This window comes from Arachis hypogaea, chromosome 16 (genome assembly GCF_003086295.3).
Source record: "Arachis hypogaea cultivar Tifrunner chromosome 16, arahy.Tifrunner.gnm2.J5K5, whole genome shotgun sequence".
In the NCBI taxonomy this organism is placed as follows: Eukaryota; Viridiplantae; Streptophyta; class Magnoliopsida; order Fabales; family Fabaceae; genus Arachis; species Arachis hypogaea.
Genome location: NC_092051.1, coordinates 149,499,127 through 149,571,215, shown reverse-complemented (window position 1 = coordinate 149,571,215; position 72,089 = coordinate 149,499,127). Strand labels below are relative to the sequence as shown.

Below are 72,089 nucleotides of genomic sequence, written 5' to 3'. Positions count from 1 at the left end.
AAAACAATAAAATTTGTTTCTTTCAATAAAATATATGTTGTTAAATGTTAATTTTAATTTTTTTATTCTATTTTATTAAATAAATAATGTAAGACTCAAAATTTTAGAAAATTTTATTATGAGCTGATTTTAAATTTATTTATTTATTAAAAAATTTATTTTTAAAATTTATTTTATTAAAAGTAATTAAATCAAATCTTGATAATTAAAATAAAAATTCTATTTAATTCTATAATAGTTAAATATTTTTCTATATTTAAATTATAGAATTTAGTAGTTATAAAAAATAAAAATTTTATATAATTTAATTTAAATAATTAAAATTTTAAAAATTAATACTTTAAATTTTATGAATAAAAAAATTAATTATATTATCTTATATTTGAAATTAGAATATTTGATTAAAAATTAATTATTTTTTTAAAATGTAGATTGTTAGGGTGTTATTCTCAAATGTAGAGCCATTTAATTAGAGAAGTAGAAATCGGATCGTCTAATTTATTAGAGGTACAGAAATCGGACCGTCCGATTTGTGTTAAAGAAAATTTAAAAAAATTGAGGTACAGAAAGTAGACCCTCCAATTTGTGTATTTTTCACAATTTTAAAAAACACCAAAAATTACAATGTTAAAATATATCACTTCTTTTACTTCCATAACAAAAAAAATTGCCTATAGGTGAATTGCTCTTAATTTACAAAATATGACAATTCGCCTTTTTCATATGGATATAAGAGGAACTATCATCTTTTTGAACAAATTTTTTTAAGCAAAAAAAACCAATTAGAATGTCAAAATCTAAGTGACATTATTCATGTGACATATAATCAACATCTTTATTCTAAGTGCATTGAAAGAAGAAGAATTATGATTAATTAACATTCAAAGCATGACACTTTATTGGATAATGTCAGATTAAAATGATCCTTGATTTACTAACAGAGACATTAAAACCTTTGAAAGTTTTATATAAACTATAGTACTATGCTTTCGTATCCTAATGGTGAGCGAAAACAATAAAATTTGTTTCTTTTAATAAAATATATGTTGTTAAATGTTAATTTTAATTTTTTATTCTATTTTATTAAATAAATAATGTAAGACTCAAAATTTTAAAAATTTTTATTATGAGCTGATTTTAAATTTATTTATTTATTAAAAATTATTTTATTAAAAGTAATTAAATTAAATCTTGATAATTAAAATAAAAATTCTATTTAATTTTATAATAGTTGAATATTTTTCTATATTTAAATTACAGAATTTAGTAGTTATAAAAAAATAAAAATTTTATATAATTTAATTTAAATAATTAAAATTTTAAAAATTAATACTTTAAATTTTATGAATAAAAAGATTTAATTATATTATTTTATATTTGAAATTAGAATATTTATTAAAAATTAATTAATAAATTAATAATTAAATAATATTTTTTAAAAATAAATTTAAAAATTAAATTAAATTTTAAATAAATCAATATATTTAAATTTTATTAAAATTACTAAACTCTAATTTTAACCCTAAATTTTTAAATAAAAAATTCTAATTTCCAAATTAAAAATCTTAATTTTACCTTAACCCCTACTGCCACTCACTTACCCTCTTTCCCTTATAAAACGCAACACACACGCACAAGAAAAACACACACACGGAAAAGAGAAAGAAAGGGGAGAAGGGAGTGGGGAGAAAGAAAGAAGAGGGAAGGGGGATGCGTGAGGGAGGGAGTTCACAGAAGAGAAGAAGAGCGCGCCTACTAGGGAGGGGCTACTGCCTCGCCGCCACCATGCTCTGCCCTGTCTTGCATCGTCGCCGAACCTGTCAAACCATGTTGCCGTCGTTCATACTCATCACTACCAGCTGTGCCGTCGCAGAGGAGAGATGCGCCAAGGAGAGAGGAAGACGCGAGCCACGCCGTCTCTAAGCTCGTTGCCGTCCACCATTACTGGCAGGAGAAGACGTGCGAGAGAGGAGCAAGTCGCGCGGAAGATAAGACCTGTGTTGCCGTCAAGCTGCTGGAGGCCGCGCCGCCACGCTCCTGGCTGTTGGAGAGCATCACTAACGTTGCCATTCCTCTCCCGCCGCTGTTGCTGGGGAGTTGAGCCGTGTCTCCGTCGCCAAAGTCACTGTCGAGCTGCTGCTGTCTGGTTCAGTTGTTCTTCAGTTACGGTAAGCATCTTCGTTCCAAAATCCTTGAAAATCAATATTCTGTTATGTTTGGTTAGACACTCTGAGATTTTGGTAACGTAAGATTGAGTTATGGTTGTTGCATGTAGCTTTTAGAGTTCCTGTTATTGCTACAAGAGTGGTTTGGGGTTGTGGTTGCGGCTGCCACTAATTGCGGGTCGAGAAAAAAGGGTTTCTTTGACTATGGGTTCAACTATTCAAGAATTGTTACAAGTTGATATTAATGCGAAAAGTATAGTTTTATGATTTTGCAAGTCTTATGGACTGAATTGAGTTGCTCTGGATGATTATTGTTAGAAACATGAGACTAAGCTGAAGAAAGTGTTTTGTGTGTTATTTAGTATGATGAAAAGTACAATATATAAGGGGTATATATAGGTACTGGAAGAATTAAAGTAATAAAAGTATAGAATCCTACAATTAATATATAGATATGCTATATAAATATAAACGATACTAACTGATCTAAATTGATTCTAATGATTCTCTAACATCCCCCCTCAAACTCAAGTGAGAGCTAAAGATACCATCTTGAGTTTGGATAACAAAGTCCAGAAACGAGTCGAGTGATGAGCTTTCGTGAAGATATCAGCAGTCTGATCTAGTATTCCAACAGCAATGAGACGAATAGCATCAATAAGGATACGTTGCCGAACAAAGTGACAATCAATCTCAATGTGTTTGGTGCATTCATGAAACACATCATTATGGGCAATCTGAATAGCACTGTAGTTGTGATAAACCCCATTTGTAGGGTTTATCTTGTATTGATTTTAGGGGATTTTATAACATTTTACCCACATTTATCCATTGAAATAGCATGGTTTTATAACTTCTCCTTTAATTGTGCTTAAGAGTGAAAACATGCTTTTTAGGACTTAAAATAGCTAAATCTAATTCTTCTTGATTCCATTAGATGCCTTGATATGTTTGTTAAGTGATTTAAGGTTTAGGAGGCAAAGCTTGGATCAAGGGAATGAAGAAAGAAGCATGAAAAGTTGGAGAACTCATGAAGAAATGAAAGAACCGGAAAGCTGTCAAGCCGACCTCTTCGCACTTAAACGACCATAACTTGAGCTACAGAGATCCAAATGATGCGGTTCCAGTTGGGTTAGAAAGCTAACATCCGGGGCTTCAAAACGATATAAAATTTGTCATAGTTGCTATACGTATGGTGGCGCGCACGTGCATAGTACGCGCACGTGCCGTTGCTGCCACCTGGTTCACTTAAAGCAAAACGTGGCCAGCGAATTCTAAAGCCTTGTGGGCCCAATCCAACTCATTTCTGATGCTATTTAACCCAAGGAATGAAGAGGAAAACACATGTTAGTTATCATTAGTTTAGTTTAGTAGTTAGAATTAGTTTCTAAAGAGAGAAGCTCTCACTTCTCTCTAGAATTAGGATTAGGATTAGGTTTAGTTCTTAGATCTAGATTTTAATACATCTTCTTCTACTTCTACCTTTCAATTCTTTGTTGTTACATTCATCTTCCTCTATTCTTTTGTTGTAATTTCCTTTATGTTGTTCTTATGCTTTGTTGTGGATCTACTTTTGTTCCTCCTATTCTCTTTCAATTCAATTAGAGGTAATTCATAATAATTGTGTTCATTTGATTTGTTGTTGTTTAATTCCTTGCAATTGAGTAGTGTAGATTTACTTTTCTTGCAATTTTACTATGCTTTCCTTTTATGCCTTCCAAGTGTTTGATGAAATGCTTGGTTGGATTTTAGAGTAGAATTTTATACTCTTGGCTTGGAAAGGTAACTTAGGACCTCTTGAGTTACTAATGTCCAAGTAATTGATGATTGGGATCCCTTAACTCTAGTTCTCACTAATTGAATTAGTGGAGAGTTAGGACTTATGGACTAGGATTGATATAGCTCATTTGACTTTCCTTTACTACTAGTTAGAGGATGATTTAATGAGATTAATCCTTGCCAATTCTCATATTGTGGTTAGTGATTATGATAGAGATCCTTGACCACCAACCCTTGCCAAGATCTTTTTAGGCCTTAGTTTACTTTCTTGTCATTTATCTTTCATGCTTCTTATCAAAACCCCAAAATAACTCACAACCAATAACAAGACACTTTATTGTAATTCCTAGGGAGAACGACCCGAAGTTTGAATACTTCGGTTTATAAATTTTAGGGGTTTGTTTTAGTGACAAACAACTTTTTGTCTGAAAGGATTAGTGATTAGTTTGGAAACTATACTTGCAACGAGATTTTATTTGAGAAATTCTATACCGTCAAAAATCCAAATCATCAGGTTGTCACAAAAATATCAGTAGGGGACGACTGAGGAGCACCCAAATCTTCGAGAAGCCAACAAATTGAGACAACCTCAGCAGTGGTGTCAGCGAGAGCACAGTACTCAGCTTCTGTGCTTGATCGATCAGTGAATGTTTGCTTTTTAGTACGCCAAGAAATAAACAGTAACCAGTAGTTGAATGACGATCAGTGGGATCACCAGCCCAATCAGCATCTGAGTATGCCTGAAGGGACAAAGAGGAATGGGCAGAAAAATAAAGACCATGAAATATGGTGCCTTTGATGTAGCGAAAAATGCGAAGAACTGCCGCACAGTGAGTAGTATGAGGAGCTGACAAGAACTAGCTAAGTACATGAACTGGATAGGCGATGTCTGGTCGAGTGAAAGTTAAGTAGACGAGTCCTCCAACTAGCTGTCGGTAAAGAGTAGGATTATCCAATATAATGTCATCCATAGGAGTAAATCGAACATTAGGCTCAAGAGGAGTAGACTGAGTGCGACTATCTGTAATTCCGACTCGAGCAAGAAGACCTGAAGCATATTTAGCTCGAGAGAGATAGATGTGATGCGTGAGCATCTTTCCTATATTTTCCTAATGAATTTGCATTTAATTTGTTGAATTTAATCAAGAATTAATTGTCTTTTAGCCACTATGAATGCTACTTTGAGTCGTATGCAATTATGTTTATTTTAGGTAGCATTCGGTTGGATTTGATGGAGTTTCCGCAGAAAAAGAGAAGAAGGCGAATGATGCTGTCAACCCTGACCTCTCTGCGCTCAAACCTAAATAACTCGAGTTACAAAGGTCCAATGGATGTGATTTTAGTGGCGTTGGAAAGCTAACTTCCAGAACTTTCCAGAGATGTATAATAGTCCATACTTCTTTTCCACCAAATCAGCAAGGTGGCGCCTAACTTGAGGTTTCTCAAGTTAGGCGCCAAGATCAATTAACTTCACTCACCCAAGGCAGCCAAGGTGGCGCCTAACTTGAGAAAGAGAGGCGTCCAAGGAGTTTTGCCAAGACTGCGCCTAACTTGAGATTTCTCAAGTTAGGCGCAATGCACAACAACAACACACAACCTTGGTGTGAGTCACTCAAATTAGGCGTAAACTATCTTCAAGTAAGGCGCAACACTCAACACTCCACGCCAAGACACGCTGCCCACTTAAAGTAAGGTGCAGCCTTTGCCAAGTTAGGCGCAAGCTCTTCAACTATCAATTGGTCCCAGTGTCCAACTTAAGGATATTCGAAGATTTATTTAGAGTTCTGATTAAACCGTATTGTAATTAAAAATAGGAAAAGATATTATTTAGTTTTAGGAAATATAATTTACATTAATTAGGATTGGATATAAAAGGGAAAAAGAATTATCCCTTTGGGCTCTTCTCCTCTCTTCTACCTCATTCCGCACTTTACAGTTTTTCAGAATTTTAATTTTCTCTCTAAACCATGAGCAACTAAACCTTCACTGTTAAGGTTAGGAGCTCTGTCTATTGTATGGATTGATACTATTACTCTAATTGAATTCTTGTATAACTTGAAAAAGCTCTTTACTTGAACAACAGCTTGAAAACAATTTCTCCTAAACTTCTAATTATCTGGACTTAACGGTATATGTGACATATAATCCTCTTATATTTGGGTAATTAGGGTTTCTGTGGCATATAAACTAGAATTGAACTTAATCCTCTAATTGGAATCAAGTGACCAAGGAATTGGCGGTTGATGAAGGTTAGAGGAGACTAAAAAGGTCTAAGGAATTAGGGTTTAGTCACATATAGTTTGCCATGAATTGAATCTCGCATGATTAAAATAGTTAGTAAGAAAAGTCAATCCAAAAGATAGATATCTCTGAAGCCTTAACTGTTTCTCCCATATACACCAATTTACTGCTTGCTTTTCGATATTCTGAATTATTGTTAATGCTTTTGAACCCTTAAAACACCATTTTATGTTTGTCTGACTAAGTAAATTACTCAATCATTGTTGCTTAGTCTATCAATCCTTGTGGGATCGACTCTCACTCACTTGAGGTATTACTTGGAACGATCTGGTGCACTTGCCAGTTAGTTTGTAGTTGTAATTTCCGCACCAAGATGCCATCATCAGTGGATATGACTTCTAGACCAAGAAAATAGCTGAGAGAACTAAGATCTTTCATCTCAAAATTATGGTGAAGGGACGCCTTGAGATCAGAGATACCATCAACATCATCTCCAGTAATGATCATGTCATCAACATACAAAAGTAGAAGAACAACTCCACATTCGCTTTTACGAATGAATCCTACAATTAATATACAGATATGCTATATAAATATAAACGATACTAACCGATCTAAATTGATTCTAATGATTCTCTAACAATTGTAATTGTTTGTATGGTGAAATTATTGATGGTTTAAAACGATTGATTATTTTGAGTTATTGATTTTATTAAATTGATGTTGCCGAATTGGTTTTCTTGAGATTTGAAAATGTTTTGTTATTGAAAATAAGTTTATTTTTAAAAAGATTTAATATTAAAATTTAGTTTAATTCTAGAAATGATTTGATTTTAGAAAAGATTTAATATTGGAATTGGTTTGGTTTGGAAGAGATTTAATATTAAAATTTGGTTTGATATTAAACCTGATTTGATATCAGAACTTGATTTAAAACAAATTTGAAAAAGATTTGATATTTGAAAACGGTTTGATTATTGAAAATAATTCACTATTTGGAAATGACTGAGAAGAGTTTGAAGAATGTTTGGATGGGACTCGAGAAGAGTCTGAATTTTAGAGGAGATACTGTCAAAATTTTTATAAAAATTAGAGGCTTCGTTTGAAGTGATTATTTAAAGAGATTTGGTTTTAAGGTTTATATATTTTGGGTTTGATTTATTTAGAAAATAATAAATTGATGATGATAATGACATTGATAAATAATGAATTAAAAGCATATGTGACTTACAAAATTGAGACAAATTGTTGACCCTCTGTATATAAGATGTGACCGGGTACTTTAACTCCTCGGATTTCTCCATGGACATGTATATATATATATGAATTTGAGATTGGGATTTTGTCTCTCCCATGGATATTGTTGAGTTTGGGGATGCGCGTATAGAGAAAATGCACAATGGTTAGCTACCAGGACATGTCGGGTTGGCTGTATAACTGACATATTAGCTCATCAGCCATAGGACAGGCATACATCATATGCATTTGTATGTTTTGTTTGAGTGTGCATTATTTTGATTTGCGTATTTGTTTAACTATGCTTATCTGCTATTTGCCCTACTTGCTGTATTTGTATCATATCTATATTTTTCTTGTTTATATTGTATGTGTGTGCAATTGAGAGATCCCTCATGCTGGTGGTGGTGAAGTTGAAGGTTATTTTCTTAATGTGATGATTTGATTGAGTTGGTTGGGTTGGGGGACCGTGATTGATTTCTGATTGAGGTTTTAGTAAAGTATGAAAAATCAAACTGGTTTAGCATAGACTTAATGAACTTATGCTTGGAACAAGTTGGTTATTCATACAATTTAGAAAACTGATTAAGATTTTCTTATATGAAAAATATGGTTTTGGATTTCTGGATAATTAAATATTGGTTTTTGAAAAGGTTTTGGATGATTAGCTTTTGGATTTTAAAAGATCCATAGGACGAACGATAATCACTGCCTTGAAATCAATTATTTTCTTTATACGTATCTTCTTATAACAATTCTTAAACCTTCTACAAAGAACCCTTTCGAGAACGATGTTTTCAACCCCTACAGCTTTATCTTTTCAGAACAGATGAGGAAGCTTGTGGAATTTTTGTTAAGTTCTTAGATATGCTGGTTTTGTTTGTATACATATGTTATAGATTTTTCTCGCCTTTATTATTATATTCTTGTAAGAGTGATATGAGTCATGACTGTAATAACACGTATGTATATAATATTTGTTTGTTTGAGTAAGAGTTTTGTATATATGTATATGCTTATTTGTTTTCAATTAAAAAGTATTTTCATTCTTAAAAAAAAAAAACAGAGATATGGTTTCGAGTCAAAGACTCCTATTTCATTATTAAATATATGAGGTCATCGTAATACTTCTCGCTATCAGAGTGGCGCAATCGAAAGCGTGATATTCTAATAGTAAGAGTGTTATAAAAAAACATAGAAGTTGATGTAGATATGCCTGATATTGTAATTGAGTCCACAAATAGCTTCTTTAAATATTATTTCTGAAGATGGTGGCTTTGGATTACCTATTTATAATGGAGATATTGAAATACTTAATAATGAATATGATTTGTGATGAAAATAGGTCTTTTGTTTTGTTGAAAATATATTTGTTATTGTTGTTTTTTTTATAATAAAATATTATGTGTTTGTTATTTATATGCATTTTGATTATTTTTAGTCATAAACTATTGAACTTTGATATTTAAAATTATTTGTAAATTTTTAATATTAAATTATAGATAATTTATTGTGTAAAATAATGAAATTTTAAATTTTATTAGCATAAAAATATTAAATTTAAATATTTAAAATTATATGTTAAATTTTTAATAATTTTATTTTATATTTAATTACACCCATTTATTGATCAATTAGATTGTTGCAATCTTAGAATTCAGTTTAATTTCATTGGTTTTTTTCAAGAAAGTAACCCGTTCGATTTACAAACCGAACCGGACCATTTTGTAAGAATCCAAAGCTAAAAGCCTATAACGCTTGGTTTATTTTTTATAAATCCCGCTAGGTAATTAAGAGGAATCCTACCAACTTCTGTCAATTTTTAATGAGCTGGACCAAAGCCCACAACAACAAAGAAAACACCCACCCAATTTTTCCAATTCACTTTTACCCTAGTTTAGAATTTCAATTCACCGTTTCACCTACTTTTTTTCTACCACCGTCGTTCTTCTCTTTTCCCTATACACTAAAGTTGCTGAAACACCGTCGTAGTCGTCGTTTTCAAGGAAGCTGATCACTGCTGCTTGTGAGCTTTTCTTGTGCAGCTCGTTGGTCTCGTCACCACTTGAACGAATGCAATCGTCGTCAACGTCACTTCTCATCGTTGCCGCCACAAGCTCAGGCATAGGTCAACGTAGTCGTTGCGAGTACAAGACGCTGCTGGTTCCCCATCCCCATACGTCGAGCCGACAACTCAATCTTCTATCGAGCACACCTCCCCTTCCATCAAACACGTTGCTGATCTTCCATCTTTCCTATTGTTTTTCGACATGTTAGTAGATTTTTAGTGTTTTGTTTTGTTAGTAGCGGATATTCTTGCATTTTTGTAGGATTGATATAATTAATAGAGTAAGTGGTTCATAAAAGATGTTTTTGGATTTTACTGAATGAATGAATATTGTTTTTAATTAGGAGAAAAAAAATTTAAAAATTAAAAAATAACTAGATTTACGGCATTTATCTTTTTTTATTGTCATTAATTTATTAGAGAAAAAAATTTAAAAATTTAAAAATAACTAGATTTAGGGCTTGTTTGGAGAGCTTCTAAAAAAATATCTTTTTTCGAGTTATCTTTTTTTAAAAGATCTTATTAAAAAGTAAAAATAATTTTATGTTTGCGTATTTCATACAAAAAGATATTTTTATTTATCAATTATATTTGGATATAACAATATAAAAATATTTTTTTGTTTATTACATGAAAAATATTTTTTTAAAGAAAAAAGATCTTTTTAAAAAAAGATGTAAATTACATCTTCTCAAAAAAGATATTTTCTTTTATTTTTCTAGTGTTTTTACTTTTACTACTAGAAATTTATCAAATACGCTAAAAAATAATTTTTTTATTAAAAAAAAAAATTTTTTTTTATCAAAATAATAATACCTAAACAAGTATTTAAGTCATTTCTCTGTGTCCATTTTCAAAAAAAAAAATAGAAGACATACGCCAAAAATACATGTTGCGAGTCAATGTGGACCGTGGCATATCCCAGCAGCTGATCATGAGTTTAGTGTTTTACAACAAATTCAGAATCGGAGATTTTCGATTTTTTGTTTGAGGGGAGGAATGGTGTTGAATGAAAATGTTAAGTGGAAAGACCGAAAGATAGTAGAATAAAAATTTATATACACATATTTTTATATAAAAGTAATAATTAAAAATTATTAATAATAATTTGATAAATATATTAAATTATTTAATAATTTTAAATTAATAATTTTTTATAAAAATAATTGTATATGAATTTTAATTTTAAAATAATTATAGGCGATATTTCAAAATTTTTCGATTTTCATCGTCGTCACTCTTTTCAGGTACATTCATACGTTTTTTACACCGAGAATCTTCCACCGCGAAGAGAGGTTATGAGAATCACAGAGGTTTTAGTTCATATATAACCACTTAACACATGCACAATACCAAAATTCGAAAAAACTAATAAAAATAGAAACTTTAAAAAAGATCACGTTCTTAAATTTTATGTCAAGCTTTAGTTTAGAAGAAAGTTTAAATTTTATGATCAAAGGAAGATTTTCCAATGCCATTGAAAGAACGAGAAAGAGAATGATCACACACTGACTTTTCAGTTTCAATGGTTTAGCTGTTATCGCCGCAAACAGGACTTTTGTAGAAAAAGAAATTTAATAAAAAAATATTACTAAACTACTAATAATGTCAAGAGTTCAAATAAAAAAAATAAAAAATCCAATTTTTCAAAATTTCTTTTCTTCGCAATTTCTATTTTTTTCTCTCTATCAATATATGCTTTGTGTCCAAGACAAAGGGATAAAATACGGTAGATAATTACTAATAATTAATGATTGTTGTCAATAGTTAGCACATTAATAGTTGGTTACCCATATTTTTCTTTGCGTTAATGGTTGTAAAACAGTAAAAGCATTCCTATTCATTTAAAAACTACGTGTCAAACAACTGCCCAAAATCTTTACAAAACCACGCATCCGGGCCACTCACACGTCACACCCATTATAAAACACCTCTCTTCTTCATCTTCTACTTCAATTTATATAGTCCAACCCCAAAAATCTCCTTAGCAAAATACAAATCCCTTGGGAGTTTAGGATGATTTGCAACGTCCATGCTTCTAAGTCTTCTTCTTTGGTACATGAAGGTAATTTCTATGCATAAAAAAAATTCATTTATTTCTTGTTGTTGCTTAAATACGAGATTTGTTGAGTGGGTAGCAAAATGGATGTTGAAACCAAGGATCTAAGTTAAGGGAGTTAAAAAGTTCAAATTTTGTGAAAAAATGAACTGAGTGTTGAAATTTCATAGTTTTAGTTTGGATCAAGATGTATAGTTTGAGGTTGGATCTTTATATAACTGCAAAAAGAATTTGAAAGTAGAGTTCAAACAGATGTATGTTAGACTTGTCTCCATGGAAGCAAATGTGTTGCACATGAGGTGTTTGAGAAAATGTGTGAAAAATTGAGTTAAATGAAAATAGTTGTTTATCGAATAACTTGGTGTTCGATAGTTACCAAGTAAAAATATTATTTGGTAATGTTGCATTTTTTCATGATTTTGATTGCCACTATTTTTGAATCTACTTATATTTAGTAATGACACTTTATTATACTTTTATGGAACAAAAATATTGAATGTTTATGGCATATTTGTGTATAAATATATGTATAATACTAAAATATAAAAAAAATTATAATGTTGATAAATTTGACCATAAAAAAATTAAAACTAACTTATAATCTTTTTCATAAAAGATGGGTAATATGGACTCCCTGACATTGTAATTCCAAATCTTCAAGATAATGAAATGAGTGTTAGCTTGTTGAGGAAGTTTGCTATTTAGTGTTGTTTGTTTTTGGGCCTTGGGTCCTATTTCTAATAAAAAGAAAAGATGGGCTTTCATAGATAAAGTTATCTAAACCCTAAAAATTTGTTATAAATTTTCAATCTACTCTTTTAAACTAACCTAATTATTCTCAATTCCTTTTCCAAATCCTCTCTTCTCTCATCACTCCACTTCCTCTACTTTTACATTGGTTTTCTTTTCACTTCTACTTTTTGGTTTTCTATGGTATCTTTCCGTTCACAAAGACTAATTCGTTGTGGTACTGAACTCCATTTAAGGATTTGTCGTTGACCAATGAATTACTGCATGCACAGGATACAGCAATGCCTCCTTCAACCCTTGAATTTCCCAAAATTCAACTCTAATTCTGCCATGAAGAACACCACCACCAATGATACCAACAATTTCAACATCACCTGGCACTCTCAAAAAGCTGACAACAATGACCACCACTCCTTCATGGTACAAGTTAATTTTAATTTTCTTAGAGATTTGTTAGCGTCTTAATCTTTTATGATTAGTTTTGATACTTTAGTCTATATATAGTTTAATTTATTTTTATTGTGTATTTTATTTTTTAATATATATTATATTGATTTCAAAAGTACACTGTGCTAGACTTTTATTGATCGTTGGCTTTTGTTTATGTGAAAACGGGTTGAATGTTTAAGCCTGATATTCTTATAAGTTCATGACGTGATTGAGTGATTATTTTGAATTTTGGATGTCACCATATACACTTAATTATTAGTGTACATGATGAGATAAAATAATAGTGTAAAATCTTTGTGATTTAAGTCTTTGATGATTAATTTTTTATCACTATATATACATATTATAAGGGAAAGATCTACACTTTTGTGTAATTCTCTTGATAGTTAAAGGATCCATCATGTGTCACCTTTGAGAAGATTAGATAGGATGCATGTTTTCAAGTACCAAAGCCTCACACAAATATTATCCTTCAACTATATGACCTCTTGAATTTGAATTTCAGAGGTACATATATAGTTATATTCTATTTGGTGTTCTAATTCTTTGTCTTGATCATTATATATACATATTATAAGGGAAAGATCCACACTTCTGTCTAATTCTCTTGATTGCTAAAGATCCATCTCGCCACCTTTGGTTAATAGGTGGAAAGAAAATAAGACATAGATACAAATAGACATAGACATAACCATACATAAATTTTTTTGTTTGTTTGGTAAATAATACATAACACAAGACATAAATCACAATTATATTAAAATATTAATATTATTCTTCTCTTTTCATCAACACCATATCACCGTAATACCACATCCACTATCTCCACTTTAATTTATTACTTTTCTTTAAACATTGGTGCAATCACTACCAATATTTTCAACAATTCAAATAGAGAAATAACAAAACTCATACATAGATTATTATCAAAAAAATTAAAAATAAAAATAAAAAAAAAGAAGAAAGTTATGGAAGGGAGAGAGAGAGAATTGTTGTCATGGGAGAGAAGCAAAAGACAGCATGTTGGTGAGAGTGAAGGAGAACAAGGGGAGGGCTGGGGAAGGAGGGTAGATTTGGAGAATTCACAAAATATTAATGGTAAAAATGAATAAAAAATTTGTGTCCAACATAAAAAAATCCGTGTCTCAACTTCTCCATGTCTCAATTTCTTGAAGAGACATTTAGGCTTCGTTTGTTTGCTGTCTTAACCAGCAATGGACAGAGACACAGACACAACAGCACATAAATATGAACATACACAAAATTTTTTATCATGTTTGGCAACATTATACATAACAGTACACTGGTTTATATAAATTTATCAAAATGACAAATTTATCCTTACTAATAACACCAATGTATCCACAACTACCACAATCCATAGCCACCATCACCATCTACTACCACCATCCACAGTCACCATCACCATCTACTACCACCAGCACTACCATTATCAGATTGATCATCTTCATCATCATCTAATTACTAAAAAATCACTGATAAATTTTTTAATAATCACCATTTGTCTCAAAAAAAATAAAAAGAAAAAAAAATAGAGAAGACAGAGGCAATAATCACATTAACCATAACCAAAAATAAAAAAAATCACAGGAGAATGAGGGAGACGGTGAGAGAAGGAGCAGAGGAAGGTCCTGCAATTTTCTGGGTCACGAGCGTTGGATGACGACATTGACTTGTTGTGTCGAGAGGGTTGGACGATGCTGCGACTCACTGTGGGTTGGACGGTGCTGTGACTCTGTGTCGCGAGGAATGGACAGCGAGGACGACAGATCTGTACAAGTGGCGGCAGCGATGTAGAGGCGGCATAGATCCGAGAAAGCCAACGACAGAAGAGCGCGGAAGAGACACAAATTTAAGAAAGCAAGAAAGAAGAGTGCAGCAATGGAGAGAGAGGACCGTCGGAGGCGGCATAGATCCGAGAAAGGCAACGACAGAAGAGCGCGGAAGAGACACAAATTTAAGAAAGCAAGAAAGAAGAGTGCAGCAATGGAGAGAGAGGACCGTCGGAGGATGGAGGCATGACGGCGGCAACGGGATCTTTGGCAGAGGAGAAGAATCTGGAGAGAGATAGAAGACTGACGGAGAAGGAAGAGGGAGTAGAGAAAGGGGTTAGGATAGGGTTGAGGTAGGAATAAGGTTGGAATTTTTGAAATTAAGTAGGGATAAAAGTGAAATAAGTTGTGTCTCAATGTCTTAGCTTTAAGGAGAGACACTAAAAACATGTATTCTGTGTGTATCTGTGTACCACCGTGTCCATTCAAAAATCGTGTCTTAGCAAACAAACAAACAGTGGACATGTACCACCGTGTCTATGTATCAGTGTCCATGTCTAAGCAAATTTTGTGTCTATGTATTAAAGGATACACAAAACAAACGCAACCTTAAAAAATTGTGTCTCTTCAACCAAACGATAGATGTGTGATAGATGTGTGCCACCATGTCTATGTACAGGGGTGTTCATGGATTGGATCCACTCCACATATCCGCGTGTTTATCTAAATCCTAACCAAGTTGGGTTGGTCTAGTGGTTAGCTCACTAGTCCGCTTAAGCAAGTGTCGGGGGTTCGAATCTCGCCTTGTGCATGCAGCAACCCATTGGCCAGCGGCAAACCCTTAAATGGAGCTCAGTACCGCGACGGATTAGTCCTTGACCTGCCGGGTTGGGGGATACCGTGGGAAACAAAAAAAAAAAAAAAAAAAAATCTAAATCCGACCCGAAAATTGCATATATGGATCCTATCCGCAAGGCTATCGAATCGGATCGGATCTAATCCGCACACTAACAGGATCAGATTGCGGATTTTGGGTAGGTATCTGCATATCTACATATTCGCGTATCCGCAAAAATAAAGAAATAAATAAATATTATTTTTATATTTTATTTTAACTAATACTTATCATATATGTTGTATTATTTTAATTATTTAAGAAAAATATGTTTAATATTATTTTAAGAGTAAACATATTTAAAAGAATAGAAAAAATGAAGACAAACAGAACACCCAGTTAGGAAGTGGATGAGATGGAAGATGGACAAAAGGTGAAAGACAGAAAAAGATCTAAGAAGACTATCCATGAAGTGGTCAAACGAGATTTACATGTAAATGGTTTTTCTATAGACATGATAGAGCTCAATGACGTCGTTTGATTCATGTACCCGATCTCATCTAGTGAGACAAGACTTTGTTGTTGTTGTTGTAGAAAAAATGAATTTTATTGATATTTTTTTAATAAAAATAAGCTTTTAAAAATATTTTTATGTTTTACGGATATATCCGATATCTGATATCCGATCCGCAGATCGGATCCAAGCTTAAAAAACTGCGGATATTGGATCCGATTCGATGATTTTAGTGCGGACCGGATCGAAATTTTGTCCATATCTGATTCGATTCACGTTCACCCCTATCTAAAGTCTCCCACAAACATTATTCTTCAATCACTTGGCTTCATGAATTATAGAGGTACATATATAGTTATGTTTTATTCTAACTCTTAGTATAAATTCAACAAGTTCTAATTCTTATGTTTTCTCTCTCATTGGCACTGAACATATATATTTTGTATTTGGTGTTTCTTTAGATAGCAAGCTATGATTTGCTTAACTTTCTTGTGGTATGTTTAAAATTTTAGGATAGCAAGTTTTTACTTACTTAACTATAGCTTGCTTGACTTGATTTTGGTATGTTTAAATTAGATGACTATGTTCCGTTTAAGTTTAATGGCAATTACTAGTTTGATTATATCTGGTATGTTTAAAGTGGGCGATTGAATATGTTCTATCTGATGATTTTACTAAACTTTGAGAAGGTGGTTGAATTAAAATGGTTTTAAACTTATAACTTTTTTTTTTTTATCAGAAATACAGAAATGTATTTATGTAGGAGACTTTTTGCGTTTTGTTTCTAATATCGGTAAAGAATAGAGAAAGGAAAGAGAGACATGTATCTTGAATTCTTGATTTAGTTTTCATGTCCAATGAAATCGACAACCAATCTCTACAATCATGGTAGAATTTCAACTATAATTAAATTGATTACCTGTTCCAAGACTAATGAATACAATACTAAGTGTTTTTTTTCCTTTTAGGTTTTAGATTATTTTTTTAATAGTTTTAAATGTTCATTTTCTTAGTTTTCGGATGTTCTCTGAATGCTTGTTTTCATTTTGTTCTAGATGTTTTTTATTTTTATTTTTTATGTTTCTTTTAATTTGGTTTTGAATGTTTCTCTTGATAATTTGAATTCACGTTTGCTTCAAAGAGAAAATTCAACAAAAAAGGACCCGAATGATTTTGAGCGAAAGATGGTGGTGGGCGGCATGAATGACTTCTGAGCGAGGGAAAGTGGTGGGCGGCACGGCGCAGCAGCATGATTTTGGACTGTGGTGTGTGGATTTAGGTTTTTTTTTTGAACTTCTTTTGCAATCCATATACTAGTTGGCTAGTATCCCAATCAGTTTCCTTGCAAAGTTGTTATTTATATTATTTCCAAAAGGTTAAGTTCTAAGAGAGTAGATATAGGTTTTGTTTGTGACAGAGGAGAAGAGAAAAAATTCAAACTTTTTCATAGGAGAGAAAATATCTCACAATGTTGCAATATTTTTTTATGTAGATCTCAAAACTAAAAAACTCAAATTTGTCTATTCAAAATTCTTTGTAGTCTGAATATTGACCCGACTTTTAGGTTTTAATTCAGCATAAAGAATATTTGTTTGTCTTTTATGAAGTGAGTTATAATTTTTTAGGGTAAAATATATTTTTTAAGCCTATGAAATTTGTCAAAATTTATAAAAATAATCCTAAATTTTATTTTGCTTCAATTTTGTCTCTAAGTTTTCGATTTGCATCAAATATATCTGTGGCAGCTAAACTTTTATAAAGTTTAGGACCAATCTAATAATAATGCATGATAATTATGTCTAATTTACTTGTGTTAAAAGTTGTTATTGTGAAAAGTCGTCAAGGATATATTTAATGCAAATCGAATTTTTTTAAGACAATTAAAACAATAAAATTTGAGAATATTTTTAAAATTTTTAACAAACTTTTAGAACAAAAAGTATATTTTACCCTAATTTTTTTATATATATGTAAGTATTATATAAGTTTTCCTCAAATGAAATATTATCTTCTGTAAAATAAGAAAAAGAAAAAAAAATGAACCTTAGTGATTATAGCCACTATAACCCTATTCCATTATTCAACAATTAATTTTTGGTATAACAACTAACTTTGGTTTGCCTTTTGTAGGTACCTGGAATGATGTGCTCCATCTTACCTAGAAAGCTCTACTCAACAGAAGAGAACAGAAATTTTCTTAGATACCAACTCAAGAAGTACATAAGATGTAGGATGATTTCTTAGAACATTTCACTTCCATCGATAAATTTCTTATAGAGATCTAATTTATTTCGACTATGTTACGTGTTGAAATATAAATACATGTTAAAATATAAATACACATTGAAAATAAATTAAACTACACATGTATTTATACATAAATACATTAGCAGTTGATTTTAGTAACTAATTTTAGTGTATTATATTTGTCCAAAGATTTAACTTTTTATTCTTTTTGTTGCTCATAGGTTTTACTCCTAGTGGTGACATCCTCTTCGAGTACCATGGGGTTCTTATTTTAAGGACGATTCTCATAGCCAAGATTGGAATTTTGGTTCCCTTTGTTGCGGTGGACTAGACACTTTACTACAAGAATAAACCTCAATTGGTAATTAACCATTCTTTTATTATGATTGAAAAAGCAATTTCATCATTTAGGTTGTTTGGAACACCATGGAATTAGAATTTTTTTATTTCAAAATCAAATTCTTTGTTTGGAATTAATGCGAAAAAAATTGAATTGATTTGTGAATTCTATAGATTTACATTATAATCAAATTCAAATCTCTTCATTTTTGTTTAAAGAATTTGGTTGAACGTGAAATAATTTGGTGTATTTAAAATGTAAAAGGTCATTCAGCTGTCCCTAGCCGATCGCACTGGCCGGCCCTGCCCTAGCCCTAGTTGATTGGACAAGCTGACTTCGTCCAATCCAGCCCACTGCGTTTATTGGTAGTGATGAAAAATTGTGTGAACCAAGTTGGGTTGGTCTAGTGGTTAGCTCACTAGTCCGCTTAAACAAGTATCGGGGGTTCGAATCCCGCCTTGTGCATGCAGCAACCCATTAGCCAGAACCTGCCGGGTTGGGGGATACCGTGGGAAACCAGAAAAATTGTGTGGTAAGTAGATGATAAAAATGTAAAATTAAATTATTTAAAAATATTATATGCATACAAAAAATCAGTAATGAAATATAAGCTATTATATATTTGTGTATAAATACATGTTTAACTCATTTTTAATGTTTAATATGTATTCAATACGCATTTAGTGACTGATTTTTGGCATACATATAACTAGTTGCAAATCACTATATCAATTTATGAATTAAATTAACAAAAATGTTATTTTCATACTGAAAAATCAGCCACCATATACACATACATGTGTATTTTTTTTTACAAAGATAAATGTCATTTTATTATTAAAAAAATAAAAGTATTTTCATAAAGAAGTACAAAAGAAATTAGGTTTCCAAAATCATCACCAAACGTGATTAGAAGACAGTTTAAGAAAGAGTAAAGTAAGAATAAAAGAGAAATAGTATCATCCATCAGGTATGGCTATGGAGTTCACATTGCCGGCTTCTTGCACTATCTTTGGTGCTGGGCTTATTAACTTCTCAAAGACACACTGATTTTTTGCTTTCCAAGTGTTCTAACATAACGCCGCAATGAAGAGGATCTTTTGTCTACCATCGATTTGAGTCGCTGCCTAAGATAAGTCTCGTTGCTACCAATTGGGAAAGGTCTCCTCTTCTCTCTGCCATAGGTAAGGGGTTATTAAGTTTAGTTTCCATATTATTGAAGACAGAGGCCATTGGACCAAAGCATGAGAAATTGATTATTTTTTAGCATGCATCTTGAGCAAGTGGCAGGGCTAGATGCAAAACAGCTATGGATTTGTTGCAACACAGAAAGCTTTTCATGAAGACTTCCACAAAAAAAAATCTTAATTTTATGAGGTAATTTGAATTTCCAAATGCTATTCGATACTCTATTATTTTGTATATTCTGAGGCCTCAGTGAAGTAGGAGAATGAAAGAACTCATAAGTAATCTTCTATCCTGACCCAACTTCATATATATTGGATTTTGTCCAGTATCAATTAACTTCATCCTCCTCTTTTGATGGTTTGATTGAAAAAATTTTATTGCATATATTAACCGAAAAAATTGACTCAATTAGGTTTCTGTTCTAGCTTTTATCAAGATTTAGTAGCACACTAACATAATACACTTGTAGGTTCGGTTGGATTGTGATTGCAACTTGAGGGACATTAAAGGAAAATGATGGTGGGAGCCAGGGATCTTGGAAGATGCGGACATTAGCATCAGAACCTATTTTCCATAACAAGCATTTTTCAATCACCTTGCACCTTTCAAGAACAGGTCTCCAGTCCCACAACGGTATGCTACCTATCTCTGCATGTAAGAAATCTCTATATTTGAAATATTTAGCTTTGAGCATTTGTGAAAGTGTAGATTACTTGCCCAATAAAACCAAATTTTGCTCTCTTAGGTCTTTGATCCCCAGTCCTCCGTCATTCTTCGGTCTCGTCATTGTGCCCTATTTAGCCCATACCATTCTTCGCTTTGTCTTTTTGACCCACCAAAATTACGAGAGCATGCTATGAATCTCAGTCAACATCGTGTTCGGGAGCTTGAAACAAGAAAGTGTATAAATAGGAATCGCTTCCCCTACCGTTCTCAATAGCGTGTGTCTGCCACCTGAGGTCAATAAACTTTTTTTTTCCAATCCAAAATCCTCTTCTGAACTTTATCCTTGATAGCTCCGAAAGTTGTTTTCTTTGATTTTTGAACTATGGAGGGCAGCCCCAAATATTTGTCTTGGGATCCAATATGTTCAATATTTAGTGTCTGCACAATAGCTAGTCTTGTGTCCCGAAATGTGTTGTGACTGAAAAAAATGGTCAATTTGTTCAAGTTGACTTTTTGTCCATTAAAATCCTCATAGATCTCTAACAATTCCAAAATGCTTTGGCTTGTATTAGGTGAGTTCTTGCAAAAAAAGATTGAATCATTAGCAGACAAAAGGTGATTAATTGTTTTGCATCTTCGATTAACTTGAACCCCTTGAATTAATTTGTTTTGCTCTGTCTTGTGTAATAAGAAGGATTTCACAAAAAAAGAAAGAGATATGGAGATAAGGGGTCACCCTGTCGGATGTCCCTATTTGGCCTAAAAAAGTCAAAAGGTTGACCTTCCACAATAACAGAGTAAGAAACAGTTGTCACCAATTCCTTAGTCTAGTTAATCCATTTAACGTCAAAGCCCAGCTTATTCATGATATACCATAAGAAATTCCATTCAACCCTATCATAAGCTTTGCTCATATCTAATTTAATAGTCATCTCATGATCTGCCCCACTTATCATATTTTTCAAATAGTGCATACATTCGTGGGCAATTAGGATATTATCTAAAATTAGTCTACCCTTGAGAAAAACACTATGATTTGGAATTATGATTTTATTCATAATGCCTTGAAATCGGTGAACCATAACTTTAGAAATAATCTTATACATAACTGAGGACAAACTGATCGGTCTTACTTGAGTCATGTCACTGGCATCTGCCACCTTTGGAATCAAACAAATTTGAATATGGTTGAAATTTTTTAAAATTCTGCCACTGTGAAAGAAACTTTACACTGTCTTAAAAACGTAAGCTCCAACTATATCCCAAAAAAGTGGAAAAACTTAGCCGTAAACCCATCATCACTAGGAGAACTTTGAGCATAAACACTGAGCGTAGCTTGTTTGAACTCGTCCATAGTTACCGGATTTTGGAGCCTACGGTTCATGGAAGCTATAATTTTAGGCTCCAAATCCTCTAAATATGGATTCGAATCCACAGAACAAGAAGAAGTAAAAATATCGTAAAAGTAGTATTCAACTACCTTTGCAATATTCTCCGGTTTCGATGTAATTTCATTGTCCCTCCCAACTAATCTCCAAATTATGTTCCTTCTCACCCTTGATTGAATTTTCTGGTGAAAGAATCTGATGTTCTGGTCTTTTTTTAGCCATTTGACTTTAAATATTTTCTTGCCAATAGCTCTCTTCTTTCATATATGCCAGCTCCAGCTTCTCTTCCAATCTAGTAATCTCCTCTCCCCATTGATTCCAGCCACCCACAACTTATCTAAGTTAGCTTGAAGATCCTCAATTTCTTTCTGAGAGTTTTCTTTGTGAGTTATCTACCATTTGACTAATCTTTGTCTACATTCTTTCAACTTTTGGGCCAAAGAGAACATAGCCGAGCCTACTACTTCCATTCGCCACACTCCACCAACAATTCTTGACATTCTCTTCTCCACACCAATGTTCCTGTTATTTAAAATGCCTTTTACTTTGCTAGGATTGGGGTTCGATTTCCATTAAGATAGGAGCATGATCCGAACCTGATTCTGTGAGCCTGTGCACCACTACATTCAGAAACTTCAGCTTCCATCCCTTCCCAATTAAATAGCGGTCAAGCCTCTCCTTCACCAACTCCTCTCCTTGTATTCGATTTGTCCACCTGAAAGGCCGCCCCACCATTCCAATATCCACTAATTCGTTGTCAATAAAATTAATGAATGTCAAAACGGTGGTTGCTGATTTTTGGACAACTTCTGAACAACTCAAATGGACACCAATGAACCCCATACCTCATTGCTTTCGAACCTCTTAACTTCAGCTGCCACAAAGAATTCTCCACTATTTATAATTTGAACATTGATGTTGTCCTTCCAAGCTAGCACAAGTCCTCTTGTCACTCCTGACGGGTTAACAATATGCCAGTTTTCGTAGCCGCATACCCGAAGATTTGCTTCCACCTGTCGAGATTGGTTCTTTGTTTCACTTATGAACACAATCTTGGAGGAGTGAGATTTACATATTCTTTTTAGGGGGTGAATTGTTAGGGTCTTTCCAAACACTGACAATTCCAAACTATAGTTCTCATGGCACTTGGATGCCATTTGTAGGCTGACACTACGGATGGCAACAGGTCCCCATGGGGGCGGGGACATGCCCCCCGCCCCTTGCCCCCAATATCTGTCCTCGTCCCTGTCCCGTCCCCACGACGGATAACAGGGACCTGGGTTTTTGCGGATTGAAAAAAAATAGAAAAAATTAAAAATAATTCTCAATTGTCATTACAAACATAATATCCAGTCCTTAAAGACTTAAATAACAATAACAACAAACATGAACATCCAACCATATTCATAAGCAACCAAACAAAGTTCATCACATCATAAAACCATAATTCCACCATCTCAATCTTCCTTTTATCCTGTAATGGTAGTGATGGTAGATTCCGACTTACTTGAATCCTACATCGACAAGAAAACAATTTAAAGCTAAAATCATATAATAACTCAATAAGTCAATAATATAAAAACATAGTGTGTTATATGCAATTTAATATTTACAGCAACATCTCCTTCAATGTTATGAATTGTGTAGCACTCAAATCCTATGTTAGTTCTGGTGCTAAGTTCGTTCCAAAGCCAATCTTGATTACACATTAGAGTCTCTAATGTGTCCGGGCGCATCCTGCTACGATGTGGCGTAACAAATCAACCACCCGTACTAAATGAAGATTCAGAAGCAACGGTAGAAATAGGAATCACCAAAAAATCCCTAGCAATAGCTTGCAAAGTAGAAAACTTCGCTCCATTTGACTTCCACCAGTTTAAAATATCAAAATCATGTTCAGTTTGTGGTACCGGTCTCTCTTCAAGATAATAATCCAACTCACCCTTTGTATCAATAAATGTGGATTCCTCCCTTACATGCGCAGCAAAATCAGCTTGTCAATCTTCATGACTGAATTTCCTCCCCTTTGAACTTGAAGGAATTGATAGTGGTGGTGGCATATCTAATTGAGCAATTTGGTCTCTCTCTCTTTCCTTTGTTGCATATTCTAAAACTAAATCTTGCACTACCTTTTTCAAATCAACCCTAATTACCCTAATTCAGAAATTCAGAATCAAATCAACCCTAATTAGAAATCAGAATAAGAAAATTTTGAACTCAGAACCTAATAATTACTATAATTCAGAAATTTAGAATCAAATCAACCCTAAATAGAATTCAAAATTAGAAAATTTAGAACTCAGAACCTAATTACCCTAATTCAGATCTTCATAACTCAAAACCTAATTACCCTAAATAAGAAATTCAAAATCAAATCGACCCTAATTAGAAATCAGAATTAGAAAATTCAAAACTCAGAACCTAATTACCCTATTCAAAAATTTAGAAATTCAGAAACCACAAGACTGACTTACCTGACGGAGGAAAGGGGCAGAACTAGTGAAGACTAGTGATTTGATGGACGAACGGTGAAGAGGAGATGACGACGACTGGCGACGAGTCTGCCGCGACGAGGAGAAGTTGACGTAGCCGCGACAGTGAGATCGAGACCTGCAGTGAGCGACCGAGCCACTTAGGGGTTGGAAGGCGGTGCTGAGGGACCCAAAGGGTGAAAGGTGGTGGTCGGCAGTGTTCGAGAAGGAGACAGGAGGGGCTGCAGGTTTGAACTTCGAGGAGAAGTGGAGAGAAGAGGAGACGAGACTGCGGCGCTGAAGACCCAGAAGGTGGGACGCAGTGGCCAGCGGTCGGCGGTGTTCGAGAAGGAAAGGAGAGGAGACGAGACTGATGGTTTCACCTTTGAGGAGTGAGGAGGAGAGGAGACATCTCGTCTCTATCTCTGAAGCAGTGAACTGAGTAAAGCATGTGAGTATGTGACGATTAGGTTTTCTCCAACAATGGCTCATATATATATATATATATATATATATATATATATATATATATATATATATATATATATATATATATATATATAAGGTTATTTTAGTCTTTTCATGTAAACAGGGATTTAACAGGTCTCCACGAGGCCCCCGCCTTATTTATTATACAGGCCCTGTCCCCCGTCCCCGCAAGTAGAAATTACCCTCCATACCTGCTCCCCGGCGGGTAAATGCCCCCGGATACCCGTCCCGCCGGGATTTTTGCCATCCCTAGCTGACACCCTTCACCCTGTAGCTTTCGAAACCCTAATAGGCATTGTTATTAGAAACCTTACCAGAGCACTATGTAACGAGCACTTTGAAGACAGTCTCTCCTATTAGTATATTCATTCATAAATACATGTATTATTTAATTTATTTTTAATATGTATTTTATACTACTAAAAGCTGATTTTGCTTGTTTATTTTAATATACACCTAATATTACCCAAAATAAAAACTGTCAAAACATAAAAAAAAACCCCTTAATTTCAGATTATCTAAAACCCAACAAAATTAACCCACTGGATGACATTTTAAACTAAAGAAATCTCCAAGATCGTCTCTAACAAAAATTATTCAACTTTTTTGAAATTAAGTAATAATAAATTCTTCATTGTGTCGCTCTTATTGAACATTTGAGTGTGTAATAAACAAAAACCGAGTGTTGCATCATTTTAATAAAGCATTGATTACAAGACTCTCCTATTCATATTTACATTCTTTACTCCCAATAATTATATTCATCCTTAGAGAGAAACATGGTCAAACTTTCACATTTCCAGACCCATTCAAAGTGGCATTTTTTTGCACCTATGAGGCTCATGTTTATGCAATATGATGCATGCAAGGAATGCACATAGTTACCTAAATTTACATTTTTGTACCCCTAACTTTGAAACGAAAATACTCCCAACCACCTCGTTAAATTCTAAAACTTTGTGTATTTTCTTCTTTTGTAGTAGCACTTATATGGTGAGCCATTATTACTGTCAGCTTGTGTTACAATAGAGCTCGGTGGATCCTCAGGACTTGGTTTATTCACCTAAGAGTCCAAATAAAATTCAGTGTTAACACTGAAACAAGATAACAAGATGAAAACAAGATGTGAATGAATCACTTATACAATTAAGAAGACAAAGATGAAAGTACCGGTGTGACTTGCTCAATGTCAATGGCACCATTACTGTAATGATCATTGCTTCCAGCACAATTACTGGAAAAATACAACATTCATTTAGATACAATACTATCATCATTTCTCAAAATATATACTTATTGGCAAGAATTGTAATAATGAATATTAACATATATCAAATCCACAAGACCCCATCAAAATTTAAGCCTAGTGAGGAACTTCAATTGAATGAATGCAACTAAAATTCCAAATTTCCAATAATATAGAGGGTATAGTGTTATGCCGAATGCAACTTCTTTGATCTCCTTCCAACTTGTTCTCCACAGAGTATTTGATGGATCTAATGCCATTATAATCTCATTTCATGTTAGGAATTAATAAAAAGAGATGATACATACTTGTGGATTTGTGAATTCTTTCTCTCTCCTTTGTCAGTTTCTTCTGCTTGGTGTAATACTTCAGATATCAGATCAGTGTCAAAATTTAACTTGTTTCCAGGCAAAACATGCTGTGTCCTTTGTTGGGACTCTGCAATATGAAACTTAAGGATGTAATCACTGGCACATACATTGCTATATAACAAGACACTTGGAAAGTTACAAACCTATTAACAAAACCGATTCTGGAGATGGAATCTTCAGCAGCTTCTGACACATGATGGTATCCTGAAAATCTAAAAAAGTATTGTCCAAGAATTGCGACCTCTCGAACTCTGTCATCTTTACAAAGCCAAAAGAACCAGTCCATGTGTCTACAACACTAGGAACAGCAGGCAAAACGAGCCTCTCCACTCCCAACTGCATGAGCGTCTAATAAAAGAAAATTCAAGTTAGAAAGAAGGATTCAATGGAACTTCAAATAAAGTGCAAACTATTACAAACAATAGATATGAAAAGATTATTTTTTTTGTTATTACGACAATACGTGATTAAATATCTGTAAAATAACTCAGCTCATTTTTGCACTATTGTCCTCTCCAGAATCATTTTGTGAAATTTAATAACAAATATAGAGATAAAGACTTAGAAAATTCAATACCAAAAAAAGAGAGAAAATTTGTTTCTTCCCTTTGTCCTAGGTTTAGACAGATCTAGAAAATACACTGTCCTTTATATCAATCTCCATATCCAAACACACTCTAGTTTCTCTGTGTTTCTATCTTTGTCTTCCCTAAAAACAATTGCAGCCATATAGATCTAACTCAGTGCCAAAGCATTCTTGTTTTCACAATTCTTGGTCTACTTTTTAATTCAATTATCCCTAGCCCAATTTTATTATCCAAAAATCTATCTTGATTCCACAGGGTGCTCTTCTGCATTAAAAGATTAATAATGAAGCATGATTATTCTTAACTAATGGGTTATGATCAATTCACAGTTTACTTTAGGTGTAAACTACAAATATTGTTTTCAAGTTTATTTATTTGTTAATTATCGTAATATTCTTTCCTATTTTCTAAAGAAATGCTATTTTGACTCATTGGTGAAGTTGGCCAAATCATAACTCTGCCGGAAAATCTTGTCATTTTTTACTATTTTGTAGCAACAGAAAGCCAAGGGAATAAGAGAGAAAGACAGAATAATTTTATCACTCAATTGGATTGTCTACACCTGGGTAGAAGTCAAAATAGCATTACTGAATTTTCTACTACTGTAATTCTCTATTATTCATTTTATAGATTCGCATATCTTGATTAGGGATGTACAAATAGGATTCCAATACGTCCAACCTAGATCGAATCTATATCAGATCGAATTTTACGGATAATATTCGATTCACTAGGCTATTGGATCTTTATCCAGTCCGATCTGCAAGTATATAGGATCGAATATCGGATATTGGTATATCATTTTCAGAAAACTTATTCCTTTTCCCTTTTTTATATTGGTTATCTTATCTCTACTATTTAAGAAAATAATTTTTGAAGTAAAACATATCCAAAAGGGAAAAAAATTCATGAAAAAAATTAAAAAACTTTTTTTATTTTGAAAAGCCTGCATATCCAATCTGATGTAGAAGTAAAAACGTGTATATTTGATCTGACCTAATATGATTTTTAGAGCAAATCAATCGAAATTTTGGCACATCTAATCTAATATAAAATGTGTACACCCCCTACTATTGACTCTTTTCAGCTTCCCTCATTATTTGGAAAATGAAAATTTTGGATACCAAATGAAACTTCAAGGAACCACCCTCCATTACTCCCTATCATTAACCACCTACTCACATCACACATTTTGGTCACAACCACCAAGAAGCATCATGACCTGCCATCAAAAACCCAATGCCCCGACACCAATTGAATGCATGCAATTTCGTTTATCCATCTTCTCCGTGCACCAAGGCAATCCAAGGGGTGGTTCAACTTCGACTGGCCAGTTCACTCCAATTTTGACCACAGTTGTCCAAGTTAATAACATTTCTGGTCCAACTAAAGAACCAAACTGACGAACTCATAACCATAAGAAAATCTGTACCCCCATCCAACAGAGTTTCTAAGTTGCCTTGTGCCAATAGTATTTTATGGAGTTGATGTTAATTTGTGTAGAGAGATCAATTTTGATGAGCTTAAAGCTTTATATACTTTAACTAAAGGTGTTATAAAGAAAAAGAACCAATATAGAAATATGATCATATCTTTCATGAGTCATTATTCTCTCTTTTCTGTTTCCTTTTTACCTAAAACCCACAATCTTAGAAGTGCCAGTGTGAAATTGTTTGTTTGGATCTGTATCACAGACCCAAATTATAACTAATGATTTACATGGTATTCAAAGTAAAATCTTCAATGTTTTTAAACAAATTCATCAGGATAGTTTATAAACCAGAAAGCTAAATGGATAAAAATGAGCATGGTATATCATCATGAGTAATATTTTTAGATTGGAATGAATCATAAAGTAATATTTGAGAAGTTATTCAAGTCTTGAGCAGTTATTTCCAATTTAAATGACACAATCAATCATAGGACAATATATTGTAGTGTTTTCTAACAAACAATAAAGGCTTTGCAATGAATGGAGGAGAGGAGAAAACTGGGGGTAAGGGAAATGTAGGTGCCTTGTGGCTTACCTTTTCAAGCTCATTCATCAAAATGCGGCACATTCCATGTCGACGATACTGTAATCTGGTACCAATAAGAGGCAATTCTGCTACCTTCTTTCCGTAAACCCTAAAAGAATTAAATAACAAACCAGATGACCAAAACATGAGACAGGATAGGTACTTGTAGTTCAAGATTTCGAATAGCAGTCATCAACCAAGCAAAGACTAGTAGTTGCGCAATACAAATCCCGTACTCACCTAACAGTTGCTGCACTTATCAGTTCTTCATTTCTCTCCAGAAGTACGGTATAGAAACCATGGAAATTCAATCGATTAAGTGTTGACCTATAAAGTGTACATGTTTACATATCAGGTATTGGCACAGAACTATAACAATGTAGCACAATTCAGTGGCAGATATCTAGTAATCAACAAAATTGAATGATACAAAAACGAACACAACGAGAATAACTAACCATCGACTGAATAAAACATCTTCCATGAGATCTCTGGTAGACGAAGGATCCTTTAGGGGCTCAAAACATTCATGCATCACTGAGAGTGCAACATTGAGTTTGCTGTAACTTTCTGGCAATAAGTAACCTTTAGTAGTACACGGATCACTACTCTCAGAGTTTATATATTTCACCAATGTCCAAGTTAGATTGTTAATGCCCACTGAAACTGGCTCTCCTAGTAGCTTATGGAGACCAAAATATATCTACAAAAAGTAGAGACAAGTATGTAAGGCAAAAGGCCTTTCCAGCACCACACATTTGATCATACAAATCTGAAATGATCATTAACTTGCTACTAGTAACTGATCATGATGATGCAGGCATTATGAGAAGATGAAGTTGAAGCAAATAAGTTTACCTAGATTAAGAAGTATTACCATAAAATCTAACATAGAAGTTAGAGAAGTTTACTAGGATAATTTATGCAGCATATCGATGACAAAATGCAATTTTTGTTTGAATAGTAAGAAGTAAAACAATGCTTCCAGTTAACATAATAGCATAGCATTAAAAAAATAAACAAATGACCTTTGATTAGTATACCTTTTCACAGTCCCTTCCGCAGAACCAGTTTTTACTATATCTTTTCGAGTTAGTTGCATATTTAGTTCTGAGGCACTTAAAGTGATCTGCATAAGGTTGGCATTGATGATAACAAAGCATTGCATCATTCATTTGCATAAGAAGGAAATATCAATGCATGACTATATGGGCAAAAATGGAAATTTAAGTAAACATAAATATTGGCTTACATTTATGTTCACACTGAATGCAAACAAGGAAATCTCCCTCCTCTTCTTCTATTTCACCACAAACTGCACATCGACATGATGGGCAAAACCAGTCATCTTCAGGAATGTTCTGTACAGGAAAAAAAATGAAGGCAGCAAGAGGAAACAATTCAGTTCCAAACAGCAATTGTTGAATGAAAGTGGTGAATTGAATTAAGATATCAATAACAAGATGCAACCAAATATGATGAGATTGAGGAAGAATATTATTAGTTACCTCCACACCTAGACATGTCACATGAAATGAAGATGGACATTGATCGCATAAAATTAGATTCCCACCATAGTGGCAAACAGAACAAATATTGTCATTCTCGCCTTTAGGAAAATATTTCGGTGGTTTTGCCATAGCTTCCCTTGTCATATGATCTTCCACCATTTTTATCAGGCAATCTAATAGTGATCTACCATCTTCTAAAATAATACTTGCAGCCGGTCTGCGTGTACTACAGCCACTAGCATGACTTTCAAAGCCAGCAAGACTATATACTTTCGAACAACAATTACACTTGATTCCATCTCTGCTTATTCTCCCTTCAGCTGAACAGAGCCTGCCTTTTGGCTTGTAAGAAACCTTAGACCTTGGCAACAGAATGTTGTTGTCTATCAACCAAGAGAGTACATTCTGAGGTTTCTGGTGTGACAAAGAAGGGGTAGACACCTTTTGCACCCTTTTATTTGATCGCAGCACGCGTCGAGGTAATCCATTTCTTTGGTGCTTAGATAAGCTGGGCTTTGTATTGTTCAAGAGTTTCCGCTTCCGACTATGGTTTGATCCACTTGAAGTTATGACTTCTGTGGGAGGTACCATGCGTTCCTCTCGAAGCCATTGGGACGCTTTCTGCAATAAATTGGCACTCCAAACCTGGTCAACATTATCCTGTGCATTCAAAGGTTGCATTCCGAGCTTGGTCCATTTATCAACATTTTGTTCAATACAATAATGGCAAGCTGCATGGAGTGTTGGGAGATTTCTTCCCTTGTCTGGAGGGATATACACAAACCCTTGTCTTTTATTTCTTGGGTTTGCATAGTGATAGCTCCATCCTTCAGCCAATAGATGCCTCTTTGCTTTGGACCTACCCACTTTCATGTCAGGCCCTCGCATTGCAGATCTATTCAAGCTATATTCTAAAACAGCTTGAGGACAAAACTCAGGTTCATCTGCAACTTCATCCACAGGAGACGACACAATTGGTGGCAAAATATTTAGATCATGACTCTTTTCTGATTGATCAATACAAATAGGTGCAAGATGATTGTCATCTCTAAGTTGCATCGCACTCTGATCCTGACTCTTTTCTGATTGATCAATAAGAATAGGTTCAAGATGATTGTCAGCTGTAAGTTGCATCATACTCTGATCATTTTGGGACGGCAAAGGGTTCTGTGCCACATACTTACAAACCCGACTGAGAGAGTAGTAAACACCCTGTTTATCAGGCGACCTATATCTGTACCTATAGCAAGTGTCGCTTGCTTTATGCTTTCTCCATTCAATTTCCCATCCAAGATACGCAAGATGTTTTCGTGCTTTTTCCGGGCAAGCTCTTTTAGGTGCCTGTGCATATTCTTCAATAGCATCAGGACATAACTCAACGTCAGACAATCTGAGAGGTACCCAATGTTGAGTTGAGCTGCGAAGCTTTCTATGTTTTCTTCCATTAAATACATCGCAGGATATTTCTTTGTGAAACTGAGTTGAGACCTCTTGAACAGGAATAACTGGTTCTTTCTGAGGGACAGTTTTGACCCCTTGATCCTGAATGGTAGGCCACTTTTGATCCATGTTCAACAAATTTGATGACTCACCTTCTTCCATAGGGAGTTCAGCAATCCCATCATCAGAACCAAATGCATTATCCGCAACATCCAAAGAGTTGGCCATATCAACTTCCTGATTGAAGTCAACATTAGCCGTAGATTCAACAGACTCCATCTCCGGTGTTTCTCTCAATAAACTCCTTGGAAGATCTAAGGAGGAGCAAACTTCTCCTAGTGTAAGCCTTAAGTAATCATCAACTACCTCCATTACCATTTCTTTCCATAACTCTTTCTCATTAAAAGTCCATTCCCTAATCTTGGCGAAGTCCTTTTTGGTCCTTACATCATACCAAACTTGCTTCACTGAAACTGAAATAAACATCTTCCTCTCATACTCCTCAAGAACTTCAAGAAAAACCCAGTTCCCTCTCGACTGCCACTCCCCAGTAACCTCATTCCAATCATAAGTTATCCGCATTTGATGAACTCCAATCTTCATCTCATCACCCAAATCCGGAAAATATACACTCCTCTCTGGCTTTTCATCACAGTGATCAAATATAACCCCTTCCCACCAAGCTTCTTCATGGTACACATCAACACACAGACCAAATTTAAGTTCCCTACTTTCAAATTCCCTCTTAGGAGGCACCGGCCTAATCCAACCACGAATGTTGCAATTTGAAGAGTCGCTATCGCCATCCAATACCTTCGGAACACTCACCTTTTCCACAAGGTAATTCACCTCATCATCAAGTAATATGTTATCATATTTGACATGGCGCTGCAGCCTCCCAGAATGGACAACTTTCCCCGGGTGCCATGATCCCTGAAAGCCTTCCTCCATGCTCCTGACCTGGAAAGAATTTAGAATTTTTTCAATCTCTATAAATCGAAAATTTTCAAACAAAGACAGAGTCATAGTCATGTTTCACAACAAGTAACTAAAAAAGAAAAATAGGCAAGTGATCATGATGAGAATTACTTTGCATGGAACAGCAAAATAAGAACAATGCACAGCATCAAACCTTCAATGGGAATATAATCATAAAAGCAACAAAATATGACAAATGTAGCTGAAAAAACCAATAAAAATAGAAACTTTAAGAAAGATCACGTTCTTAATCAAAACAAAAAAAAAGAAAGAAAGAATTAGGAAACCGAGTTCACCTCGACGCTTTCATTTACATCAAGCTTTCGTTTGGAAGAAATTTTAAGCTTTATGATCAAAGGAAGATTCTCCAATGCCATTGAAAGAGAACGAGAGAGAATGATCACACACTGGCTTTTCAGTTTCAATGGTTTAGTTGTTATCGCCGCAAACAGGACTTTTGTAGAAAAAGAAATTCAATAAAAAAAATATTACTAGACTACTAGTAATGTTAGGAGTTTAAACGAAAAAGTGGGAAAACCCAATTTTCCAATTTTTCTTTTTTTCGCGGTTTCTATCTTTCTTTCTCTATCAATATATGCTTTGTGCCCAAGGTAAAAGATAGGGTACCGTAGGTCAATTCAAAATTGAATAGTATCATTTATCTTTATCATTATCAATACATTTTTATTTTAATTAAAAAATAATAATTAAAGATAATTGTTACTAAAAATTAAAATTATTTTTTTTTTATTTCTATTGACAACAATCATTAATTATTATTTTTTAATTAAAATTAAAAATGTATTTATATCCATTAATTAGGATTTTGAATATTAGGAGTGTAACCTAATGAATATTTGCAACGTGAATCAAGGAGTCACGCCCCCCAAATTCTCTCACTCTTCTCTGGCTATCTTTGCGTCTGGAACTTACACCGTCACCGGAGCGCCGCCAACCACCGCCTCCCTCGTGATTTGCAACGCCGCCGACCGCCACAGAGCCGTTCTTGTCACGATTCGCAGCGATATCGACCACCACAGCGCCCTCCTCGTTGCGATTTGCAGCCTGCCACCACCGTATCGCCGTTCTCGTTGCAATTCGTGGCGTCGCCACCACTGCCGCAGCCCTTTCCCACATGATCCGCCACCACCACGGCAACTCTCCTCCCCTCGCGATTTGCAATTTACCGCCGCAGTCCTTCTCCTGGCGATTCACAGATCACCTGCTCTCCCCGAGGCATGCCCACCAACACGGTAACCAACGAAGTCCCTACAGGGTTGTTTCAGTTTTTTTATTTTTTTTTTTTTAAATTTTTCATATTTGAATGTTTTGGGACTTTTTGATATTTTGATATTTTTTTCCCGTAAAATTGCAGGTCTTTTTTACTTAAATAGGATGATTTGTAGGGATGGTATTATGCAAGTTACCTAACATATTTATTTCATATGAGGATTTTTCTCAGTGGTTTAATAAGCCATTTGAGAGTGTTTGAGATAACTCAGTAGATGAAGTAAGTTTTGGATAATGTTCTGATCTATTGATATTATGAAGTCTTCATATTTAATTGTCAACTTTATTATGAAGTCTTATGACAAGGCCTTATTATCCGAGGAGGAGAACCTCTTGATCATGAATCGTCTGCACCAAGGTTCATTAATAAGTTCAACTGCCTAAGATTAGTAAGTTACTGCTTCTAAGTTTTGTTTTATTTTTGCATACTATGATCTGCTTGTTCTATTCCTTTAGAAAAAAATAAATAGAAAAGAAAAAGAAAGACTTATGTGGCGTCTTATTTTTTGTCATATTTCATATACTTATTAAATTCATTTTAATTGTTTCTATTAAATAAAATTACGAAGATTTACATATTCATATTTTGGCTACTTATATATTTATCTTTTTTTACTAATTTTTAGTTGGTGTCTAGTTGTCAATTTGTCATTATATATATTCTTTCTTAAAAATCCAAAAAGTTAAAAGTTGAGAGCACTATAGTTTTTTATTGGTTGAGGACATATATAGAGTACAAGAATTATATCATGCTTTTACATTGTGACATAAGCACCAAGATAAAACCAAGTTCCTTAGTTGTTCTAGTTGTTATGTATTTTAATTTATATATTATTTTTGTTTTGGTGAATGCTTCTTTTACATTCAAACTATGTTTGTGGTTTTAAATTAACTCATATTTCTTTGTCTTAATTTTTGGTTTGTACTGCTGAAATTAGTTTATGGTAATTGTTAGATATAAAACCAGTTAACCTAAGAAATTAAACTATTGATAGTGCCATTTTGTATACTGGATGTGTCTATATTAGTAGTGAAAATGGAACTGTTTCAGTTGTTGTCTTTATTCGCTAAACTTAGATGATTGTGTTTGCTTTAGGGATTGTTTGGGTTTAGTTTTGTGTTTTCTGATTGATGTTTATTGTTTTTGTTTTTGGCAGATTATGAGAATTTTTACAAGAATAAGAAAATTTCGAAGGAAGAGGATAAAAAAGCACAAGTCCAAATAGATGTGTCTTTAATAGTTACAGGATTACTATAACCAAATAGATGTAACAAATAATGAAACTTACATTGATGTTAATATGTTTACATAGAAATTGAGTAGCTTGAAAAAATGATGTGCACATTCATATATACTTATAAAGTTTATTGAAGAATAAATTAGGTTCTTTGACATTCAAAATAAGAATTTAATAAATTTTTAAGAGTATAAATTACTTAATCTAAAAGATGTTGATAATCCAATAAAAAAAATATTCGAAAATTTAGCTAAAAATTTAAAATTTAATGGCAACTAGAACTACGATGACTATCTAATTAAAACCATCCAAATCCAAATCTCCAAATGTGATCATCAAGGTTTGATTGAAATAAATATATGCATAAGAACAAAAGCATATATTGACCCAAAAGCATATATTTAAATGACACTATTTAATTTTGAATTAACCTACCATATTCTATCCCTTGTCTTGGGCACAAAGCATATATTGATAGAGAGAAAAATATAGAAATCGTAAAAAAAAAATGAAAAATTGGGTTTTTCACTTTTTCGTTTGAACTCTTAACATTACTAGTAGTCGAATAAACGTTTTTTGATTGAATTTCTTTTTCTACAAAAATCCCGTTTGCGGCGGTAACAGCTAAACCATTGAAACTGAAAAGTCGGTGTGTGATCATTCTCTCTCTCGTTCTTTTTCAATGACATTGGAGAATCTTTCTTTGATCATAAAATTTAAAATTTCTTCTAAACTAAAGCTTGACGTAAATGAAAGCGTCGAGGTGAACTCGATTTCCTAATTCTTTCTTCTTCTTTTTTTTTTATTAAAAACGTGATCTTTTTTAAAATTTCTATTTTTATTGGTTTTTTCGAATTTTGATGTTGTGCATGTGTTAACTGTTAATGTATGAACTAAAACCATTATGATTCTCGTAACTTTTCTTCACGGTGGAAGATTCTCGATATAAAAAGTGTATGAGTGTACATAAAAAAAGTGGCGGCGGAGAAAACTGAAAAGCTAATTTTTTTCAAGAGCCTTTAAAATATAAGAATTTTTTATTTTTTTCTATTTTTGGTAAAAAGAGTTTATCTTTTTTCCCCTCGTGTCTTTGCCCTTATTGATTCTTTAAAATGTACTTAATCTTTTGTTTGTGATAACGTTTCTACAATTGGCTTGAATGTTTTCAACTACATTTGTCATATTTTGTTGCTTTCATGATTATATTCCCATTGAAGGTTTAATGTTGTGCATTGTTCTTATTTTGCTGTTCCATGATTATATTCCCATCAATAGATTATATTTATATTTTAATGTTTTGTACAAAATACTTAGGATAAAGTATATTTTTCGTTTTTAAAGTTTATAAAAAAATTTAAAAATATCGTTAAGTTTTATTTTATTTTAATTTTGTCCCTAAAATTTTGTATTTATATCAATTATACTTTTATCAGCTAAATTTTCAAAAAGTTTAGGACTAATACAGTAATAAACTAATAATGCATACTATGTCTGGTTTGCCTATTTTAAAGATTCTTGTAAAATTGTTACTAAATCGTTCTTACATTTTTTGAAAAATTAGCCGTTATGAGTATATTTGATGCAATTTGATAACTTTTTGGACAAAATTAAAATAAAATAAAATTTAGAAATATTTTTTAAATTTTTAACAAATTTTAAGAATAAAAAATATACTTTACCCAAACACTTAATATATATTTTAATGTACACTTTGGCTACGTTTGATTTTGAGAATATGATAAGATAAGATACTAAGAACAAAATATAAAAGGCAGGGACACAAAAATTAATATTTTTGTATTTTATTTGGTGATAAACTAAAATAAATTATAAAAGTCTAATTTATTTTTTTTTTATTTAAAAATTTTGAAAAAAATATAAGAATAAAAAATTAACAAAAATAATAAAAAATAAAAAATAAGTTATACCTTTTATTAGTATTTATAAACATAATATTTCTGTCAATATCTCATTTATCAAATATAATTTTATATTTTTTTATCTCTATTTAAATATCTATATTTATAAACAAATACACCCGTATATACTAATGTGTCTATAAAAAATTAGTGTCTTAACTACAGAATGATATGATATGAGCCACTTTTCATGACACTATCAAAAAAATATCCCTAATAACTAATTAACTATTATCTTATTATAAAAACTTTATCTAAAATAAGAAAAGTACATTATCTTATTACAAATACACAACTTAATTCAGTTTTCAGCGTTTGATTGTCCTATAAGCAAAATATCGCCTATAATTGTTTTGAAATTAAAATTTAGATATAATTATTTTTATAAAAAAATTATTAATTTAAAATTATTAACTAATTTAATAATGCATAGAAGGTTGTAAATATCGTTCAGCTAAATTTAGAAGGTTTAAGAAGCTTTATCATTTACTTACCGAAGTTTTTTTTACAATCTACATTTTCTTTATCTGGTTTGGAAAAGAAATATTCAGTTGATTTTAATATTTTTTTATATTAAAAAGAATCTAATTATAAAATTAAATCAGTCTAAGTACTCAATTGAAAGAGAAAAGAAAACAGGGATTTAATTATAAATTTTATAAAATTATAGGACCACCAGTATTGTGTTTGTTTGTTCAGAGACTGGTACTAAAATTTCTGTCGCTATTTCTAAAATTTCAGTATTTCAGTACCTCCAAAAAGTAGGGACACAAGAGACTGAAATTTTTAGAGATGGAGACTGAAAGTTTAATAACATTTTATACCTAAAATACTTTCATTTCAATTAATTAATTCCAATTTTACCCTTTGTGCAAATTAAATTAAAGTTTCATTCTTGTTTCAATTCTTGTCTCTCATTTTACACCAAATAGAATACTGAGATTTATTTCAATCCCTGTCTCTTAGTCTCTGTCTCTCCAACAAACGCTACCTAAGAGTTGTTCTAGTTGTTATGTATTTTAATTTATATATTATTTTTGTTTTGGTGAATGCTTCTTTTACATTCAAACTATGTTTGTGGTTTTAAATTAACTCATATTTCTTTGTCTTAATTTTTGGTTTGTACTGCTGAAATTAGTTTATGGTAATTGTTAGATATAAAACCAGTTAACCTAAGAAATTAAACTATTGATAATGCCATTTTGTATACTGGATGTGTCTATATTAGTAGTGAAAATGGAACTGTTTCAGTTGTTGTCTTTATTCGCTAAACTTAGATGACTGTGTTTGTTTCAGGGATTGTTTGGGTTTAGTTTTGTATTTTCTGATTGATGTTTATTGTTTTTTTTTGGTAGATTATGAAAATTTTTACAAGAATAAGGAAATTTCGAAGGAAGAGGATAAAAAAGCACAAGTCCAAATAGATGTGTCTTTAATAGTTACAGGATTACTATAACCAAATAGATGTAACAAACAATGAAACTTACATTGATGTTAATATGTTTACATAGAAATTGAGTAGCTTGAAAAAATGATGTGCACATTCATATATACTTATAAAGTTTATTGAGGAATAAATTAGGTTCTTTGACATTTAAAATAAGAATTTAATAAATTTTTAAGAGTATAAATTACTTAATCTAAAAAATGTTGATAATCCAATAAAAAAAATATTCGAAAATTTAGCTAAAAATTCAAAATTTAATGGCAACTAGAACTACGTTGACTATCTAATTAAAACCACCCAAATCTCCAAAGGTGATCATCAAGGTTTGATTGAAATAAACATATGCATAAGAACAAAAGCATATATTGACACAAAAGCATATATTTAAATGACACTATTTAATTTTGAATTAACCTACCGTATTCTATCCTTTGTCTTGGGTACAAAGCATATATTGATAGAGAGAGAAATATAGAAATCGTGAAAAAAAAAAGAAAAAATAGAAAATTGGGTTTTTCACTTTTTTGTTTGAACTCTTAACATTACTAGTAGTCGAATAAACGTTTTTTGATTGAATTTCTTTTTCTACAAAAATTCCGTTTGCGGCAGTAATAGCTAAACCATTGAAACTGAAAAATCGGTGTGTGATCATTCTCTCTCTCGTTCTTTTTCAATGACATTGGAGAATCTTCCTTTAATCATAAAGTTTAAAATTTCTTCCAAACTAAAGCTTGACGTAAATGAAAGCGTCGAGGTGAACTCGATTTCCTAATTCTTTTTTCTTCTTTTTTTTTTATTAAAAACGTGATTTTTTTAAAATTTTTATTTTTTATTGGTTTTTTCGAATTTTGATGTTGTGCATGTGTTAATTGTTAATGTATGAACTAAAACCATTATGATTTTCGTAACTTTTCTTCACGGTGAAAAATTCTCGATATAGAAAGCGTACGAGTGTACATAAAAAAAAGTGACGGCGGAAAAAACTGAAAAGCTAATTTTTTTCAAGAGCCTTTAAAATATAAGATTTTTTTTTCTATTTTTGGTAAAAAGAATTTATCTTTTTTCCCCTCGTGTCTTTGCCCTTATTGATTCTTTAAAATGTACTTAATCTTTTGTTTGTGATAACGTTTCTACAATTGGCTTGAATGTTTTCAACTACATTCGTCATATTTTGTTGCTTTCATGATTATATTCCCATTGAAGGTTTGATGTTGTGCATCAGTGCATTGTTCTTATTTTGCTGTTCCATGATTATATTCCCATCAATAGATTATATTTATATTTTAATGTTTTGTACAAAATACTTAGGGTAAAGTATATTTTTCGTTTTTAAAGTTTATAAAAAAATTTAAAAATATCGTTAAGTTTTATTTTATTTTAATTTTGTCTCTAAAATTTTTTATTTGTATCAATTATACTCTTACCAGCTAAATTTTTAAAAAATTTATGACTAATACAGTAATAAACTAATAATGCATATTATGTCTGGTTTGCCTATTTTAAAGATTCTTGTAAAATTGTTACTAAATTGTTATTACATTTTTTGAAAAATTAGCCGTTATGAGTATATTTGATGCAATTTAATAACTTCTTTGACAAAATTAAAATAAAATAAAATTTAGGAATATTTTTTAAATTTTTAACAAATTTTAAAAATAAAAAATATACTTTACCCAAACACTTAATATATATTTTAGTGTACACTTTGGCTACGTTTGATTTTAAGAATAGGATAAGATAAAATATTAAGAACAAAACATAAAAGGCGGAAACACAAAAATTAATATTTTTGTATTTTATTTGGTGATAAATTAAAATAAATTATAAAGTCTAATTTATTCTTTTTTTATTTAAAAATTTTAAAAAAATATAAGAATAAAAAATATAATTATAAAAAATACAGTTATAAAAAATTAATAAAAATAATAAATAATAAAAAATAAATTATACCTTTTATTAATATTTTTAAATATAATATTTTTATTAATATCTTATTTATTAAATATAATTTTATATTTTTTTATCTTTATTTAAATATCTATATTTATAAATAAATGCAGCCCAATATACTAATCTGTCTATAAAAAATTAGGGGTAAAAAACCCAAATAAACCAGGCTGAGAATTTTTTTACCCAAATAAGCCAAAATGAAAATTTTTTCAGTAATCAACCAATGACCATTTAAATGTAATTCGAATCAACATGATTCGAACTTGGATTGCATGTAATTCGAATCATATAGATTCGAATTACTCACTGACACTCAAAGCAACATAATTCGAATTCAGCTAATTCGAATTAGGCAGCAACATGTAATTCGAATCAAGTTGATTCGAACTACTTCCATGCATGCCATTCAACGTAATTCGAAGTGGATTAATTCGAACTACACCTGAATATTTTTTTAAAATTTTTTTAATAAATTTATTTAAATTATACCAAAAAAATATTTTATTATATACAAAATAATTTTAAAAAATTGCTTAAAAGATGTTAGGAGTACTATAAAAATTTGTAATGTCCTAATGACTTGGGATATTAAAGAAATACTCTACATAGTCAACAATAATTTAAAAATTAAAATAAATATAGTTATAACCACTATTTACCTAAATTACAAGAATATTACAAACTTTTATAGTACTCCTAATATTTTTTAAGCCATTTTTTTAAAATTGTTTTGCATAGAAAATGGCTTAAAATGGCTTAAAATACCCTTTGTTCTATGGAAAACAATTTTTAAAAAAATGACTTAAAAAATGTTAAGAGTACTATAAAAGTTTGTAATGTCCTAATGACTTAGGATATTAAAGAAATACTCTACATAGTCAACAATAATTTAAAAATTAAAATAAATATAGTTATAACCCGTATTTACCTAAAATACTAGAATATTACAAACTTTTATAGTACTACTAATATTTTTTTAAGCCATTTTTTAAAAATTGTTTTGCATAGAAAATGGCTTAAAATGGCTTAAAATGCCCTTTGTTCTATGCAAAATAATTTAAAAAAAGGCTTAAAAAATGTTAGAAATATTATAAAAATTTGTAATATTCTAATAATTTAGATAAATACTGGTTATAATTATATTTATTTTAATTTTTAAATTATTATTGACTATGTACAGTATTTCTTTAATGTTCTAAGTCATTAGGACATTACAAATTTTTATAGTACTCATAATATTTTTTAAGCCATTTTTTAAAAAATTGTTTCGTATAAAATAAAGGGCATTTTAAGCCATTTTAAGCTATTTTAAGCTATTTTCTATGCAAAATAATTTAAAATAAAATGGCTTAAAAAATGTTAGGAGTATTATAAAAGTTTGTAATATTCTAGTATTTTAGGTAAATACGGATTATAACTATATTTATTTTAATTTTTAAATTATTATTGACTATGTAGAGTATTTTTTTAATGTCCTAAGTCATTAGGACATTACAAACTTTTATAGTACTCCTAACATTTTTTAAGCCATCTTTTTAAAAATTGTTTTCCATAGAATAAAGGGCATTTTAAGCCATTTTAAGCTATTTTCTATGCAAAACAATTAAAAAAATGACTTAAAAAATGTTAGAAGTACTATAAAAGTTTGTAATATTCTAGTAATTTAGGTAAATACTGGTTATAACTATATTTATTTTAATTTTTAAATTATTGTTGACTATGTAGAGTATTTCTTTAATATCCCAAGTCATTAGGACATTACAAATTTTTATAGTACTCCTAACATCTTTTAAGCCATTTTTTAAAATTATTTTGTATATAATAAAATATTTTTTTTGGTATAATTTAAATAAATTTATTAAAAAAATTTTAAAAAAATATTCAGGTGTAGTTCGAATTAATCCACTTCGAATTACGTTGAATGGCATGCATGGAAGTAGTTCGAATCAACTTGATTCGAATTACATGTTGCTGCCTAATTCGAATTAGCTGAATTCGAATTATGTTGCTTTGAGTGTCAGTGAGTAATTCGAATCTATATGATTCGAATTACATGCAATCCAAGTTCGAATCATGTTGATTCGAATTACATTTAAATGGTCATTGGTTGATTATTGAAAAAATTTTCATTTTGGCTGATTTGGATAAAAAAATTCTCAACTTGGTTTATTTGGGTTTTTTACCCAAAAATTAGTGTCTTAACTACAGAATGATATGATATGAGCCACTTTTCATTACACTGTCAAAAAAATATCCCTAATAACTGTAACTAATTATACAACCCTATGAGGCAACTCCACCTTGCTCGTCCTTTCATTCCTTTTTTAGAAAGTTTTTTTATTCTTTACCTAAAATGAAAAAAGTACATTATCTTGTTACAAAGACACTCCTTAACTCGTTTTCAACATTTGATTGTACTATAAGTAAAATATCGCCTATAATTGTTTTGAAATTAAAATTTATATACAATTATTCTTATAAAAAATTATTAATTTAAAATTATTAAATAATTTAATATATTTATCTAATTATTATTAATAATTTGTAATTATTAATTTTATATAAAAATATGTGTATATAATTTTTTATTCTATCATCTTTCGATCTTTCCACTTAACATTTTCATTCAACACTATTCCTCCCCTCAAACAAAAAATTGAGAATCTTCGATTCTGAATTTGTTGTGAAACACTGAAAATCATGATCATCTGCTAGGATATGCCACCGTCCACATTGACTCGCAACATATATTTTTGGCATATGACTTCTAAATTTTTTTTTGAAAATGGACATAGAGAAATAACTTAAGTACTTGTTTGGACGTCATTTTGATAAAAAAAATTAATGAAAAGAAGATTTTTTTTATTTTTTAGCGTGTTTGATAAATTTCTAGTAGTAAAAGTAGAAGTACTAGAAAAATAAAAAATATCTTTCTTGAGAAGGTGTAATTTACATATTCTTTTAAAAAGATATTTTTTTCTTTTAAAAAGATATTTTTTTTCTTTAAAAAAATATTTTTCATGTGATAAATAAACAAAAAATTATTTTTATATTGTTATATCCAAACATAATTGATAAATAAAAAGATCTTTTTATATGAAATACACAAACATAAAATTACTTTTACTTTTTCATAAGATCTTTTAAATGAAGATAACTCTAAAAAGGATATTTTCTTAAAAGTTCCCAAACAAATCCTAAATCTAGTTATTTTTTAATTTTTAAATTTTTTTCTCTAATAAATTAATGACAGTAAAAAAAAAATTAATACCGTGAATCTAGTTATTTTTTAATTTTTAAATTTGTTTTTCTAATAAATTAATGACAGTAAAAAAGAAAAACATAAATGATATTATTCAATTTTGAATTGATCTACCTATTCAATCCCTTGCCTTAGGCACAAAGCATATATTGATAGAGAGAAAGATAGAAACCACAAAAAAAAATTAAAAAATTGGGTTCTTTTTTTTTGAACTCTTAACATTATTAGTAGTCTAATAGCGTTTTTTATTGAATTTTTCTTTCTACAAAAGTCCCGTTTGCGGCGGTAACAGCTAAATCATTAAAACTGAAAAGCGAGTGTGTGATCATTTTCTCTCTTGTTCTCTTTTAAAGATGGATGTTCTAAAGAAATTGGATATTGAGTAGATGTATATTTAAAAAAAAAACAATGAAATTTTTTATAATCAAAGAAAATGATACACGATTTTAATGGTGGGATTGAATAATTAGTGATGGATTATTCACCAATTTATAATATTAATATTAAGAAAAGATAAGATTAGAGTATCTAAATCAAAATAAAACTGCAAAAATTGAAGATAGAATTTTAAAGATGAGATAGATGAATAACAAGATAATTTCTAAAAACGAAAACAATATTGAAATAGGCGTAGTACACATTTCAATCGATTGGATAGCACATTTAAATCGATTGAATTTGTCAAATCCATATTGTTTTGGTAAATTCAATCGATTGAGTAACAAAAGCAATTGATTGAATTGTGAGAACTCAGGTTGTTTTGAACAATTCAATCGATTGAATTATAAAAAAAAACCACATTTAATTCACCATTCAATCGATTGGTTAATATGACCAATCGATTGATTTATGCGAAAACCATGCTTCCTTGCAATTTTCAATAGATTGTTCAGTAATAAACTGTAATCCAATCGATTGGATTTCAAGGAAACACGATTTTATGATTACTCACGAATGTCACAGATCAATTTTAATCTTTTAATCGATTGGAATAGCCAAAAAATTTATTAGGATCAATGGAAGATCTAATTCGTTATTGTTTTTGTTCTTGATTGTTAATAAATATGATAGATTTATGATAAAATAATTATTTATAAAATAAAAAATTATTTTTATAATTAAATAAAATATACGAAGTTAATTTGTAATTAAATTTAAAAAAAGACTATTTAGCAATTATTAAAAAAACTTAAAAAATATATTTTGTTATGAGACTATTTAATGGTCCAAACATTCTGAGACCGGTGAATTCGGTGCCTACTAAAATAGTATTCTATTGTAGTAAATAGTCATGAAAAGGAATAATACGAATAAAAATAAAATGAATAAAGTGAGAATTAGCATAACATAAAAAAATATAATGTAAACTAAATAAAAATTTAAAAAAGTAATCGCCAAATAATTTCAAATAATTAAAAGCAGTGTCAAATTCAAGTAAAAAACATATCCCTAATTATAAGCGAGTATGAATTGGGCACCATATCCCTTCCACTACTATGGAATCTATGCCATCATGTTACGAGCTGGTGAACCAAAAGAGAGGGCCATTTCTCAATATTCACAAATTTTATAAATATAAATCGTAATTTAGTATATATTTTTTTATTAAATATAAAAAAATTTAAATTTGTGACCTCTTAAATAAATGTGAAAAAATTATGCTATTTAAACTATAATTCATTGACAATCGTAATTTAATATTAATAATTAGTTAGTTTAGGTTTTTAATGGAATAATTTAGTAATTAATTTTAAATTTAAGTTTTTAATTAAATGATTATTTAACTTATTTAAATTTTTATTTAATTATGACTGAATTCATTGGTTTAACGAGTGATCCAATAACCCAGCATTCGGGCCCGACCCAGCATGCACTCCTGAGCTACTCAAAGTCTCAACTAGTCAAATGGAAACAAGAAAAACGGCGGGAAAATCCCTAGGGCACAAATAGCATCTCTGATTCTAAAGCACGTATGTACCCGCCAAATCTCGAGCCTGAGGAAGACCAAACTAACCCAACAGCATTTCATCTCCGGCCACCGACACCACCCACCAAATCGGCGGACCCGATGGTTAGCGTTTCATTCTACGTTCCGTATGTTTTCGCAAGTTTGATTGTGATTTGTGCTTATATAATGGTATACTTGTTTTGAACAATGCTCTAAGTTCTGCAGTTCTCTCTCTCTCTTTTTTTTTGTGATAACCTGCAACAGAGATTGCAATTAACGAAGAATAGACTAGTCAACAAGCCACAACAACTATAAAAGTTTTCCCTTTGTTTGATTTTTCGTGTCTTGAATTCAACCATGAACATGGATGAAATTATGGATGAGGAAGAAGAGGAATTCGAGTTCTCCAGAAATTATTTCCTTGCTAAGGAACACGGCAGCTCCTCCGCTAAGAAATCCACTAACAAGCTCACTGACATCAACCTTGTTGATGAACAGGTATCATTTCTTAAATATCTCAAATGTCAAGGTTGTTCCTTTTTCCTCCTTTCTTTTGAAATCGCAGTCCTTTAATCTAATGTTACGTTCTCTCACACAAGACTCTGGCAAACTCCAAGTATAATCTGAAGTTGGCACTAAAATAAAATTGATAGATTTATATGGGAAGTCACTTTCAAGATTTAATATTGTATGCACTCTTGAGTAAAAATATTTGTGGCACACATCCAATCATTTTATTGCCGCATCAGCTAAAAAGTAACTAGTTTTCACAATCATTACATCAATTGTCATCCAAAAGAATCGCTTGATTAGAGTATATTGTAAAACATTTGATAGAAATTGCCATTTAGTGCATCAAAATTAAACTCTAGTATAAATGTTTTGTATTGTTAGTTAACACTCTGTCATTACATGATTAGATTTTATAACATAATAATTTTTCAATTAATATTGTATTAAATTAGAAACTTAACTATGCATAATTGTAAATCATTTTATAACAAATTGTGTATTTCTCTCTAGAACACTTTCTTGTCTGGTGACATAAGAGGACTATGATCCTTTATTTCTTTATGGTTGTTTCTATTTAACCATGTTTGCCACTTGTAGGAACTGAGGGAAGCTTCATTGCACATTCAACCAAAGCATGAAAAAGAGATTGCATGCTTAATGGATTCCTACAAAAACATGTACCCTGAATGGGTTCTTGCTTTAAGGTTTGTTTCCCCCTTACCACAGCTGTTATGAAGCTTCATTGCTGTGTTGTTACTTGTTCGAGCTTGATCTGATCATCTTTCAGAAGAAAGTGCTTTTAAGATATGGGGTTTTCTTGGGCAGACTAGCAATTTAGTTCCTAAAGCTAATTATCTTGGGAGTTAATACTTATGTTTACAGAAATAATATGTACTCAAGTTTTCATGGGACAAAATTGAAAAAAGAAATAATAAATAAAACAGAGTGAATTTCTGAGTTTTGTAAATTTGGATTAAATTGTAAGTTACGAATTATTTCAGGGATTAAATTCCTAATTTACTTATATTTTTCCTGTAGAGATTCGTTGAATAGTAGATGCTTCCTTTAGTAACTTGTACTCTATGAATATTCTGTAAATCATTCATATTATAGATTGGAGTGGCATATTCACTATTTTCTAATTAATTTTTTATCATCATTTTAAACAGATCTGGTTTTTCCCTTCTGATGTATGGATTTGGATCTAAGAAGGTGTTGCTTGAAGATTTTGCTTCAACAGCTCTGACAGAATATTCTGTAGTTGTAATAAACGGTTACCTTCAGACCATTAACTTAAAACAGGTTTGTTTCTCTCTCTTACCATCATGAATTTCAAAAAACACACTTGATGGTGGCACCATTGCCAATTTAGTGTACATTTTGGTTTGCATAAGTAATCTTTGTGTTTAAGATGTTTGTATGGTTTTGGTTTTAAGCTACTACAAACACAAACTTTGAAAGATGCAAGTAAATGTCAACGAGATCTGAGTGTCTTGTGCTTAAGCTTGTCTTCTTAATGAAAACTATTTTTCCTTTCATACTTCTCTTGCTATAGGTTTTGATAACTCTAGCGGAATTGCTGCATGATCAAGTGAAAGCTAAACGAAAGGCTTCCTCTCGGGACTTGCCCAAGAGCCAGCAGCCATCCAATTCTCAATCCATTGAAGATCTTCTTACATTTTTGGATGAAGCTGAAATAGAAGAGGATGGTTATGTTATTTGTGTTATAATTCACAATATTGATGGACCTGGATTAAGGGACTTTGAAACTCAACAGTATCTCGCTCGATTAGCTGCATGTACCCATATTTGCATTGTTGCATCAATTGATCATGTGAATGCGCCCTTATGTAAGTTCAGTTTATACCATATATCTTGTTGCAGAATATATTGTTCCTTGAAAGTTGGAATTATAGCTAAAATATTCTCCAATTTTATCGTTGGCTATTTCTCAAATGTATGTCTATGTCTATTTATTTTTTTTAAAGGATTTGAATTGTTTTCCTATCGTTTGTACGAGATCTTTTTGAGGATATGAATTGAAACATGAAAATGCTTTGGTTAATTAATTTGTGCAAAATAAGTTAAATTGAATGCCTTTGCAAAACCAGGAATAATTTAGTTATTTTTTTGTTTATTCAATAGTGTGCATTTCTTTGGGTCTTCAGATCTTGTATCCTTGTCTCTGTTTAAAGTTGAAAAAATGGCTAAGGGATATTACCCTTTCATAAAACCGAAGAACCAAAACTTCTGTCTTGAAACTTGAAATTGCTATTATATTCATTAATTATTGTTCTGTTTTACTGTAGTTTGTTGGGAAATTTTGAACGTTAAAGGATACATGTCAATTTGTAATATTTTTGGGGAAGCCTTCTACCTGTTGCATAACTATTTCATCTTGGTTCTGTTGCTAGATTGGGACAAGAACATGGCTCACACACAGTTCAACTGGTGCTGGTATCATGTTCCTACATTCGCCCCTTATAAGGTTGAAGGAATGTTTTATCCTCTGATTCTGGCACACGGTGGTGCGAACCAAAGTGTCAAAACAGCTACCATAGTTTTGCAAAGTTTGACACCAAATGCGCAGAGTGTATTCAAAGTTCTGGCTGAGCATCAACTCTCTCACCCTGAAGAAGGCGAGTTTTTATCAACTTCTTAAATGTTGCTTGTTTGATATATGACTTCGTTATTTGGAATTTGGATAACCATAACGTTGTTCAACGATCTTTATTAGTGTGATTATGGTGTGGTCCTTCTCATTCTCTCTCGACTTTATTTCCTTCCTGCCATAGAAACAATTGCCATCATTTTCAAAATTCACTAACTTTTTCACTACAGTTAACTTTTTCGTTTCATATATCGATGTTTTGTCTTAAGGCTTTTTGTTATGTTTTCAGGAATGCCAATCAGTGATCTCTACTCGGTTTGTCGAGAACGTTTCCTTGTTAGCAGCCAGGTTACATTGAACTCTCATTTGACTGAGTTTAAGGACCATGAGCTTGTTAAGATTAAGAGGGATTCTGATGGTCAAGATTGCTTGCACATCCCTTTGGCAGCAGAAGCACTTCAGAAAGTGCTGCTTGAGATCAGTTAGTAATGGGGATTGGGAGATTATGATTCAAATTAGACTGAATGGTGAAAGAGATACAGGTTTTGACCCTTTAAAGCGAGGTAAGTTGTAAAGTGATAAAGTATGAAGCAATTACTGTTAGATCAATAACTTTTATTGCGTGTGGATCCTACTAAAATGATATAGCTGAGCTTGGTTAATCACTTAACTATCCTCACTTGTGCATTTGCAAAATGTTGATGACAAACAGGCAGTGTTTGTAAAAATCAATTTGGCCAAACACTTGGGACATTTTGGAACTTCTAAACTAATTCTTTGCAGAAAATTTCATTCATTTATAAATTAATTTTACATATTTACTAGATTAGTTTTTGGGCTTAGTTAAGATCAGATTGGATTACGTTGTAATAAAAAGATAATAAACTCTAATAACCTATGAAATCTAGGCCTTTATGAAGGTCAAAATGGACTTAAAAGTTTGCATCAAAGCGAGTTTCAATTCAAGAAAAAAAAAATACAATTCTGAATTTCTGATAGCAATATAAGTAAATAAATAAAGTTATGGATATGAATTAACACTTAGAGAAGAGAACCAAAAAGCGTGACTCCAATCCAGATCATACATAACGTGAGGGTAGATGCAATCATTTAATGAATTATTTATAATGAATTCTCTAAATTTTGAATTTTATGATAAAGTGTAATTTTTTATCCTTGAATAATTTTTCTTTCATATTTTTTCTTGGTCTCACCTATGAAATAAATAATGAGAGATTATACTTTACCTTTTAAAGTGAAAATTCAAAATTTAGATGATCTAAAGTCATAAATGTTTGTTGACATGGTCAGAGTCTATTACCCAGCATGAGAACCTTAATCACTACTATATATATATATATTTTCTCTTGCAAGACAAGTATTACTACATTGTATTCTATATATATAGTTTGAATTGAATTGAACAACAATAATATAGGAAGAAGAAACGTTCACACAAAATAACAATTTTATTTTGTGGACAAACATAATGCATGCATGCCTCAAACATGAGAGGTAGCGCAAGTAATGGAGGGTATGTAGTGTAATGAGCTGTATATGAATACGCGTATTTTGATTTAATATTTGAATATCGTTTTATTTATTTCATATTTATATTTATTTGATAGCAACATTAACTTGTGAAGGTGGATGTTACAGCTCATGTATGTATAAGTTCTTCTGCCTATATATAGAGAGAGTAGTTGGCTGTGCATCTTATACGCCAAAAAGGAAATGAGAAAATAATCATATTTTTTTTAAAAATATATATATATATAGTAATATCATATGTAAGTATTAAACGTTGGCTACAACCCATCTCTATCACATTGTAATGCCTTACCGGATACCCACTCAACATTAGGATATGTCATATACGTATGTTTAGATATTTCATGTGAAGAAGTAGAGTCAAATATAAGTGAGAATAAAATATATAAGTGAAAATAAATTGGTTGAATCAGATATTATAGTGTGTACTTCTTCAATCAAATAAAATGGTAAGATATTTTTTCTACAAGGTATATCTTTTTTGTGTAAAGACCGGATAAAACATCCTACAAAAAATTAAAAATTTTAAGTATTTTGGGTGCATTATACAGGATAATGGAGAGATTGAACAGGATGTAAATCATAGGATCCAAGCAAGTTGGTTAAAATGGCAGAGGACATCTGGTTTTATGTGACAAAAAAATGTCTTTAAAATTTAAAAATAAAATTTATTGCACTGCTATAAGACCGGCTATGTTTTATGGTACGGAGTGTTGGGCGGCCAAAAGGGAACACGAACATAAGTTGAGTGTGTCAGAGATGAAGATGTTGAGATGGATGAGTAGTCATACGTGATTGGATAAAATAAGGAACGAAGATATAAGTGAGAGAGTTGGAATAGCACCCATTATGGAAAAGATAGTTGAATCGCGTTTAAGGTGGTTTGGACATGTGAGAAAAAAACTGACAGAACACTTAGTCAGGAGGGTGGATGAGATGGAAGATAGATAAGGGGTGAAAAGCAGAGAAATAATCATCCATGAAGTGGTCAAACGAGATCTACATGTAAACGGTCTCTTTGTAAACATGATACATAACAGAACATAATGATATCGTTTGATTCATGTAGCCGACCCCACCTGAGATAAAACTTTGTTGCTGTTGTTGTATATCTTTTTAGAGAAATTATAAGTGGCAAGTTTTGATTCTTCCAATTTGCCTACATTCTCTAGGTTTTCTTGATTTTCTTAACTCTCATGGGCTATTAAATTTCCTTCTCCCTCCCTTCTTAACATGGATTAAGACTTCTAAAATAAAAAAGTTGATAAAATAGAAAATAAGAGTTTAATTATTCTTGAATTTAGATAGGAGGATTCACATATAAAAAAAAATTATAAATTTAATAATGATTAATTTTTTATTTTATTATTTTATAATTTTCTTCACTTAAAAAAAATCTTTTTTCATATTAGAACTACTCATACACTCTCTCTTGTCCAAAATATAATTTCGGATCAGTTCTCACATTTTTGTATCTCTTTTTATATACGGACAGAAAAAAATTATGCATACATGAGCTATAACATCCATATTCCCAAGTTAGTGTTGCAATCAAATAAATATAACAATCAACATTCAGCTAATAAATTAGTAGAAATCAATTTATTAGTCAAATGTTGATTGTTAGAATGTTGGTTTTTTAATAGGATGATCTCTTTATGATAAGTGACAAAAAAAAACTTATTTTTATAAAAATAGTCATATTTACTATATTAATTGATAAAATTTTAAAATTAGAATTTCAGGTTTTTTTTTTCTAGAAATATGCCAATATTTTTATTAGTATCCATAGAATTTAATAGCTTGTAACAATATTCATGCATTTTCTAAAGCCAATCAATTCTATTCACCAAAATATATATAGCTTAGTGGTACAATTGTATTGGTTTAATTAGAGATTTTGAATTCAAATTTTGAATATATAATCTGTTAAACAAAAAATATATGCATTATGCATATTTTTGAAAGAAATAAAACGTTCTTCAAACCCTACCACTTTTCATCAATGTAAACCTAGCTAGTTTAGCAATCTTGTAGGTTGGTTTTCTCAGGTCAGTTAGAAAAATGACACTTGTAAAAAATAAAATAAAATAAAATAAAATAAAAATAAAGTTAAAGTGTTGGACTTGATTAATATAGTTGACTCCTTCTAAGAAGTTTGATCACAATATTATGCATAAGATTAATTTTAGCCGTCACGCGCCTGCAAGCAAATATTATTCATGACTTACTCTTAACTCATTCCAATTCAATGAACCAATTAAAACTCACTCCCTCATGAGATAGAATCATGCACAATAATTAAGTTAACTACAAAGATTTGGTCATACATACGACATATAATCATGTTTTAAATCACATGAAAGAAATCACCATAATCTAAGAAAAATAAAAAGAAGACATACTCCTTCTTCTTGCTTCTTGAACATTGACTTTCATTCCCTTTTTTTTTTCCCTAATCTCATAGGGTTATTAATAGTATATTGTAAATATTTTAGGATTAAAAAACATCAAAGGATAAAACATAATAGTTATGTTCTTATTTTTCTCTTGTGTATATGTATTAGTTGTTGTCCTAACAGAAAATTTAACAATTTTATTTTGTAACAAAGATATTTGCTTCTTTTTTTTTTCAAATTATATAGTTTGTGTATTTCGTTAAGGAAATTGAATCGAAATTAATTGAAAAATTATACATTAATTTTGGTAGGATTATGAAAATTATCAATTTTTTCCAAATAAAATCTATATACATTAAAAACCAACAATCAAATAATTCAAATTAGCTATTATACATTTTTTATATTTATATATAGTAATTTACATATTTTTCTAACTAAATAATTAACTACTAAAATAATCAAATTTATTATAGTAAAATAATTAAAATTGTAATAGATGAATAACTAAATTTATTTATAATAATATAATGCAAATTTTATATGTATTTTACATGTAATAACTAATTGTTGGTTGATTTTTTTTACGTATTCATAATATAATTATTTTTTTATTATATTGTAATCTTAGCTAGCATTATTTGGCAGTGATAAGCACGCACAAAGATAGTGTTTGAAGCAATAACTATAATAACTGGCGGCGTTAATTGCGGGTCCTTTCGATTCAAGTTTCAAAGATTTAGGTTGGATCAATTCATAAAAACAAAATAATAATATAATAATAATAATAATAATAATGCAATATATAAGGTCCACCATGACCCATCTAAACCATTTAGAATTTTAGACCCATCAACCACGGCTATGTTATTTCATTTCATTTTATTTAATTTCTTTCCTTTTCTACTTACACAAGAAGTTTTAAGATAAGGGACGTTGATTCTCTTGTTCTACTAACATATTAATGTGGATTTGAATATTTTGAAAATCAATGATTTCTTTAATTTGTTTTTTTCTTTTTATGTCCTGTCATAAGAATGATTGACTTGACCTAGAGTGATGAATGGGTAAAGTCTTCTCTTGATAGAGTCACTTTAGATTTTAGAATTCAAAGTTTTTGTCATACATTGTAGAGAGAGAAAAAACAAATTATTCAGGATAAATCATATGATGAGTATGTTAAATAAAATTTAACTAATTAATAAATATTATAATTTTATAAATTTATATATACATTTTTATGCTTTCCCTTATTGTATTGTCAATCTGATTATGTTTTCTTTTTTTCCTTTAAAAGTTTCTTATATAGTGGTATATGATTGGTTAATAGAATATAACATTAAAAAAGTGATATTAAAATACGTCATTTTTTTCACAATATTTATTTGTATTTATTAATATTAATAATAATTAATGAATATTAAATAAAATAAATTTTAAATTTTTTTATCTTCTTAATATTATCAAAAATAATATATATATTTATATATAAATACATCACGATAAATTTAGTGCATATTTTTTTATGTATACTACTATGTGTATTCGTATCCTAAATGAGATAATATACAACAAATATATAAGTTTTTTTGAATTTTTTGAATAAAAACATACATGGTAATTTTTTTATAAAAAATTTATGAAGTTAATTGAATGTGAAAATTTAACCCTTTTTAATATTAAAAATAATGAAACTAATGAGTAATAATTTTATTTATTTTTAAAGTATAATAATTATTTATTCATAGTCATATATAGTTTGTGATTAAATTGAAGTATTTATATTAAAATTTTATTTTTTTAAATATTTTTGTTTAAATAATATTAGTAGTTAAATTTATAGATATTTTTTCATGATTCATAAGTAAAATTTTTAAATTTTTTTATTCTTATGTTAAAACTGATTTAAACAAATATAATATAACATGAGATAAAAGGTAAATTATTTAATTAAATTGTTTAAAAATTAAATTTATCATAATACAACTTTTAAATATTGAAAACGTTCTTATAACATTTTCATTTATATAAGAACGGTTATAGAGTGCAGTGAATTTAAAATTGAACGTTCTTACCGTTTTTTCACCCTTTTTTTTAGAAATTGCTACATTTTATAGTAATTTTTGGCCAGTGCGAATTTTCGCGCAGTATAGCGATTCTCATAGAAAAAAAAAATTGTAAAAATATCTTTAATATTTAAAAATTTTATAGTAATTTTTGGCCAATGCGAATTTTCGTGCAGTATAGCGGTTCTCATAGAAAAAAGAAATTGTAAAAATATCTTTAATATTTAAAAATTATATTCTGGTAAATTTGATTTCTAAACAATTTAATTAAGTAACTTATTCTGAGATAAAATTTATTTTTAGAATACCTTCTTTAATATTATAACAAAAAAATTATTATAAAGAATTATTTTTATTAAAATTTACCTAAAATTATTTTATATTTATTTTACTATCATATTTCTTGTTGAAACTCACCAACATATTTTATTTATTTTTTAGTAGAAGTAATTGTATTTATACCCAGAAATACTTTTATATAGACACCTTTTATATAGACACCTACTAAAACTGCTAAAAATAAGATGAATGTACAACTGAATACATAATAGCTTGTTACAATGATTGGTCCAACTTAATTTACAATGTTTTCTCTATTTTAATTTGGGTAGAAGTGGGCTCGGCTACCCAACGAGAACTCGTGGCTCAGCTCGTTTTCAGCTCGACTCACCTTGTTTCATTAAATATGTTATGTTTGGACTTTTTATAAAGTCTATTAGTTAAAAATATTAGATCAAAGGCTTTAAAAAAAGTCTAAAAAACTCGTTGGTCTAGCTATCAATTTTTCATTGTAAAAATAAATTATTATTAGTTTATACTTTTAAATATTCATTTATATTAAATGCAAAACAGAAATAAAAATAATCATAATTAAGTTTAAATAAGATTATAGCTTTTTTTTCAAAGAAAAAAGTTTATAAATTACAAGTATAGTGATGATGCATGACTAACTATTGATATGTAAATAAATTATGCTTTATAAATTATGAATGGTAAATTTTAGAATACATTTAATGCCAATTAAAAATTTTTAAATTTATTCTTTTGGGTTATAATTTATGAAACAAGCTTTTAAAATTTCCTCTTGAGCTTGTCGAGCTTTAAATATGTCCGGTTTGAACCTAAAAAAACCTATGAGAGATAAGAGTCTAGGGGTGACAAATGGGTTTAAACTCGCCAGGTTGGCTCGTGTAATCCGTCAAAAAAGGCGAGTCGGGCTGAAAAATTGAGACCGCCAAATAGCAAAAGTCCACCTAATCTACACCGCTTAAAACTGCGGGCTTTGCGGGACAGGGTGGGCTTCCCTGTCGGGCTTAGTGTTTTTTTGGCAAGGGAGTATTTTTACAATTTTTTTTGCCAAAATCCAACTTTCTCCAACTCAACTTATAAGAGAAAATGAAGATGAAAATTCAATGTTTGGGATTATATTTATTTTGTTTTGGAGACAATATTTATAATTACAAATATTTTAATGTTTGTGAATATAAAAATTATAATTTATGTATACTTTTAGAAATTATAAATTTATTAAAATGATTATAAAATTATATATATTATTTAATAGTTAATAGTAAAAAAAAAAAAGTCCGCTAACTCACAGTTAAATGGAGTGAGGTGAAATTTTAGGACCGTTTTATTAGGCGGGGCGGGACGGGGTGGGCCAGCCCACCAAAAGGTAAAGTTCAAGTTTGGATTATTAATTTACAATATGGGTTAGATTCGTCAAAATTAAAGCTCAGATCGGCTTTGCCCATTTATACCCTTATTTTTAAGATAGAACTAAAAAATTTACTAAGAAAAAATAGGATACAATTATACTTACATTTTATGCATAAACACCGTTATATATAATTACTTATAATATCTACCAAAAAGAAGGTAAGCCAAAAAGACGAATAAGACAGAAGGCACTGCACAATAGTCTTTATCGATATTATTTTATCATTCAATTCTCTAAATTAGAATTGAAATTAAGCACGTAAAAAATATAATTTAAATATTAAAAAGACTCAACATGTGAAGATTTTGTTATAAATTAGCTTGTATTAGATAGAAATGATAAAATTTATAAAAAAATATAAAAATTTAAAATAAACAAAAATAAAATAAAAAAAACAGAAAAGATAAAGTACAAGAATAATAATGTTTTATAATTTATAAAAGAAATAAAAAATAAAAATAGTATATCATAGCAAGGAAAAAAACGTATTAACGAATAAAAAAACAATTAATAAAAAAATTAAATTTTCCTTTAACATGTATAACTTTTTACCGTAAATAAATTATTAAATATAGAAATAAGTAAAATAAAAAAGAATGAATTAAATTATATTCTTTTACTAAATTGAGAAAATATTCACAACTATATAATTGATGAAAAATGTTGGTAACAAAAGAATTAGTCAAAATAGTCATAATTTACTTTATTTGATAGAAAAAGTATAGGTAGATAATGAGAACACTAAACAATATGAATAATAAATATGTCGGATGTTTAATTCAATAGGCATTGAGATGATTATATTGATTATTTTTAATTGGATGATTATTTTTAATTCGTTTGTTTATGAGAACAGGATAAGACAAGACACTGAGAACATGACAGGACAAGATACTCAGAGACACAAAATTTTGTATTCTTGTATTTTGTTTGGTAATAAATTAGAACAAATTATGAAAATCTAATTTATTCTCATTTTTTTCATTCAAAAAATTTGAGATGAAAAATATAATAATAAAAATATACAATTATGAAAAATTAACAAAAATAATGAAAAAAGAATGAAAAATAAGTTATATCCCTTGTTAGTGTCTCTGGACACACTGTCTTTATCTATGTCTCCTCTGCCAAACAAACATGATTTTGTGTCTTTGTGTTTATGTCTCAGTGTCCTGTCTCTCTGTAAACAAACGCAGTCTAATTGTACATGTTATCCTAATGTTAAGGTTTAGGAGGTAATTTAGAAGTGGAGTGTTTTTTTACTTTATTGAGTCAATCCTAAAATTCATTATTCACATTGTTTACAAAAATCATTATTTACCTAACAAATTGTATTTAATATTAAATGATTGTTGCTAAAATAAATAAATACTAAATAAAATAAATTTAAATTTATTTGTCTCTCTAGTATTGTTGTAATTGATAATGGACATATAACTATCAGATAATAAATTACAAGAATCTATTAATAGAAATATTAGATTAAAAATAAAAATAAAAATATAAAATTAAAAATTAAAATATTTAATATTAAAAAAATAAAGAAAAATTTTCAATAAACAATAATTTAAATATTAATGTACCAATAAATTAAATATATATTTGAATTAACTAAGTTAAATAATTTATATAGTAAATTAATTATAATTATTTGGTTTAATAAAGTAAGTAAAATAAAAAAATCATATAAATATGTTATAATAAAAATTATAACATTTTTAAAAATAATTAATAAAAATATATAAGACGAAAAAATTAATGTAAATTAAAACTAAATCAATTTATTTATTTCAATGAGATTAAATAGTTAATATAATTGATATAGTCAAACAAAATATTAAATAATTTAATATTGATCTTAATTTTTTGAAAGAATATTTGGGAAAACAAAAATGGTAAGGAGAATATTTTGCATTATGCTGAAGCAGAGCAAGCTGGGAAGAAAGAAAGTAAAGAAAGAAACGAAGAAAGATCCGCGTTTTTCGATCACACAAATTCATTCTCCATTTTTTTCCATTTTCGCGCGCCTCAATAACAATAACCTTCTTCAATTCTTCATTCTTCACGTAACAAACTTTCTCTTCTCTCTCTCTCTCTCTCTCTCTCTCTCTCTCTCTCTCTCTCCCCGTTTCCATTTCCATTTCCTTTCATTCACTTCTATGCTTCTTTCTCTCTCAACATTTTCCCAATCCTGTGTCACTTCCGATCTCGCTAATTTCTCGCAATCACCACCACCATAATAATAATAATATTTTTATTTTCGGTTTTTTCCGTCAAATCGATCAACAACATTCAATGCTTTCCCCTTCCGCTAAACCGGTATTGTTTACTTTCTCGTCAATTACTTTTTTTTTCTTTCAGTTTTTGATTTACATAATTGATTGATAATTCCGCTTTTCGATGAAAAATATGCGTTAGCATTGCAGAAACTGGGGCAATAGTATTAACTTTTTTTTCTTTTAAGATAATTGATTAATTAATTAGTTAATGTGTTGATTGTTTTGTGCTTTCAATTTCAGGATTCGACTGCGGAAGCAAGCGATAGAGGATTAAAGTGGAATTAGTATTTTAGGGATTTGTTGAATTTTGTGAGGGGTTTGTGAAGAAAGTGGAACACAAGAGAAGAAGAAGAAGAAGAAGAATACAATGTCTGGTGGTACGAAGGGCGAACACCACCAAACGGTTCCCCTATCGGTGTTGTTGAAGCGCGAATTGGCGAGCGAGAAGATCGAGAAGCCAGAGATTGTTTCAGGCCAAGCAGGGCAGAGCAAGAAAGGGGAGGATTTCACCCTCATCAAAACTGAATGCCAGAGGGTGGTGGGGGATGGGGTCTCCACATTTTCTGTTTTTGGGGTATGTAGTGTTTCTGCTCTTTCTCCAGATTCATGGTGCTGCATTTATTTGTATGTGCTTTAGTTTTGATTTTTGTTTTTATTGATTTTTTTTGTTTTTGTTGTGTTTTTGGATTTTTATTTTTTGTGTGTAGTTGGTTGGGTTAGCTTTTTAGATTATATATAATTTGAATAGAGAAATGGATTTGTTTCTGCAGTTTATATTGTATAAAATGGTATTTCTTTTAGAAGTTGACACAATCGAACCCTCGGTTACATTTATGCTCGGTAAAGGGGTAAAAATGGGATGAAAATATTCATGGTAGAGCTGTATGAGTAAAACTACTCATGAAATTCATCCAAAGATACTCTCCTCCATTTTGGGGAAAAGTTCATTTGGGATATGTGAGTACTTCTGAAAATTGTGTAGCCCATTTGGATAAGCTAAATGGAATAGAGAGTTACTTCTGCTTTTAATCTTTTAGAAGTAGCTTGTCCTAAGCCCTCGGGTACTTCCATTTAACTTGTCAACAGATTTTAAAGTGATGTAATTTACTTGCATGATAACTTATTATTACATGGCATGTCATATAATCAGTGGGAGAAAGAAGGGATTAGTTATCTTCTTGTTGCATTGATTGTCTCATTGCAAGGATGGCAGATTCTAATGATTAATGTTGTTGGGTGAAAGCTATACTTGGAGAAGATTGATTTCAGCATGTGGGTTCGCAAGTTTTCATAGATTTATAAAGAATTATACAATCCGTTTCTCTTGTGTTTGATGTGCTTGACTTTAGTTTGTAGCCGACTTAGACTGTGGAAAGAGTTTTTAGCAAGTTGAATTTGACATCTCCATCAACTTGGATTAGTAACTTTATCATTCAGTTGATATCAGCAGTTCTTTTTTTCTTTTTGCCATAGCTGTAGTTTTCTTGTTGTGGTTCTTGTTCTTATTCAATCTGTTTTGTTTAGTTGTTCTTTTCCTAGTTTCTGCCTTTTTTGCCCCCTAGTTAGTAGTTACAGATTCTGCTTTGCAATTTCTACAGCTATTTGATGGACACAATGGAACTGCTGCTGCTATTTATTCTAAGGAGAATCTTCTAAATAATGTTTTAAGTGCGGTTCCTCCTGATCTTAACAGAGATGAGTGGGTAGCAGCATTGCCTAGGGCATTGGTTGCAGGCTTTGTAAAAACTGACAAAGATTTTCAGGACAAAGGTATGCTTAGTTCATTCCTTGTATTGTTTGCTCTGTTCTTTGCTCTGTTCTCTGTTAATTTATTTATTATTTGCTTAGTTGGTGAATATTTGATATCTCCAAAATTATTTGTACATATTTCTAATTTTTCTCGACAATTTTCTGCCTTAATTCCTTTTTTTTAGCATCTTGATGTGAATGTTCATGTACTTAAAAGTTCTATACCAAAAACAAAGAAGCCTAACTGTTTAGTTATTTAACTCTTTTCTTCATCATGTATGTAAGTCTTTTTTAAAAATGGGTATGCAAGTGTTTATCCTGTTAACCAATGCTGTTAGGACACTTTTTAGCTAAATCCTTTTTATTATTTATTATTTATTACTATTATTTGCATCGCAGGACAAAAATCTGGAACCACTGTAACGTTTGTGATTATAGAAGGATGGGTTGTAACTGTTGCATCAGTTGGTGATTCACGTTGCGTGCTTGAATCTGGTGAAGGTGGGCTTTATTATTTGTCAGCAGATCATAGGCTAGAAACAAATGAAGAGGAGTAAGTTGTTGATGGAATTGTTTTCCTTGAACAGTTATTATAAATTATTCCAGTATAGCACAAACTGACCTTTCTTTTACTTTCATCAGGAGGGTGCGAATCACCTCTAGCGGGGGTGAGGTTGGTCGGCTAAACACCGGGGGAGGCACAGAGGTAATCCTACTTTCAATTGTGATCCCTTTTCAGCCTAGGTTTTACCAACTTCGTAACAACTAACAAGCTTCAACCACCACCAGAGAAAAAGAAAAGAGAACTGCTTCTTCATTTAAACTGATGCCTGTAGTGATACTTTTTATCTTTTGTACACAATGCCTGGCCATTCAGACTACATTATCGTGTCATTAAAATATAGGGTTACTTTCACTTTACCCCCTAACATATAGACCATGTGCACTTTACTGGATTATTGGCTGTTTGTAGGTTGGGCCGTTAAGATGTTGGCCTGGTGGCTTGTGTCTTTCACGGTCAATTGGTGATATGGATATTGGCGAATTTATTGTCCCAGTGCCGTATGTAAAGCAAGTGAAGGTTTGTCACTACTCTAACCTGTTGTCTTCTAAGCAAAATTTTATATGTATCTTGTTTCAATTGAGAAATCGCCTCTCCCCCCAATGTCCAACAAAAAAGTATAAAGCAAGTGTTCCACTAATGCGATGGTTTAGAAATTTCACTGGAGCTAATGATTTGATTTACCTATATTTTATGTGAATTTGTCATTTGTTTTCAATGAAATCCCTATGTAAGATAGTTCCTGCCTTTCTTCCCTTCTTTATCTGTTTATTCAGTTGTCCACCGCTGGAGGCAGGCTAGTTATCTGCAGTGATGGGGTCTGGGATTCTCTATCTGCAGAAGCAGTCTTAGATTCTTGTCGTGGCATGTCAGCGGAGACAGCAGCATCACATATTGTTAAAGTGAGTCTTTTGAATCTTATATAAAAAATATGTTCATCTGTTGTATCATAGTGAGTTTCATGTGATTCCGGCAGTATGAATCATTACGTATTAAACTTTATTCACTTGTTTCTTTCTATCTTCAGGAAGCTGTAGAAGCAAAAGGACTTAGAGATGATACAACCTGCATCGTTGTTGATATATTACCACATGAGAAGCCACCTGCTCCTGCACCACATAGAAAGAAGAAAGGAATAATGAAGTCCATGTTTCGTAAAAAGTCATCTGAGTCATCTTCTTATAACGAGAAAGACTACTTGGAGCCAGACGTGGTAGAGGAATTGTATGAAGAAGGATCTGCTATGCTTTCAGAGAGGTTTGGTTTTATATAACCATTTTTCAACTTAGCAACTAGCCATTTTCTCGTTTTCTCTCATGACATGGGAAATGATTTATCTTAAATGCAGGTTAGATACAAAATATCCTCTCTGCAACATGTTCAAGTTGTTTATGTGTGCAGTGTGTCAAGTAGAGATAAAACCAGGGGAGGGTGTTTCAATATTTGAGGGTGCGCCCAACCCTCGTAAACTGCGTCCATGGGATGGACCTTTCCTCTGTACAAGTTGTCAAGATAAGAAAGAAGCCATGGAAGGAAAAAAAGCATCAGGTCTTTTGTCAGAGTAGTTCATCTCTAACCATTTTTGTGCAGCTTTACATGTCCATAATCTAATCAACTCCCTTGAAACTTTCATTTCAGGTAGACATAGCAGTGGAAGTGATGATGATTAAACTCTCGTGTATATTTGCCTTTGAGAGTTATAAAGATTGTTGATATAACTAGAAGTTCGAACTTCCAGGCAACTGTGACTCCCTATCATCACATGGGCTTCGCGTAATTTGGATCTAAATTGGAATTTAACCTGAATATCCATACCAAAACCAATACCATTTTGTTTTGAAGTTTTCTGACCTGGAAGTGTTGAATAGCAACCACCCAAGTGTTGTGAAAAGGTTGTACGTAAAAGCTGCAGTGCACGATAGGACGTCCGAGGTAATTCATTCTTTCCAATATAATTTCTTTTATCCAGGGTCCATTCATTTGTATATGGATTCTTTGGAATCACTAAATAGACCTTCAAAGGAAAGTGAGCTTCGTTATTGTAATGTGATATGATATATAGGGAGTTCAATCAATTAGAATTCATAGATCAATTCTGCTGTAGGATAGACCTGTGTTTATGTTAAGCCTTTTGAATGATTCATTCTTGTAGCATTTGATTTTTTTTATCACTCCCTTTTTCTTTACCATACAAACAATATAGGCCATTTGTAATATACTTTATTAGATACTTTCCTCCTCCATCTCCAAGAAAAAGAAAGGTACATGTTACTTCCCTCCCAGTTTTGTTGTTTTCATGTGTTAAGACGCATGAGCAGCAGGAACAACAGACCTGAAATCTTGTCTACCAGGTTGCCGCAAGTTCAAGTGATATGTTGTGTTATAAACTTCAGTTTTGATGATGTTACTACTTACTATTATTGTGTTGAATTGTCATATTTGTACTCAACACACATTTTTCAAACCCCATCAAATCCACTGGTGAAAGCACTTTTCCTTGTATTTCCTCTTTTCTTTTATTATTATTATGGAGCTAACTCGAGCGTGGCTCAATATTTTCATTAATGTTTCAATGAATTTTTTTAATTATTAGTTTAATATTGACTGGGTTCAAAGTTCAATTTGGGTTAAGCTAGCGTTTAAACATATATAGAGTTTAATTTTAATGCACTGACAGTGTAACTTGCAATCACATTCGTATTTTGGATATTTTGGATGACCGTTCATACAGTCAATGAAAAAGGTATTTATACTAATGTAACATTACATAATTAGATGTGTAAAATTACAGTGCATCAAAATTAAAGTGATATATATATATATATATATATATATATATATATATATATATATATATATATATATATAATATGTTGAAAACTCAGATACAGTCAACTTTACGTGAAGTTGATAGTTAAGAGCTGTTAAATGATTTAATTGATTTGACTAAAATTTCATCTAACAGTTCTCAATTGTCAACTTCACGTGAAGTTGACTGCATCTGAGTTTCTACCATATAGTATACAACAAAATTTTAGATTGCTAATAATCTATTAAAATAAATATATTTCAATTAAGAAGATAGTATTCTATATACTAAATATGTTAAGTACATTGTTAGGAAAGCACTTGAAAGATGTAGTTTTAGAGAATTATATGATTTAGTGCTAGGTTAGTCTAACTCGTCGAAAAAGTAGTCAATAAATACATTACTATTTTTCTTCTTTTAAATTCAATACTCTCTTTTTTTCTTCTAAAGCAACTTAGATTTCAAGACTCGAAAAAAACTTTATATAGGTAAGGGATAAGAAATCCACACGACAACACGTGTCTTTGTTTAATGTTCTTGTCAGCATAGGCTACATTAGTTTACCCGAAAAGAATAAATGAAAAATGTTAGTAAAAATGTTTAAGGATGAATTTTTATTAAGTGATTTCATTCGTTAAATCTAAAAAAAGAAGAGAGAGAAGAAATGAAAATGAAAAAATAAATAAATAATGTGAACAAAAAATACCATTTATTTCGTAAAATAAATTAGAATTTCTTTATTTATACATGAGAATTATAAGAGGCTAAGAGCTATTCTCTGTATATAGCTATGAGACATGGTTTTGGACACTCTATTCCTCCAATAGTTCAGTGGTCACTTCCCCTGCCAAAAAGCAGGACATCGAAGAATGTCTTCATTAGATTCACTCTCTGTCTAATAATAACAAGATGAATTATATGGCACCTATAACTTGATGTTTAACTTTTGTCTAACTTATTTTTTATGATAACTTTTGAATATTTAATAATTATTTATTTTATATTTTTAAAATTAAATATTAATTTTTAACTTTTTTTAATAAGTTAGACAAATACTTTTAGGCACCGTAACAATCACTTAATAATAATTGTCAAATAGTAAATATAACTAGATACATTAGTAATTTGTCAATTCAACTCTTAATATTGATTGGATGGATAGAGTAATAATGATCATATTCTAACGAGGAACGATATTTAATTCACTCTTTTATATTTTTTTATATAAAAAAATTAAATATTTTACCTTCTCTCATTTTTTATCGATCACTTTCAATACCAAAAATAAAAAAATACATAAAAAAATATACAATATAAAAAAATATACATACAACATTACTCTGTTCTAATTCTGAATGTGTCATTTGTCAAGAAGCATTTGCTCGCAACCTTTATGGACATATACATATGCCACCGACAGTTAGAAGATGCAAAGCCTAATTATATGAGAAATTCTTGGAACTTGTAATCATTGAAAAGTTCTGCTTTGTACCAGCTCATTATTAGCTATTGTATTATAGTCCCATATCACTTGGAAATAACATTCCTTAGATTCAATTACTTTGATTTATTTAATTTCAATATAGTATTATTCATTCTTGAACATAAAGCGATATCAAGGTATTACATCGTTTAAAAATCATAGGTTATTTTTTTCTTTAATTTTTTAGTTCAAGAGAAGTGTACTAGTGTCTAAGAACTAGTGTGAGAGTTGGATACAATGTTCCTTGACATGCATGATTGTGACATGGTAGAAACGATTGCTTGGCAAGGAATCTAGCTTATGCATATATGGTCCAAATATGACTCAATTGGACTCGTGTTATATATGATTTTGAAGTGTACCATATGATATGATATGATTTGATATAATATAATAGCCGCATCATCACAAACTCTTTAAAGGGTCTTCATTATTGATCTTCTTGAACAAAATTTCAAGCGTAACAATCAAATTGTATTAGTTTAGTGGTTAGTGTATTAATCTACTTAAATAATTTTATTTTATATATATAATAATTTATTAGCTAGAGACAAATTTTTAAATAAAATTTTGATATACGATCAATTAATTTTCAATATATCAAACTAAAAAATATTGTAAAAAAAAAATCAGGGATAACATTGGGCTCTAGCTTTGAGAGATGAAAAATGCTCTGACACATCACTGTCTACTATCTATGTGTTTGTTCATCTCAAACTTTCCTATGTAAAAAAAAAGAGTAAACCTTAAAAATTGTAATATAAGGTTAAAAAATTTAGATATAAAAGTGAGATGTGTGATATATTTTAACATTATAATTTTAGATATTTTTTAAAACTGTAGGATGTGATATAATTGAAATCTTAAAAGAGTTAGTACAATTTGTGGTATATAATATTACGTATTAAAAATGATGAGATAATGTACAAATAATTGCACTAGTACATGGCAAAAGTTATTAATCTTTTCAGATATTATTTCTAGCTGTGGTTTCTTTTGGAACTCAAATGATTGTACATTATGTACAAAATGACTCAAATACCACATAGAATCAGTCACATAAGACACATACTAGGAAACCAAACATAATGGGGAAAAAAAATCTTATCCTATACGAGTGTATTATATCTGAGCCTCCCCTTGAACTTTGAGAATGAAAAAATATTTTTATTTAAAATTATTTTATTTTTTTTCGTAAATTTTTACTCGTACCAACAGGTCAGGCTAGATCAGACCAGATCGAATATCTGAACATTTGAGCTTCTTCTCTTCTTTTGCAATTGAGTTCTTACAATGAGCAATTGCAGCTTGAATTGCAGCTTGTAACTCTTCCATGGTGCTATCTCTAGCACCATGAGAAGAATGAAGAGTTGTTGGTGTTGGAACAAGAAGGCCACTATTTGTTGGTGATGTTCTCATTGAAGCTGGTGCTGAGTATTGATTCCAATAACCTCTGAACAAATCTTTGTTACTATTTGGTGTAACATTCCCTGAAGAATAAGAATAAGAACTCTTTCCATTGATCCTATACTTGTCTCTACTAATACTATTACTTCTCCTTCTAAATAGTACTAATGGTTGTTGAACCATTCTCAAGTACTTCTTCATTGCATCATGGATCACATCAAAATTCAATCTTTTCTTCTTGTGATTCTCCTTTTCCTCTTTTTCTCTAACTTTTGATGACCCTTTTAGCCCTTTTTTCAATCCAAACAAAGAGAAAGAAGGTTTGAATAGCTTGTTACCTTTACTATTCTTCTTGTTGTCACCACCTTCTTCTTTGTTGTTGTTGTTGCAGATGATGTTGTTGCTGGTGCCATTTTCTTTGATGGGGTTAACGTTTTCATCTTCTAGAAGCTCTCTTGTGGGGAGAGTGAAACTGTCCATGGAGTTTGATGAAGAACGAGGTGATTGAGGAAGGTGTGAGAGGAGATGAAGAGGGAGCAAGTGACCATGGAAGAAGATTTCATCAGCAGGAGATAAATCAATATTGTTGTTATTGTTCTTAGTACTATTGAATATGTTGTTGTTGGTGTTGGTGAAGGAACTTTGATGATGATGATGATGATGATGATGATGATGGTGATGAGAGTTGAGAGAGATTGTGAAGGAGAATTCATGAGATGGTGATGAAGATGATGAAGTATTATTTGAAGGTGGAGAAGAACAACTTTGATTTGAATTTGATACTAACTTTGATGATGCTACTTCTTCTTCTTCTTCAACTCTATTCCTTTCTTGTTGAAAAGATGCCATTTAGAAGAAGCTAATTAATTAGATTTGGTGTAATGTTTATGGAATTGTTAGGTCTAAAAATTTTTTTTTTTCCCTTTTCTTTCTCTCTTTTTGGTGACCAGAAGGAGAATATTTTGGAACCTTTTTTTTCTTCCTTTGAATGAATGAGAAGAGGAAAAATAGGTTTAGATTAGAAAGGGATAAAGGGAGTTGAAAGGCAGGGAAAGAAAGAGAAAGAGAAAGAGAAAGAGAGAGAGAGAGGGATTTAGTAGATAGTATTTGTCAAAGAGAAGAAGTTGGTCATTTTGGAAACATTTTTTTTAATTGTATGTAAAGTGTAAACTCTGACCGGGTCCTAGCTTATATTATATATAGTAAAATCATTGTGACATTATTTGAATGAATATATCATCATGTGAATGAATAAAATCATTGTGACATTCTTATTTCTTAGTTTCTTGTTAACAAAAATACATATATGTGTATCCATGTTTGTGTATATGATACACTCGTAGCGTGTTTAATGGTAAAAATTCAGGTACAGTCGACTTCACGTAAAGTTGATATCTGAGAACTGTTAGATGAGTCGACTTCACGTAAAGTTGATATCTGAGAACCGTTAGATGAACTCATCTAACGACTCTCAGATATCAACTTTACGTGAAGTAGACTGCACCTGAGTTTTTACCGTGTTTAATTTCTTGTATAAAAATTAGACCAATCTCAGTGCATAGGTCAAACTATTACTAAATTTTACATCGGAAAAAGGAAAAAGAAAATTTATTTTAATTATGAATAAATATTTTAATTTGGGCTTTTTATCAAATTTCTGGAAAAACACAGATTCAGTTCTAAATAAAATTGGCAAATTAGTTCTTTTTAAGATAAATTAGTAAATTTTCATTTAAAATGACATTATTTTCATTTACTATCAATATGTCGTTTGTCATTCTATTACATGTAGTCAAATAATATTTTAATGTGTGGTACTGATATCATGTCTGTATGCCATTAAGGCATTAACAAAAAATAATTGAAAGATTAATGTAAATTATGAATACTAAACTTAGAGATTAAGTTTAGTAAATTAAAATTTTAGAGACTAATTTAAAAAATTAGTACAATTTTAAACATTTTAATAAGATTTATTTACAAATTGCATATTTGAGCTATGTAAATAATAAATTTTTAATAAAGAGAGTTTATATACATTATTAATAATATTTTATCATCACTTTGATTATATTCACTAGGAATGTGAATCTGATGACATTTTTTGAAAAAAAAAATAAAATGACAATGTTAGTAAAATAGTAAAATAATATTTTAATTAATTTTAAGTTTATAATATTTATTATTTGTGAATTTTATTATTTTAATATATAAGAGTAATTAATGGTGTAAATTGTTTTTTTTTTAAAATGACTAAATAACTTTAGAGAAGCTGGATCCTTTTTCATGACATAAAAGTGTGGTAAGCTTGGGTAATAAGAGATCTATTCTGTGTATTCATTATGATGATTAAATAATAAAATATGAATATAATGTTGGTTTAGTATTTCAGTATAATATATAAAACAATTATTTTGATTATATAATACTCAAGAGAAGGATTAATTAGATGATTGATAATGAGATGTTGATATGTTTAACACTCGTGTGTGTAGGGAAAAAAGTGTTGGTAATTTAATCTATTGGGTTATTGTCAATTCACACAGCAAATCCGGTGCTGGTTTTGGAAATGGGGTCACAAAGATCCAAATTTGGCCACCAAAAGAAGATGGGATTGGCATGGCCAATTTTCACTTTAGAAAATATTTCAAATTTATTTTTTATTTTATAATAAATAATATATTTTTTCAGTGATGATTTGAGAAGAAGGTCCCCAGAAAGAGAAATTTGCACGTACGTACAATAGAGATTTGACAATTAAACAAGCTAAGCATGCTACAAATATATTAAAAATTAGTCACAAAATTAATTATTTATATAAAATATATATTAAAAATAAATTAAATAATATAAATATTTATATATAAATACATGATGATTAATTTTTTATATGTATATAATATTTTCCATAATAACAATATATAATAATAAAGAAAATAAAATTGTAATTAAAACCCATATTTCAAAAAGGAATCTTTGAATAAGATTTGCCTTGTATAGTTGCTTGTTGGCTATGTTCCAAGTGTATTATTGGGCTCCCCCACGTGCACCTCAACGTGTTTGATGTTCATAGAACAAATAGGTCCTAAGAACCTATAAAAACCTTTACGTAAATCCACAAAATACCATGATTTTTTCCACAAATTATGTCAAATCAAGTGTGAAATAGTTATATATTAAAGGCCTACTTATTAGTTAGTCACTTGATTTTGCACTTGCATGATATATAGAACGTATATATACATTTGTAATTAAAACAAATTTATAAATAAAAATATGAGAAAAAGTTTTGTCCTAGCTAGATTGATTTCTATTGCAAAATATGATGTTTTTGTTGTAATATTAAATGAAAAATATTTTGCTATACATTCGAAGTGTCATGTCACCAAAGTATTATATATTGACGGTCATAAAGTTTAAGAACTTTTTTTAAATCCATTTATAGGTTAGTTTTATAAATTTGAGTCCATAACACATGCATTTATATAATTGAAAATGATTTGAGATCAAAATGTTGGAGAAGATGATAAGGGAATAGGGTAATAGGCATCCATCTTTTGGGATTGAATAATAGTGTATTATTAGTGATTATTGATTTAGGTCACTTTCTTACATAACCATTCATTAATTAATAATAATAATGAATTATACTAATAACATCAAAGATACATACACAAATAATAATTAAATATGCATGTCGTTTAGGGCAAATAGGTCATGTGAGTGAGCCCCAACTCACACTGTACTTGTCTATGTTTGTGCAAGCCAAGTCCTCAGCCATACATCCACTACCCTAACCTGAAAAAGGTAGCAAAATACCAAACAAAAACCTATATTACATAAATAATTAATTAATTATATATTGTACATTAGACCCATTAATGTTTTTATTATTATTATTAGATTGGATATAAAAATAACTCCGATGCAAATATAAGAATCAATTTAAGATGAGATTAATTTGAGTATAATTCACTAAGATGAGGTTTGGGAATAATTTATAGAGGCTTGCTACACATACAAGTCTTTTTGACTTACAAGTTTTACAAGTTGCTACACATTAGATGCGTTATTTAATTTCCAAAGCGCTACACTCACCGTGAATTATGAACGACTCCTCTTCCTCTTCCTCTTCCTCTTCCTTTTCACTCACCGTGAATTATGAACAACTCATCTTCATCTTCCTTTTTCTCTTCCTCTTCCTCTTCTTCTTCTTCTTTTTCACTCACCGTGGATTATGAACAACTCATCTTCCTCTTCCTCTTCCTCTTCCTCTTCTTCTCCTTCTTCTTCTTCTTCCTCCTCCTCCATGTATTTCTTCGTTATTCTCTTTGCCTTTTCATTAGTTGTTTTATTTGCGTTTATTATTGGTATTCTTGCTTCGTTTTTTTTCGATTTTCATGGTTTCTGAAATCAAGCTTTGAAATCGTTTTGAAGATAATGAAACTTCAGAAATACACCCAAACGATTACAGAAATACACCCAAACGATTATAGAAAATACACCCAAACGATATTTCTTCGTTATTCTCTTTGCCTTTTCATTAGTTGTTTTACTTGCATTTATTACTGGTATTCTTGCTTCTTTTTTTTCGATTTTCATGGTTTCTGAAATCAAACTTTGAAATCGTTTTGAAAATAATAGAACTTCAGAAATACACCCAAACGATTATAGAAAATACACCCAAACGATATTTCTTCGTTATTCTCTTTGCCTTTTCATTAGTTGTTTTACTCGTTTATTACTGGTATTCTTACTTCTTTTTTTTCGATTTTCATGGTTTCTGAAATCAAGCTTTGAAATCGTTTTGAAAATAATGAAACTTCAGAAATACACCCAAACGATTATAGAAAATACACCCAAAGGACACTTTATGCATAATTCAGAACTCTTTCTCTTTCTCCTCCTCATATTCTGCTGCTTCTTCTTCTTCAAAAATGATTTCAGAGCTTGATATCAAAAAATAATGGAAATCAAGAATAATGAAAAAAGAAAACAAAGAGAAAAGCACGTAAATGAAGAAGGAGAAAGAGAAGGCAAAAAACGAAAGAAAAGA

General features: G+C 30.6%; 5 protein-coding genes across 9 annotated transcripts; 3 read left to right on the top strand and 2 right to left on the bottom strand.

Moving 5' to 3' along the window:
- Window positions 1-25,347: 25,347 nt before the first annotated feature.
- LOC112697854 (uncharacterized) lies at window positions 25,348-33,392 on the bottom strand. Of its 2 annotated transcripts, none has more exons than XM_025751217.3 (11): window positions 33,127-33,392; window positions 30,410-32,812; window positions 30,154-30,262; window positions 29,945-30,030; window positions 29,360-29,604; window positions 29,142-29,228; window positions 28,911-29,010; window positions 26,440-26,644; window positions 26,234-26,363; window positions 25,850-25,913; window positions 25,348-25,742 (listed from the first exon to the last, which is right to left on the bottom strand). In XM_025751217.3, exons 1-11 carry the CDS (start codon window positions 33,205-33,207, stop codon window positions 25,629-25,631), a joined length of 3,624 nt encoding a protein of 1,207 aa, XP_025607002.1. In that variant the 5' UTR covers window positions 33,208-33,392; the 3' UTR covers window positions 25,348-25,628. The 2 variants fall into 2 exon arrangements, with proteins under 2 accessions (XP_025607002.1, XP_025607003.1); XM_025751218.3 differs by having other exon boundaries at window positions 25,450-25,742; window positions 25,850-25,898.
- A 261-nt stretch (window positions 33,393-33,653) lies between these two features.
- On the top strand, window positions 33,654-35,522 carry LOC112697853 (uncharacterized). Of its 2 annotated transcripts, XM_072219413.1 has the most exons (4): window positions 33,654-34,083; window positions 34,206-34,340; window positions 34,415-34,509; window positions 35,278-35,522. In XM_072219413.1, the coding sequence occupies exons 1-2, from the start codon at window positions 33,680-33,682 to the stop codon at window positions 34,222-34,224; spliced, it is 423 nt and encodes a 140-aa protein (XP_072075514.1). In that variant the 5' UTR covers window positions 33,654-33,679; the 3' UTR covers window positions 34,225-34,340; window positions 34,415-34,509; window positions 35,278-35,522. The 2 variants fall into 2 exon arrangements, with proteins under 2 accessions (XP_072075514.1, XP_025607000.1); XM_025751215.3 differs by having other exon boundaries at window positions 34,206-34,509.
- A 10,221-nt stretch (window positions 35,523-45,743) lies between these two features.
- LOC112697852 (origin of replication complex subunit 2-like) lies at window positions 45,744-49,795 on the top strand. Of its 2 annotated transcripts, none has more exons than XM_025751213.3 (7): window positions 45,744-46,007; window positions 46,149-46,382; window positions 46,995-47,101; window positions 47,567-47,699; window positions 47,953-48,247; window positions 48,812-49,036; window positions 49,298-49,795. In XM_025751213.3, exons 2-7 carry the CDS (start codon window positions 46,242-46,244, stop codon window positions 49,492-49,494), a joined length of 1,098 nt encoding a protein of 365 aa, XP_025606998.1. In that variant the 5' UTR covers window positions 45,744-46,007; window positions 46,149-46,241; the 3' UTR covers window positions 49,495-49,795. The 2 variants fall into 2 exon arrangements, with proteins under 2 accessions (XP_025606998.1, XP_025606996.1); XM_025751211.3 differs by having other exon boundaries at window positions 45,791-46,030.
- An 8,803-nt stretch (window positions 49,796-58,598) lies between these two features.
- On the top strand, window positions 58,599-63,836 carry LOC112697851 (probable protein phosphatase 2C 12). Of its 2 annotated transcripts, none has more exons than XM_025751210.3 (10): window positions 58,599-59,063; window positions 59,264-59,597; window positions 60,622-60,793; window positions 61,172-61,325; window positions 61,415-61,478; window positions 61,746-61,853; window positions 62,111-62,236; window positions 62,362-62,591; window positions 62,683-62,882; window positions 62,973-63,836. In XM_025751210.3, exons 2-10 carry the CDS (start codon window positions 59,391-59,393, stop codon window positions 63,002-63,004), a joined length of 1,293 nt encoding a protein of 430 aa, XP_025606995.1. In that variant the 5' UTR covers window positions 58,599-59,063; window positions 59,264-59,390; the 3' UTR covers window positions 63,005-63,836. The 2 variants fall into 2 exon arrangements, with proteins under 2 accessions (XP_025606995.1, XP_029143553.1); XM_029287720.2 differs by having other exon boundaries at window positions 58,626-58,810.
- A 2,736-nt stretch (window positions 63,837-66,572) lies between these two features.
- On the bottom strand, window positions 66,573-68,308 carry LOC112697850 (BRI1 kinase inhibitor 1-like). The gene has a single exon (XM_025751209.3). The coding sequence runs from the start codon at window positions 67,880-67,882 to the stop codon at window positions 66,851-66,853; it is 1,032 nt and encodes a 343-aa protein (XP_025606994.1). The 5' UTR covers window positions 67,883-68,308; the 3' UTR covers window positions 66,573-66,850.
- Between the last annotated feature and the right edge of the window lie 3,781 nt (window positions 68,309-72,089).

Coding starts and splice junctions, on each gene's coding strand:
- LOC112697854 (XM_025751217.3), bottom strand. CDS start 33,207: ATGGCATTGGAGAATCTTCCTTTGATCATAAAGCTTAAAATTTCTTCC. Junction 30,263..30,409: donor TGACATGTCTAGGTGTGGAG/GTAACTAATAAT, acceptor TTTCCTGTACAG/AACATTCCTGAAGATGACTG. Junction 30,031..30,153: donor CATTCAGTGTGAACATAAAT/GTAAGCCAATAT, acceptor AACCTTATGCAG/ATCACTTTAAGTGCCTCAGA.
- LOC112697853 (XM_072219413.1), top strand. CDS start 33,680: ATGAATATTTGCAACGTGAATCAAGGAGTCACGCCCCCCAAATTCTCT.
- LOC112697852 (XM_025751213.3), top strand. CDS start 46,242: ATGAACATGGATGAAATTATGGATGAGGAAGAAGAGGAATTCGAGTTC. Junction 46,383..46,994: donor TCAACCTTGTTGATGAACAG/GTATCATTTCTT, acceptor TGCCACTTGTAG/GAACTGAGGGAAGCTTCATT. Junction 49,037..49,297: donor ACTCTCTCACCCTGAAGAAG/GCGAGTTTTTAT, acceptor TTATGTTTTCAG/GAATGCCAATCAGTGATCTC.
- LOC112697851 (XM_025751210.3), top strand. CDS start 59,391: ATGTCTGGTGGTACGAAGGGCGAACACCACCAAACGGTTCCCCTATCG. Junction 59,598..60,621: donor CCACATTTTCTGTTTTTGGG/GTATGTAGTGTT, acceptor CAATTTCTACAG/CTATTTGATGGACACAATGG. Junction 62,592..62,682: donor TCTGCTATGCTTTCAGAGAG/GTTTGGTTTTAT, acceptor TCTTAAATGCAG/GTTAGATACAAAATATCCTC.
- LOC112697850 (XM_025751209.3), bottom strand. CDS start 67,882: ATGGCATCTTTTCAACAAGAAAGGAATAGAGTTGAAGAAGAAGAAGAA.